We start from the raw sequence: 72,089 nt of genomic DNA, 5'->3' as shown, positions 1-72,089 counted from the left end.
TTAATGTTTCAAAATGCAAAGTTATTCACTTCGGGTTGAATAGGTCGCATATTGTATATCACAGTGATGCAGGGCCGCATTTATACTTTTGGAGGCCGTAGGCGCAACATCATTATGAAGCCTCAAAAGAATAAGTCTATTTCAGTTAATCAAATTCATAATTTTTTTTTAGTCTATTGAAAATAAAAGTCTACATTTCCATAATAGCTTATTTTAATAAAATAAAAATAACATAATATTGGTATACATATATTTGCATTTAAAAAAGTTATAAAAAAATCAGTTCAAATTTAAATTAAAAAAATAATAATAACTAAAATTTTTTTTTTTCTGGCTTTGGTTTTAGCAAATATATCTAGAATGTCATCATAATTAATCGAGTCCATTACATCTGATTCAATGTATAATAACGACAGGTCACTTGTTTTATTTTGGTACAAGTTGCTTCTTACATAATTTTTTATTCGTTTCAACACTGAAAATGAGCGTTTAGCACTTGCATTTGAAATGGCCATCGTTAAAAATATTTTTAAAATTGTTTCTACGTTCGGTAAAGTAGATCAAATTTGTACATATTTTTAACTGAAGAATTTTCTTCCTTTATCATTATTAAAAATTGCTTAACTTCATCAATAAATTTTTGTGAGTCAATATGAGTCCCATAAGTTTGTAAAATTTTGTTAATGCTACACATTGCAACAGCATGTGGAAAACTATTATAAATGTTGGAGGGCCGGCTCTACAGACGGCCCTCCAAAAAAAAAGAGGCCCTCCTCTACCGCCTCCCCCCAAAAAAATTGGTGCACCAATTTTTTGGGGGGGAGGCGGCCAAAATGAAAGTGAATAAAACGAAGATGTGGAATAAATAATAATAATAATAATAATAATAATAATAATAATAATAATAATAATAATAATAATAATAATAAAAATAAAAATAAAAATAATAATAATAAAAATAATAATAATAATAATAATACTGCGTAAGATCGCAGTTTTTATAATAAGTTGACTAGTGACATTATGTCCATGATGCTGTTTCTATTTCCGACAATCCGTCGACCAATGATACTCGCGTAATGCTCTTCGGTAATCGAAGCTATATGAGTCCTTCTTCGCTTAATCTCTTTCCCTTTCCCTTTCCCACTCACCTCTCCTCTCTATTCCTTGCTTACGCAACAATGGAGTCTGCAATGAAACTGCATTTAAAAGTTCATTATGCGATATTATATTTTCATCTTGTTAGCTTACTATGAATTGAATTTCCCACTGTTAGCTGGTGTTAAATTCTGAATGAGAAGAATTATAATATAATAGTATCTCATTCAGAGTTTAACATAATCTGCCATTCCCAAGGCCAATTTTGTTCATCAGAATAAATGCTAAAATATTACCTACTGTTGTGTGCCACTATTTTGTATAATATATTGTAATATATTTGTAAAAACTTGTAGTTGTTAGTTGCATTAATCATGCTAATTCTTAGTATTGTGTATGCATACCATGTGAACTAAACATCGGAACTTGGAACTTAATCCGATTATATGAATTACTGACTAAGGCAAGACACGTGTACTAGAAAACGAGTCATATATATACGAAGTAATTGAAATTTCCACTAGAGTCCTTCTCTTTGAGTAACGGCCGTCGATACTGTAATCTATAGAACGTTTCAGTTGTTTCTGAGCGTGTATTAAGGAAAGTTGATTTTGCGCAGTGTTTAGTGACTGTTACAGTGATAAGTTTTTTTTAGAGTTTTATGTAAATTAGTAGTTAGTATAGTGTTTAAACTTCCATTAATTACTAAATAATACCATACTAATAATAATATTTTATTGTAGGGTTTAAAACAATTTTAATACTCAAATATATTACAATGTCCGATAAAAGAAAAAACTATCAGGTGCAGAATATCGCAAACAGAAACTGGAAAAAGAACGTGTTATTCAAAAACATAGCGGGACTTTACTTAAATATCTAAAAACTGAATCAGCTGATGTAGGGCAAGAGGAAATAAGTAAATGTACCAAAACCAATGATTCTGAGCTCGTGGCAAGTACTTCTAACACGGATCCCAGTAACATAGAAATTGCAAGGAATCTCGAAAATGAGACTGATATGACAATTTCCGAATCTAGAGATTTAAGTGATGAACTTGATAGGTACACTGATTGAATTAGATGGAATCCTTCCTTAAGCGATGCCGAAAGACTGGAAATCGTAAAAAAGGGCCCGCCAGAGAAACTAAACAGTCATTTCATTTTTCCGTGCAGCTCTAACGGTAGGAAATTTCATTAAATTTTTACACCAGGGAACTAAGCAATGGAGAACATATTAATCAATTATGGTTAGTGTATTCAAAAGAAAAGGATTCTGTATTTTGTTTCTGCTGTAAGTTGTTTTCCTGTAATATAATGTCATTCATTACTGATGGGTATAATGATTGGGGTCATTTGTATGTGTATCTAAATGAAAACGAGAAATCTAAAAACCGTTTGGAGTCCCATAAAAAGTGGATTGAATTATCGTACATGCTTAATTATTCTTGTGTGGAGGCTTAAGTGCTGTGAGAACATTATGTTGGAGGTTTAATGGATTTTTTACAACACTCAAAAAGAATTAAAATATAATTTAATATTTCCTATATTTCGTCCTAGTCACTAGGACATCTACGGGGATTACAAAAACAATTAATGTAACATGCACACAAAAACTTACAATACTAAGCCCAACCACGTGGGTGACACTAAAATCCTATCTAGGTGGAGCGCCCTCTAAGGGCAGTAGTAGGTGGCCTGGAATGTAAGGTGGGACCTCTGGTGATGAGTGTTTCCCAAATCTTCGGAAGCTTAATGCAACCGTATTTATTAAGATTTGGTTGGTTTCTGAGAGCTGCTGCTGCTTCTAAGAAAAGTCTCTCTTTCTTGAATTTGCTGTGGTGGAGCATGGTGGTTTTCTTCCATGATACTCTGTGGGTGATGTCCAAAACATGGTCAGCCAAGCCTGAATGGCCATAGTTGTGTTTAACGATATACGACTTGTGTTCCTCCAGGCGGATGGATGCTGATCTGCCTGTCTGTTCAAAGTACGCAAGCTTACATTAACAGGGTACTTTGTAAACTCCAGGCAGAGAGAGAGAGGAGGGAGCTGATCTTTCGTAGAACGGATAAGGGTAGCAAGTTTGCGATAGGGCTTATATGCTGTGTGTAGGTTATACTTTTTTAGTATCTTGGCTATTTTTTCCGAAGTGCCACGGATGTAGGGTATGGTGATGGCATTTTTAAAATCTTGTTGACGAGAGGGACGGGGAATGGGGGGGGGGGAATTGATTATATTTTTGATACTGTGTTCGCTGTAGCCATTGGAGAGGAAACAATTAATGAGATTAAAAAGATTAACAATTAATGAGAGTAGCTTGTGGTTTGGCCCAACATTATCTTGGGAAAAATATTCAAAATGAATTGATTGTTCTCCTCTCTGGAACCATAAAAAAACAAATAATTTCTATGGTTGAGAAAGCTAAATATTACAGCATAGTTGCAGACTGTACTCCCGATGTAAGCCACATTGAACAATTAACACTAATTGTAAGAGTTGTTAATACAGATCCAACTGATATCAACATTCATGAGCATTTTCTGGGTTTCTTTCCTATAGAAGCCACTACAGGCTCAGCGTTAACCGAATGTATCGTAAGAAAATTATCAGACATGAATATTCCAATCGCAAACATGCGTGGCCAGGGCTATGACAATGGATCGAACATGAAAGTAAAGCATTCAGGAGTTCAACAACGCATTAGGGACTTGAACCCAAGAGTGTTTATATTCCTTGCTGTTCTCATTCTCTCAACTTGGTGGTCAATGATGCCTCAATGTCATATAGAGAATGGATTTCATTTTTTTGAAACGGTTCAGAAATTGTATGTGTTTTTCTCAGTGTCAACGTTGCGTTAGGGAATCCTTAAGACACATATTACAACCCTAACGTCCAAGCCATTAAGTACAACTCGCTGGGAATCTAGAATCGACGCTATTCGTCCTATAAGATATTGAGGAGTTGTATTATGCACTGACAGAAATTGCTGATGAATAGTCAGTAGACAAAATGGCGAGACACAAAGCTGAAACCCTTGCTCTAAAACTTAGTCTTTAAATTTTTATGTTGTCTGGTTGTATGACACTATGTTTTAAATGAAATTAACGTTGCAAGTAAACTGTTGCAAAGCATAAAGATGGAATTGTCTAGTGCCATAACAACATTGGGTAATGTTCTCAAAAGTCTTAAAAATCTCAGAAATGATAAATCATTTCAAAATTTTCTTGTCGATGCTGCAACATTAGCTGAAAAAGTCGAAGCTGATGCTGATTTGAAACCAACATTCGAAAGTACCAGATTGAGTCAGCAGAAAAAGCAACATGATTATGAAGCAAGAGATGAACCTATTTTAGATCGCAAAACAAAATTCAAAGTTGAGTTTTTCTTTTTTATTATTGATGTTGCAACTAATTCTATTGAAGAAAGGTTCGAGCAATTGAAACATCACATTTCACATTTTCCATTTTTATATAACATCTCTAAATTAAAATCTGAGACGACAAATGAGCTCTTAGACAATTGTTAAAACCTAGAAACCGTTTTAACACATGAAGAAAATAGAGTCATCGTTGCAATTGAGCTATGTGATGAACTGAAAGTAGTGTCCAAATTAGCCAGAAAATACGCTGTCAATTGAAGTTCTTCGTTTTATTGTTGAAAATAACTTTGCTCCGAATGTCGCTGTCGCCCTAAGAATATTACTGACATTGCTTGTGACGGTTGCAAGTGGTGAGCGTATTTTCTCGAAACTAAATCTTATTAAAACTTACTTAAGCTCAACAATGGCCGAAATTAGATTGGAAGGACTTGCCATGATTTCAATTGAACATGAAATCGGTCAGAAATTAGACTATGCAGACCTAATTTCTGATTTTGAAAATATGAAAGCAAGAAAAGTATACTTTTAATCAGTTGATACCAAAAACAATATATAATCTAATTAAAATAATGTAAAAATTGTGCTAAAACTATAACGTGCACATTCTATAGTTAAGTGTAACTCAACAGTTCACCGTTGTACAAGTGAAGATCATTCCATATATGTAAGTAATAAATTATTACTTACATATTACTACATTTCATTTAATTGTCAATTGATGAAGTCGATGGTTTATTTTATGAATATGCAGTATTTTAATCACTTCATCAGTGCATTATTATTAATGGTACTATATTTAAAATTAATGGTCATGAAACTAATGTTGAACATAATGGTTTTCAAAATTCTAAAAGTTAATTTGAGGTTGGTGCTGGGGCGGCAAGTAATCGATGCATGGTGCGACAAAAATTCTAGAGCCGCCCTGAGTAAACGGGAATGGTTATGAAGTTGCTAACATGGATAAAGGTGTGGCTGAGAGACAGACACTAGAGAGTGTATTTAGTGAATTGGAATCTAGGAGAATAAGGATGACTGGTGGAGTACCTAAGGGTTCTCTGCTACTTTCTTCAATTTGTATATCAATGATATAGGGAAAGATTTAAGGGAGGTATTCCTTTGTTTGCTGATGATGTAAAACTGTGGAGGGCAATAGTTGATAAAGGTGATGTAGTTATTCTTCAGAATGATTTAAATAAATTTCGTTCATCTATATCTTTCTTCAAAAAAATGTCAAACATCTAATATGTCTAAATAGCTTTTTGCTCTTTCATTAATTCCCAAAATTAGCTTATCACAAATGAAATTAAAAGTATTATTAATGAAATTTTCTTTCCCATGTAATATAATCTCATCGTTAGATTGTGAAACTTTGTCACACATTTTTTTTCGTTTTTTTACTCTTTCTTTCTCAACTTTCAATTTTGTCTCACCTATTAATAAATTCGCTTCTTCATTTAAAGCAGCAAAACTATTTATTATATCTAAAATAAAGCCAACTAAAGACTGTAACAAATTATTAGCTAACAACAAATCCTTATCGGAATCTTGAAGAGATTTACTAGGATCTGCAGATCAAACATGTGCAGAGCGACTATGTTTTTCAGCGTAGCTTGCAAACCTGTATAGACACCTTTCATATTGGCAGTGTTATCATAGCTTTGCCCTCTGCACATTTTTCTATCCAAAGATAATTCTTCAAATTTTTTTAATACTACCTCTTCTAAATATAAGGAATTATTTTGTGTAATACTGATGAACCCGATAAATGTTTCTCTAATGTCAGAATTTGCGGTAACGTGCCTAAATATAATAGCTAGTTGGTCATCATCGACAAGTTCTGGCGTTGAATCGAGTAGTATTACAAAATAAGCAACTTCCTAAATTTCCGATATTAATATTTCTTTTGTTTTATTAGCAGTTAACTGTATGAATTAATCACTAGTGTGGTAAGGAAGATAATTTGATCTGCCAAAGCCACAGCTGGCGTACATTTTCATGTGATATTTTAAAAAAATCATCAAATTCACTTAAATAATGTAAGCACGATAAATAATTTCCGCGAGAATGAGAAAAAAGTGTCGTTTGTATTGCCTTTCAATGCTAGCTAGTTTACTCAGTAACATAATGGTAGCTAATAGTCTTTTTAAAATCTCTCTCTCTCTCTCTCTCTCTCTCCAGTAATTTTCTTCAGACTGTATTTGTTTCATAAGTTCAAAATCTATTCGACTATTTACAGAACTTGATTTTCTTTTGCCATATGGGCACACCGCTTGTATATGCTCGTTAGAACACTCATGATCACATAAGGTTTGTGTTATATTTCTCCAGTCATTAAAACCCTTCATAACGCTATTATTTGACTTAGAAAACAATTTACAAACAAAGCAGTAAATTGTTTGTTTCTGAAAAAATTAGCCACTCTCGTTTCTCCTTTGTTCCACCGCCTTTTTATAGTAAAAATGTGATTCATTTACATTTCTGATATATATTCTATCGTTCTGTGTATTCTTTTTCAAATTTTCGATTTTACCAACATTCTGAGACATATTTATTAAAATATTATCGGTTTATTATCATTCCCATCACGCATACAAGATATTTATATTATACAATTCAAGTTGTATAATTCAATGTACAATATAATACAATGTAATTTAAGTGTTGCTATACTTTTCTGTTGGTACTTACACTTATTTTAGACTATTTATTTTGTTATAGTTAATAAAAAAAGTTTTCTTATATACACAAATAGAGTAAAATACATTTCGGAGAGTTTCCTTAGTTTATAAGTTACTGGTTTTAGTAATAAAGTAAATTAGTTTATGTATTTATGTGTAACCAAGGGCAGTAGCCGTACTGGTTACTAGAGAATTAAATTAGTTCGAAACAGTCACTGCGAGTCCAGTGACCGTATCTATGAGGGCTCACCTTACACGATTTGATTTGATGTACATGTTAATACTGTATATTAGTATCCTAAGTGAATGAACTATAGTTAGTATATTGGCACCGTAATTGTATATGATATGTGAGTTACAATGATCTCTTATACCATACGTTTAAAGTAATTGTCAACATTTTTTAGTCATATGAGGTAGTCTCTCAATCTTTTTTTGAATGTATATGCTGAGGTTATAGATTTGATGAGGGCTATAGATTAGAAAAGTATGCTCGATAAATTGTTCGTTAATACTAACTGGCCACGCTGCTATATCAGTAGGATAAGAGATAGCTTGCTTGCTTGTAAGCACAGACTCCGATTGAAAATTTTCTTCAAAATACTCTTGCTTTGTCTCATTTACTACTTTCTCTCCTCCTATGTATTCCACATTATTTTAATATTCTCCATTTTCACTTTTGTCTCCTCTTGATATTGATACCAATGTTTCGCTTTCTTTCCGAGAAGTTTCAGGTACAACTTCAGTTCTATGAAATTCTTCGCTTCCTTCATTTTCAGAAGAACGGAAGAAAGACTAAATCGCCTTCCCCCCCATCTCTTTGACTATTTAGCTGCGGATTCAAACTTTCTTGGCATCATTATGTGCATTATACTATCAAAAGCGAAATAATATTTATTAAATCCAAAATAAACATATAGATAAATAAAATAAATAATTACGTTAAAAGCTAAAAAAAAAAAAAATACAAAAATAGAAACAGTAGAGTCTTGGTTTTGTTAAAATAAACAAGTAAAAGTAAAATAAGAATAATAAATTCATTGAAAAATACGAGGGTGGTCTGAAAAGTTCTCGGCATAACAATTAAAAAAAAAAGTAATTTATAATTTCAAAATAATTTTTATTTTTCAACATAATCTCCGTTAAGACTAATACATTTACTCAAGCGATGCTCCAGCGCCATTATCCTGTCCCTGAAGTGGTTCTCAGTAAGATCTGCAAAATACTCCTCTGTAGCTGCAATCACCTCTTGATTCGAAGAGAAACGCTGACCAGCGAGGAAGGTTTTTAGTTTTGGGAAGAGATGGACGTCAGAGGGAGCCAAATCTGGGGGATAGGATGGATGTTCCAACAATGCATAGTGCAGATCCCTTGATTTTCCCATTGCCAAAACACTTTTGTGGGCAGGTGCATTGTCCTGATGAAAGATGATTTTTTCTTCTGCAAACCGGGTCTTTTCTCACGAATTTTTTTTGTCTAGTCTGGTTAAAAGATTAGAATAATATTCCCGGGTTATTGTTTTACCCTTTCAAGGTAATTAATAAACAAAATGCCTTTAGCACCCCAAAACACCGATGCCATGACCTTTCCTGCTGATTGAACCGACTTTGTCTTCTTTGGCGATGAACAACCGGCTTCTGTCCACTGTTTTGACTGCTGTTGGATTCTGCTGTGAATCCAGGTCTCATCCATAGTAATAAATCGACGCACAAAATCAGTTTTATTCTTGTTAAAGCGCTCCAAGCACTATTCAGAGATTTTCATGCGACTGCGTTTTTGATTTACTGTGAGCAAGCATGGCGGCGCCCATCTTGCGCAAAGCTTTTTCATTTACAATTCTTCATGCAAAATATATCCTGACGTTCTTTTGAAATGCCTATAGTCTCAGCAATTTCACGCACTTTGACTCGCCGGTCATCCAATTCCATTCGTGCACTTGATCAATGATTTCTGGTGTTGTTGCACTTTTCGGACGTCCTACACGTGGATCATCTTCGCTGGTACCGCCACGTTTAAACACAGCAGTCCATTTCTTAATTGTCATAAACGAAGGAGAAGAGTGCCCTTTATGAACTTCGAATGAATTTCCTTTGGGGTTAAATCATCTTTTACAAAGTATTTAATAACCGCAAGATACTCAATTTTATCCATTTCAAGGGATACAGACAACAGGCAGCTATAAAACAAACTGCTTGATTGAATGACTTGCAGATTCCCGTGGATGCTTATGACAGATGTACCAACTTAGAAAACAAAATCTTTCCGAAAATGTTGCCATCTATGATCGAGGCTGAGAACGTTTCTGACCACCCTCGTATACAGAGTCCGTCAAAAAATATGTAACGCTTCAGCTAAAGAAAAACCTGTATAAAAATTGTAATACTAAATTTATACAGACACCAAGGGATGAATACAAGTTACCTTGGAATTCTACAAGTACAGGAGGTGCTCAAATTTGTTACCATTAGCGTCCAGACACTTATCATTACGAGGAACTATTGCTTGGAGAACGTAGGCCAAAATGTTCAGTGGGATTACTGTGCACCATTTCCATTTTTTTTTTTCCAAAGGGCCACCAGTGTAGCTGGTTTTCTACGATACACCACATCCTTTAGAGTCCCCCCTATAGGTGTTAAATCAGAGTGTTAAAGTCCAAGGGTGTTAAATCAGGAGAGCATGGAGAGTAACTCAACTGCACCTCTTCGTCTTATCCATTATCCCTGCAAACTCTCATCGAGGTAAGCTCTAACGGTCGTAGTGTGGGGGATGTGCATCTTGTCGGAAGAGAAATTGATCATTCCCAGAAAGTGCATGAATGGCAGGTAATATGGATGTAAGCATATCTAGGTACACTTGACCAGTAACAGTACCTTCAAAGAAGAATGGTCTTATTAAACCCTTAGATGACAATCCACACCAGACATTGAGCCTCAGTAAATTGACTGCCTTGTCCACATGAACGCCTAAATTTTCAGGAGCCCAGCAAACACTATTATGCCGATTCACTGTTCCATTAAGCTTAAATTGTGCTTCATCAGACAAACCATCTTCCTTCCAAACTCCTCATTCTCATCTACCATGTGTTGAAACCACTACGGTACTACATTCTTCGATCAGGGTCGTCTTCATTCATTGCATGATTTACATCTTCGGATGTAAACTTTCCATATAGTTGCTTTAAGAATGCTTCGTATGCTTGCACTGCTAACTCCTGTCTCGTGTGCACATTATGTAGTAGACTTCTGTGGCGAGCGTGTAAACGAGTTTCAACACCATAGCCGAGGAAGCAGGACTTGTTGCTGTGTGAGGTCTCCAGGATCTTCACTTGTGAACATCACACACGGTACCATGGATCTCAAACTTATCACGAATACGTGCAATTCTCAGCCCTTTTGGAGACTGTGTTGAAAACTCACACCTCCAATGTCGTTGAACTTCACCAAAATTCTCAAATTTGAAAGACCTTGCGTTCCTCGAAGGACAATCGTGTGTCGTCCATTTTGTTTGACTTTCCTATCGGTCGCATGTTGATGCTAGTCTTCATGTGAGTAACGACATGTTTTGAGAGAACATCATACTATATATTGCTATCGTAATTCGATCCAGCTTCGAAAAACTTCCATAGATGACATCTGTTAAAATGTGTATAAATTTTTTTTGACGGACTCTGTATTCTTATCGACTGTGACAACTACTTTAACCATATAATTAGGTATATACACTTGTATACTGCTTTACAAATACTAGCCAAATAACGGTAACTAAACTATCAGTTGTTGTGGGTACGTACGAACGACACTTAACCTCCCTACTGGCTGAGGTGAGTGAAATAGCCAGATCACCCCACCACATTTCATGGATCAAAACTTTATTGGAATTCTACATTTTATCATTTTACCCCCTCCGCGTTAATCCCTTACGGCGATTTTAACCATATATAGCTGTTAGCTTTGATTAACTGCGGTAGAGCGACGTTTGTGTCACTTGTCTATTTGATCACTTTTTTTTTTGCTGCACAATTTATTTATTGTCTCTCTTCCCAAAAATATAAACGAATTTAACATGCGAAAATTAATCAACCCTGAAATGACCAGAGATTTTACTTTGCAGCTAATCTATTTAGTAATAGTAAATTTGCTGTCTTTTATTCTTCAAATCAGTGCAACGGAAGAAGACAACTTTATGTTCTTTCACTTTACTGACAATATAGAAGAATTTTTTTCGCAATTTTCAATTCGTTCAAATGTAAGGTTTTAAAATGTGGGCCCATTTGGAGCTAATGCGCCTTAAGGTAAATGCGCCCCCGCATTGATGATGCTAGAGTTCAGGAAAGTAAAGAGGCTAGGAATTGAGGATAATGGCAGACAGAGAGTTGAGTTCAGAGGACATAATAAAATAGTTCAAAGGATTACTTGGATTTTGAAAAACACGTTAACAAATAAAGATAGAGAAGTTATCTCCTTTTTTATAAGGCTATGATTTGGTCCCATCTTCACTACTGTGCATAAATTTGGTCAGGCAGGTTTCTTGGGGATTAGGAGGTGGAGGAGAGGATTAGAGACAAGTGACGAAGCTGGCAACGGGTCTGCAGAATGCTTCCTCTGAGGATAAGCTGAAAGTGTCTTGGTTACAAAGTTTAGTTGATAGGTGGAAAAGAGGGGCCATGATAGAAACTTATAAGATATTGAAGTGGTTTTATAAAATTGATGAAAGGGAAAATTTTTAATATATAATAAATAGTCAGAGAACTAGTGGTCATTCGTGGAAGTTATATAGCGTGTGTTCAGTAAGGATGTGCCAACTATACCAGTATAATAAATTCACTAACGCTTTTTATTTTTATTTTATTTATTCCATTACAGGGAGTAGTGAAACAAAAGATAGCTTTTTTGCAGATTGAGGGGAGGGCGAAGTTATATATCTGACTTCTCCTCAGTATATAAACTTCCCCTCAGTATGTATATATATATATATATATATATATATGAAAATTTGAAAATTTGCTTTACATAAATCGGTTAGTTTCTGCACACAGTGACTGCCATATGAACTGATGTGACAACATTTTTCCTGCCACTTAAAATTTGAAATAATTACAGGTTGTTAGGAATATATTTACTCCTAATCCCAACTAAACAAACAATTAAGTTTGCGTCTGAACGTAGTTCAAGTCTAAAGGTGGTGCAACACCAGTGCAACACATTTTAAAGGTGAGTAAAGCTCTGATCACTATTCTTAGTATTTTCCATAATGTAAAGCACATCTCACTAAGAGATGTATACTGCAATACATTATGGGTGGGATCACTATCCAGACCGGTTTCAACCTTTTTTGGGGTCTCCTCAGTGAGTAGCAAGACCCTAAATACCAAGGTTTTAGTAATACAGAGCCTTATCAACTTTACCTATACAAGTTGCTACAAGGTGTTTTTATTTTGAATAAGAATCTCTGGAGGAGATATACATGTAAATAAGTTTTTTTTTACCTTGGGAATATATTTAGTTAAAGGACGTTCAGTGCAACAATAAAACTTTGCTTGCCTGTATGTAGTTTAATGTATGTGGAAGGGGAGTTGTTTTTCATTATGCAAATGCATCAATTAGATATATCCAGTTTATGCTAATTGTCGCTACCTAGGCTCTAATTGTATCTGCACAGTATATAGTGATACAATTAACCTACTTGTTTTGCTTGCATCTGCACTATGATGTCTGTTGGAGAAGGGATGTTTATCCAGGGCCACCCCGTGGGTAAAAGGTGACTTTGTTCAAAGTTATATTTCAACGCTCCCATAAAATAGAATTTGAAATTAAAATGAAATTTTTAATGAAATGGCGCCTCTTCTGTTCAGACACCTTTGTGAGAGGCACAACCTCACACCTGCACTAATCGGCCATGTGTTTATCACTACTATACAGAAATATTTTCATTTCCCTCTTCCGAAATAACAAGCGTAGTGAGCAAATATCTATTTATTCCTGTGAACAAAAATGAATAATAATAATAATAATAATCGTATGATGATACACAGCCGTGAGTCCCCTTTACGGGGAGATAGGGCACCATCTCAGTTCACCCAAATTTTATCCGGGCTCCGGAACCGGCATAACTGACGAATCAGACCTATGGCTGGGTCAGTATTCCTGACTGTAATCCGTGTGTGTTCACTGGACCGGTTTGCCTGCTTGCGGGATGAAAAACCCCAGATAAACTGGTGGAAAAACCCTACTATTCACGCCCAAGACCGGCTAACTTAGCTATGGCTGAGGAAGATCCTTAAGCACCTCGCGTCGTCAACGGTAATCGAACCTAAGACACTCCTTCCCCAGGCATATGATTGCGAAGTGCATAGCCACTAGGCTAACAGCGCGGACTACAAAAATGAAGCATATACGTAACATTACATACAATATTTCCTAATTTCTGTTTTTGTGTTAACTCTTTTTTCTTTTTCTTTTTCTTTTTTTTTTTTGCGGTGTTGTATTTGAATGTTGTTAAATAGGATCGCAATGTAAAATGTATCTTTTTTATATTATTATTGGCGGAGGTCAGAAAAGTTTGAAATACGCTGTAGTAAACGACACTGAAATCTATTGAATACTACTCCGATGGCGTGGATTGTATTCTTGTAAGTGCTGAAGTCAATTTTACGAAACTTTTTCATAGTTTCTAAAAACATTGGACTTTGAAATAATGTTGAATCTAATATCCACTTCGCGTATGCAATTTTACATCGCCGATATGTGGCCGTATGACTCTTTCTTTAGTAATTATTTTAACGCACCGATCGAGAGTTCTCTCACAAAAAATACATTTCTCTGTGACATTTGATTTCTTTAGTACTGGTTTTTCTGCTAGTGACTCTTTTGATGTGATCGGACGCGCTATTTTAAGCTGTGAATGGAGAGGTGAGAAAAAACATTTGTAAGCGATACTTGTTATAAATGTGTCCTGAAGATCACGCCATTTTATATCAGTGCTCTTATCAAAAAAATTCCGAGTCCTGCAAAAGTGCCGGCAAGGCTACATCTGCACGGTAAGCGTTTTTTTTTTTTTCTTCTTCAGCTTCAGATACTTCACATTGACAGATATGGAAAATAAACGAGACAATATTTGAGGAAGTATATCGGAAATTTATTAGACTAGGCGAGCTACTTAACAACAATTAGCCGGGCAAGGTGAAACTTTATGATACGTTTCCCCTGGTAAGTGTCACAGATGTTGACGCCGAGAAAATGGAAGATCAGTTGAAATCGGTGATCTCCACTCCTTCAGATTTTTAAGAGGTCCACGCACACAAGAAGCGAAGAACAACAGTTGAACCACTCAAAGACAACATAATAGAACAATATGGTCAAGTTTCGGACTCCACTGCTTCTCCCAAAGAAAGGGCATCTTGTCCATTGCTGCTGTCTATATACATGTCAGATATCCCACACAACCCATTGTCATCCACCATGGCCCTATATATGGATGACACAGCATTGTTAGCCGGATCTCTCCGACAACACTTCATTACTAGAAAGCTCTTCAAGAAAACATTCTAAAATTAGAGAGATGGTTCTATAAACGGAGACTGGAAGTAAATCCCCAAAAAAGGTTGAGCCATTCTCTTCACGAAAAGGTCGTTATCTCCTGCAGGAGACGTGATACTATTCAATACCAAAATTCCCTGGCAGACAGAAACAAAATACCTTGGTATCGTCCTCGACAAAAAAATAACTTTTAACCGACACATCAAGGCTACATGTGCAAAGGCATCTGAGGCCATCGCCCAGATCTACCCCATAATTAACAGGAACAGCAAGCTAACCATCAAAATCATATTGGTTTTATATCAGCTGATGAGTCGTCCTATAGTCATTTATGCTTCTCCAGCCTGTAGCCACACCTCCACTACAAATATTATCAAATTCCAACGTGTGCAAAAAAAAAAAAATGTGTGCGAATGATCCTGAAAGCCACATGGTTCATCAGAAACAACCAACTTCATCGAGATACAAATATTCCTTATATTTTCTCTTTCCTACAATCTTTAGCATGAAGTTCTTCTTAAAGACATCCATACATCCCAATGATCTAGTTTAGCAACCTATAGCACACAAGGCAACAGATATATTCAAATATAAAAGACCAAAAGCCATTTTAACTTCCTGTAGCAATGCATAATCTCCATGCCCATGCAGGGCGAGCAAACTGCTCATAAAACTCTACCCTCACTGTAGCCGTAACAGATGAAAAGCTTCTTGCTTCACCCCTAAAGACATTAATGTCAACTGTCAAAAAATTCTTTAGTACTGAACAAGAATTTCTGCTCTCTTAAGGTTTTTCCTTAAGAGGACAATTTGAGTCTCCCCAGGTTGGTGTTTTCCGGCATGGCTTCTATTGGGGTTCGTGTCGGTGAATGCTTTTCCCTGGAATATGAGCGGTTCTGCTCAGTGTAGGGTGGGCCTGTCACTGAGAGGAACCAACGCTGAGTTAGACGGTCACTCATAGGGAGTGGTCTGGGGGTAATCACTTAATTTTTAGAGCTCTTTACTTATACGGAGAGCAATTTTAGTCTCAAGGGGTTAGTGTTTTCCGGAGTGGCTTCTATTGTGGGTCCTGTCAGTGAATGTTTTCCCCTGGAATATGAGCAGTTCTGCTCAGTGGTAGGGTGAGCCAGTCGCTGAATGGAACCACTGCTGAGTTGGCCCATCCTTCAGTCACTCGTAGGAAGTGATCTGGGGGGATCGCCTAATTTTTAGACAAGCTCTTTACTTATATATTAGGGCTGTTGCGCATCTTGGGTAGTTTTGAACATTTTATTCCTTCTTGGTCTTTGAAGGTAATAAGTTCGAAACAGCTGTCAGGTCAGTGAAACCTTTAAAAGAATGCATTAATAAAAGGCGAATATATGGATGCTTGGGCAGCGCTCATGTCTTTTAAGTAGTGCAAGTTAAGGCAACTCCAATGCCGAGGATTGTATTTTTGTAAGCTCTCAGCTCAATTTTACGAAACTTTCGTAGTTTCTACAAACATTCGGCTTTGAAATAATGTTGGATCTAATACCCACTTCGCCTATGTAATTTTACATCTCCTAAAAGAAGCCGTATGGCTCTTTCATTTGTAATCCATTGAATACATTTGGAGTAAAAATTCAAAATGAAATAGAGGGCGTAGGTTTCGTGTTTGTAAATGTTTAGATTGTTACTAGTGGTATCATGATTCATCGGATTTAGGTTGTTTATCAGTTTAATTCGTATAATATTAAACATGAAAAAAGAAGAAAAGTGGAAGCAAGTAAAAAAGGATATAAATATGTCAATGAAGGTAAGAATATATTCAAATAACATATTGAATGAAATTGCTAAAGTCATGATGAAGCTTATATAGCGATATGTTTCGTGCTTATGAAATATTTGATTTAAATACTGTATGTGTAATCCCTCACTTTCCTGCCATTTTTTTTTTATGTTGTTGTTGCGTATATTTTTTCTTCCTTAGTAATATCGGTATTAACTCATGTACTATTTCACATGCATTTTGCAAAATATCTCTGAATTGTGCACTAATCGTGTGTTTTAAGCACGTGTATAAAGAAGCTGCAGAATTGCAGAGGATATGTTCGTGGGTTCGGTTGGCATTTTATTATTTTTATGTATGTTTTTTTTTTTTTTTTTTTTTTTTTTTTTTCTGATGACATAAATGAAAAATTATGAGAGAGTGGGAACTTTTGTACGAAGAAGCATGAATCATAAGAGAAATGGAATTCGAGCTAGAGGCATAGAAAATAAGAATGGGAAAATCATAACTGAAGAAAATAAAATCCTAATGAGATTGAAAGAATGCATTGAAGATCTATATGACAAGGAAAATAGACCAAAATGAGTTGTCATTAGAAGATAAATGAAGATGACCTAGGCCAGTTGATTTTGTAGACAGAAGTAGAAATGGCCATTAAAGAACTGAAATGTGGAAAGGCAGAAGAAATAAATGAAATACCTGCAGAATTCCTGAAACAACCTCAGAAGACAGGAACTGAAGAAATAACCAAAATAATAAATTTAATTTATAACGAAGGAGAATTACCAAAAGATTTTATGACCTTAACCCGGCGATGGTGAGGTGGGAAAATTTAACAGAAGTGGTAAGGTGGGGTCCCATGGACCCACCCAAATAATGTAATGTATTAGATTAATCAATTTGAAATCCATATCTTTTTAATCAATATTAGTGGATTCTTCCTCACAGTCTTGTTCTGTATCAGACTCATGGTTACTGACTAATTCTGAATCAATTTCACTATCATCATCTCTGCTGAATGGCTCCTCATCTGTCAAAGCATCATCTAAAGTTGACATAACCTCTGTTGTTCCTGCTCTAACTCATCTGGTAAAAAAAAAACGATATTATTCTCAAAATACCCTCTAAATATTTGCAAAAACATATTTTCTTATAGTTGGTATGTAAAAATAAGATGACACAGCAGTAACGATAATATTTTAGTAGAATATACATGAAAACAACTTGCATTTCAGAAGTAAATATAGTCACACTTTTGGTAAGATGGGGTCTGGTGGACCCCAGCACACTTTACACCTCTGCGCACTAAACTTGCTTGTGCGCAACAGCCTGTTGTCTATGCCGTCAAGTAGCGGGTTACGGGAGGGTAAGCTATACCGAGGCATGACTCACTGCCACACGTTGTTAAAAAGTTAGTCAATTTAAAATCTTTGGGATCTGTGACACTCACCTTACTAATACCCGGTTAATATTTATACCTATACCAAAGAAAAGTAATGCAGTGAACTGCAAGGATTTTAGAACAATAAGCCTCATTTCCCATACATCAAAAATGAGAATTCTAACGCAGAGAATTGCATCTAAGGTGGAAGTACCAAAGAAAAGTAATGCAGTGAACTGCAAGGATTTTAGGACAAGAAGTCTCATTTTCCATGCATCAAAAATACTTATGAGAATTCTAACACATAGAATTGCATCTAAGGTGCAAGAATTTCTTGGGGAAGATCAGTTTGGTTTCAGAAAGGGTAGGGGAACAAGAGATGCGATTGGACTGTTAAAAATAATAAGTGAAAGAAGTCTGGAAGTGAATAAAGAAGTTAATATCTGTTATATAGATTTTAAAAAAGCTTTTGACTTTGTAAAATGGGATAAGATGGTGGGGGTAATGGAAAAGATTGGTATAGATTGGAAAGACAGAAGGCTAATTATTTCATTATACATGGGACAAACTGCCATGGTGAGAGACATATGGTACAACAGAATCAGGTATCATTGGACAAAAAGTAAGACAGGCTGTTCTCTGTCATCAGTTTTGTTTAACATGTATTCCGAAACAGTGTTAAAAGAAGCATTGAAGAATTCAGAAGAAGGAATAAACATTGGAAGTAGACAAATATATTCAATACGATATGCAGATGACAAGGCATTATTATCAAATACTGAAACACGACTACAAAATCGGTTGAATAGATTACTGGAGTCCTGTATCAATTATGGAATGAAAATTAACATAAGAAAAACAAAGGTAACGAAAGTAGCAAGGAAAGAGGCAAATATGGATATCAGAATAAATGGGAAAAAATTGAATCAAGTAAAGACATTTAAATATCTAGGAAATTTGATTAGCAGTAATGGAAGATGTCAAAGACACAAGAATAGCGATGAAAAGAGATGCCTTTAATTGAAAATGGAATTTATTCAGAAGTAAAATTGACAGAAACTTAAAGAAAAGACTAATAAAATGTTGTGTGGAGTGTTGCCCTCAGTGCAGCTGAAACTTAGACATTGAAGAAAGAAGAAATTAAGATTTTGGAAAGCTTTGAGATGTGGATTTGAAGAAGGATGGAAAGAATCAAATGGACAGATAAAATAACTAATGAAGAGGTCCCAAAAAGAGTAGAAGAAGAAAGAAGTCTGTTAAAGAGCATAAAAAGAAGAAATGGAAACTGGATTGGATATATTCTGAGAGGAAATGGAATCATCAGAGATGCTGTCGAAGGAAAAATAGATGGAAAAAGACACAGAGGAAGAGTAAGGAAAACAATACTGGATGACATGCTGAATGGAGACAGGTACACAACCTTGAAAGAGAAGGCTTAGAACAGAAGAGAGTGAAAGGAAAGTTTTTGCTACTGAGAGAAGAACTTGCTCATTTGCAGAATATTTAAGAAGATATGATGACAGATATGTGGTCTGCAACCTTTTATGGGCAAAATTTACATTAGAAATAATATTGTTTCCTCCAAGTTTACTCTTTTGGGAAATATATCTGGTATTAATGAGCCCTACAACTTGAAGTATATGCAGGGGATTTTGATGTTGTGCATTAACTACACTTCACTAAAGAACATACACTCTCCCTTGTCCTGAAAATTGGATCCATCAAATCTCATACAGATCTCAGCAATCTTAAGTTAAATAACCTAATTCAGAAAGAAAACAATGTTCAGAATCTACAGTACATTGGAGTGTATTGTAAAATTAAAGGCATTGATTCGGATATCTGATTCAGAGTGTGTGTTATTTTATTTATGCATATATTTATATAATTTTTTGTTAATAAGATAGGAAATTATTGACCATATTCTATCTTACATTATCTTACATTAACATACATTAACTTTTGTTTGCATGTATATTACATGTAAACTTTTGTTTACATGTTCATTGTTTACATTAACTTACATTAATTTTTTTTTCACAGAGAGGAAAGATAGTGTGTGTTGCCCGGGTATGATAATGACGAGCTGAGTAGAAGAGCAATAATAATGAATAGCATGATAGCTAGTATGTGTCAGAAGAGAGGATTAGAATACATGGATGCTTGGAGGGCATTTGAGGACTGAAAGGAACTGTATGCGAGAGACCGCTTGCATTTGAACGAGGAAGGACTTAGACATCTGGAGAGATTGCTGTTTTCTGAATGAGTTGGTGTGTCAATGCAGGGAAACTGAAATTCCCAGGGTGAATGGTAGCAGTTGGCCTCTTGTGGGAATGGGTGCCAGGGGGAAGATATCAGGTAACGCCGAGTCCAGTGGAATCTGGAGGGGATAATGATAGGTATAGAAACAGTGACATTTTTATGCTTTATACTAATGCCAGGATTATCCAGAATAAAGGAGATGAAATAGTGGTGCTGATAGCATCAGCCTGTTTGAAGATTATTAGGATCTCCGAGACGTGATTAATGGAAGATGATATTATAACAGAAATAGAAGTAGCAGGGTACAGCATTTTTTAGCAGGATAGGAAAAGAAAACATGGTGGTGGAGTACTGCTTATGATAAGTGAGGACTTATGTCCTCTAAGAGTGGAGGCTTTGGAAGGCAGTGACACTAATGGTTTATAAAGCATATGGTGTGAGGTAGAAGTAGGCAAGACAGGATATTTAGTGGGGTGTTGCTACAAGCCAAGGAGCACAGAAGGTGAGCAGCAGGAGATATTTACGCAGTTGAACTTGGCAAGTGCAAGCAGAATGAGTGTTATGGGAGATTTTAACTACAGCAGTATAAATTGGGAAGAGTAAAATGCATGTAATAATAAGGGAATGGAATTTCTAGAATTCTTGAGTGACTGTGTGTTTAGGCAATGTGTAATAGAGGGAACAAGAGGTTCAAGAGTTTTGGATTTGGTCATAGCATCAGAAGAACTGATAATAACTGAAATGACATCTCTTCCCCCAGTTGGAGAGAGTGACCATATGGTTTTCACTTGGAAGGTGAATAGACATGGAGGAGTATCGAAGAGAAGGGTAACGTATGTGGAATTATAAGGCAGGTGATTATAATAGTCTTAGATATCAACTTTAGACAGTTCCATGAAGGGCAGCATTTGAAGGCCGAGTTATCATTAGTGATTGGGAAATTGTGAAGCAATATTTGTTAGCAGCAAAGTAAACTGTATTCCATGGGTGAAGAAGAGAACACAATTTGGTGTAAAGTGGATGGCAAACAATATCAAACAGGAACTGCAGGTGAAAAAGAACTTATGGAAGAGATATAAGGAGATAGGGTGGAGAGCAGATGCATGAAGAATATAAAATTCAGGTCAGGAGAGTGACTAATATGGTAAAGAAGGCAAAACTGGAATATGAGAAGAGATTGGCCCTAAGATCCAAAGGAAATCCTAGAGAATTTTTTAGCTATGTGGCCAGTAGGAGGAGAAATGATTGTGGAAGAATGACATTGTGGAATAAAAATGGGAATAGAATGACTGGTGCAGAGGATATTTAGTGTTCATTGAATGTCCTCTGTATCAGTGAGAACATTCAGTGGAGTTGTTCAATGAACACTTTATTAGAGAATTTCATCCTGGAGATATAAGTTTTAATACTTATATACTAGAAGGATAGGGCAGGTTTAAGGTTTAGAGGTACAAAAGGAGAGTGTGTTCGAAATAGTAAGTACTCTGGATATCAGTAAAGCTGTGGGATTGGATTTTGAGAGAATGTGCTAAAAAAACTGACAACTCCGTTGACTTGGCTTTTCAATGGAAGTCTGGCTATGGGCAGGGCCGGGCTTCTCTATAAAGGGGCTCGGGTGCAAGAAACCTTTTGGGGCCCTAAAATATTTTTCAAAGGTAAAAATTAAAGGATTCAAAATAAACGTATTGTAAAACCTCTTACCTACAAATGATTTTGGCACAGGAAAACAAAAAAAAAACACATTCGAAATATAACAGGTTAACATAATGTTTACTGAACACAAAACAAAAGTATTAAATATTAAAATAAATAAATATTTAACACAAACAAAAGTAACCTGGCTCACCAACTAGCACACAAAAACTATTTAGAATTAATTATTGTTTAAAGTAATAAAAAAATTAATTTAGCACATAAAACAATAAATAGGTTTACTATTTAGGCACCTAGTTTTACTAACACTTATATTGCTTAATATGTATTTATTTAAATATGCGATTTTTTTTTTTTTTTTTTTTTTTGCTATGTCATTAATCATTTTTGAAAAATTACAATTTTTGGCAATTTCCTTTTCAATGCCTAATATAGCAAGTGCATTTAAGCGTTCTTCGCACATACTTGACCGAAGATAATTCTTTATGAATTTTAATTTGCTAAAAGAACATTCTGCACTTGCTGTAGTAACTGGTAATGTAAAGAAAATTTTCAATACTGTTAGCACATTTGGAAATAGTTCATTATAACTATTATTTAATATATATTGCAATATGTCTTGTGCATTATTTACATTTTTTTGGTCCAAGATCAATTTCCTGGATTAAGTCTTCATTTACATCTTTACTATAATATTTTACAAAATCCATTGAGCAGTTTTCTAGTTCATTTTTTTCTAATGTTTTTGTATCAGTGATTAATTTAAAATAAGAAATAACATTGGTATATTTTTAAATCTCTCATCTGTTTGTACAATAATAGTATCAATCACAATGTCAAAAAAGTGACATCTAAATTCCTCTACTGATTTAGAAAACTTCATCTGCTAGTTCGGAAAATAATCTTTTTCTTTTTTGAATTCTTTTTTCAGGTAAGTCTTTGGAAATATTCAAGTTTTGTGCTATCATTTTTGCGTCGTCTAAAAATGTGTTAAATTTTGATCTTAAATTTTGGATTTCAGTTTTAATTTATTCACTAAATTAAAAGCAGAGTCAAGAACAATTGTTTTTGTTTGAAATAGTTTGTTGATACTATTAATTTTTGACAATATTGTAAACCACATCGATAAGCTTAAAATAAATGGCATTTCTTGTAATGAATCTAGTAGACTTTTAGCTTCGGATACTGCTGTGTTATTAATTGCACCAATAAATATTTCTAAGGCATTATAAGTTTGTCCAAACTGTGTATACACTGCTTTGACTGCATCTATTGGCTTCCCATCGAGTATCACATAATGGTTTAAGTGTAATATTTAAATGCTTTTGTATAATTTCCCATCTTTTTGTATATGAGAAAATACGCAATATAAACGTTGCAATATTCCGAAAAATTTTTTACAATATATACTACTGGAAGCAGCATCAAAAATCATCAAATTAAAAGAATGTGATAAGCAAGGTACATAAATTGCATGAGGGTTTAAACTAATTATTCTAGATTTTACGCCTTTATATGTTCCCTTCATATTGCTACCATTATCGTATGCTTGCCCTCTACAATTCATAATATCTAAATCAAGCTTACCTATTCTTTTTAAAAGCGAATTTGCTAGTCCTTCACCAGTCACATCAGTTACTTCAATAAATCCTATAAATGACTCATTTATAATTAATTTTTTGTCTACAAAATTTACATATCTAATAATTATTGAAGTTTGTTCCTTGTGAGAAATATCAGGAGTTCAATCCATTTGGATACTGTAATATATGGCTGCTTTTATATCGTCTTTAATTTTATTAAGGACTTCATTACCTAATGCAGCAATAATTTTCTCTTGAAATCTATGTGCCAAATGATGTACAATTATTTTTTTCGTATTTTTAATTCTGTTTACACGATCCATTAGCCAAGGATCATATTTACTTAATAATTCTATTAAACTTAAAAAATTTCCATTATTCGGCATTCCTATGTTTCATGGGATCCTTGAAATGACAGATTATTACTTGCTAAAAATAGAATTATATCTATAATTCTTTGGAATAGTAATTTTAGACGTTCCATTTCTTTATATATATTAATTTGATCTGTTCTGTCAACAGTCTAACATAAATTAAGCCTTTTTAATAATTCTTGCCAAGCAATAAAAGAATTAAAGTGACCAACAGAAAGCTCATGATCTCAAATTACAGATGACAGTTTCCTTTATTTATTAAAACCATATATAAATCCTGTTGATTGATCTTTTCCTCTTCTTTTGGAAAATAATACACAACAAAAGCAAAATACTGAGTCTTGAGATTTTGAGTAAACTAGCCAACTGTGAAGCTGAGTTTCACCATTTGGCTTTTTTTTTTTTTTTTAAATAGTACGATGTAGAAAATGATCTACCTTCAACATTCTTAACGAATGCGTCTTGATGATGTTTAGGTCCGGTTTTAACACAAAATAATCTAAATTAATCAGTCATAATATTTGGCCACAAACCTGGATCATTTATATTCACTTGATCACCATTGTTATTATTGTTGTCATCGTTATTTGCTGTATCCAAAACGTTTGTATAATCAGACGCATCTTTTTCGACGCCCACAGTTTCTACATTTTCGTTGAAGAGTTGTGTAGCTTGTTTGGAGTTTTCTTCTTCAGTTGAAGTTTGAATCGCAACTGCTGAAGTCGTAGCAGTTTCATTGTTAGATTTATTTTGTAGCCATGAAAACAAATCTACTTGTGACTTTTTGAGATTTTGCTTTTCTTCTTTTTTCTTTTCTGCTGATTTCCTTTTTTGACACCCAGAGGGATGCTTTCTTGGCATGGACATTATGGGTTAGGCTTGGCTTTTCGAATAAGTAAATAATATTAAATATTTTTATCCCATGAATTAACAAAAAGTTAAATATGTACATACTTTTTACAATATTACAGAATTTTAGAAACACTCAAGGAATGTTTATTTTTTTCGTTTGTTTTACTTCAGTACATCAGTTTCACTCTTATCTATCACTGTTAACTGAGTTGAAATGAACATAGTTGAGATCTAATCACGTGCAGACAACACTTCATAATCCTGAATATTGATAATACATTTCAGATAGCTTTAAAAATAACTTACCGCATTTACTGGACTGTAACTGGTCCTCGCATATAACTTGCACTACTGATTTTACTTTGCGAAAAAAAGAAATTGAAAAGTTTCGCGTAACCTCGCACTGAAAAAAAAAGTTTAATCACGTTCACCTCATGACAATAGTGACTTGCTTCCCGTGGCAAACCACGTGCCCTCCATCCTAGTCAATACATCTGCAGATGCAAGTAAAAGCAGCGTTTTATTGTATCACTGAATAAGGTACAAACATTTGCAGTCTGTGTAATATATTTCTCAACAAATAGTGCAATTAGAGACAGCTGGGATAAAAATGGCACTAACTAATTAATCGCATGCTCCTCCCCCCCCCCCAAAAAAAAAAAAAAAAAAACCCTATGCTATTTAGCTGCAAGCAAAACCATATGCTGCACTGGCAAAAAAAGAGCAACAATAAAAATCAACAGAAAGTGTTAAAAATCGTAAATGTGTTAAAGCTAGGAAAGATGTAGTGAATATTGTTATGGCACTTTCAGATATTGAATTTAGTTGAAGAGAATTAGCATTTGAATTCAAAAATTGTCTGCTAACTTTTATCATTGACTCGCACGATCTTTTGTTAACACTTTGTTAATATCTTTACTGGCCTAGTACCATGGCTGTCTGTTCATTAGTCATTCGTGAAGGATTGTTCATTAAGTATCTCAAGTCTTGTAAATTGCTGCTAATTTTTGCTTGAAATAATGGGAAAGCAGATGGTGCTATTTGGGTAGGATGCACACAAGGAAACTGCTCTCTAGGCAGGAAATAGCAATTGCAATATATATGCGGAGATTTTACGAAAAAAACTGAAAACTTTAGTTTCCAAAAATCAATGTAAAGGAAATTTGCTTTTATATGTAATAAGTTAAACATATTAATTGACAATAAATACTTCCAATCCATATTTTAATGACATGATTTAATAAAATCCAAATACAAATGCACTTTGGAAAATGGATACGTTCTTTACGAAACATGAAAAGATATATCAAATGATGGTAAAGGAGTCATGCTACGTCTGGATGCCTGACGAATAGTGCAACAACTGAACTTGACAAAACTTGTACATCAGTATATCGTGGAGATATATCGATGGCTTGGAAATAGGATGTTTGTTTCTAATTTTCTTATTACCTATTATTATGAAACAGTTGTTACAGTTTAATTAATTATTGCATTTTTATTTGGTATAGCTGTACTTAATAAAAATTGTATTATATTAAGTTAAAATATGTGTCAGCGAAGATGTTTGAAATGTATTTTTTTTTATTTAATTATTTTTTAAGATGAGTCCTGGGTTGCATGCCAGAAAACAGTAATTGGCATGCCACGTTTGGCAGGCATGTTAAGGGTTGTCCATCCCTGCTCTAGACTAACCATATATAAAGAATATAATAAATATTTTTTCAACGGTTTCAATAACGAGCCAAATGATATAAATGTGTAACAGATTAGAAAAAAAGTAATGATGAATAGGCATTTTAGGGTAAAAACGAAATCATGTTTCTTAATTTTTATACACTGCATTAACGCATCAAAAGGGTTAAGCAAAAACCCTAATATAATAGAGAAACACAGATATTATTATTACTGGGGTCCCTAAAATCCTGTCGATGAAATCCCTTTAGTTATAAGCAAAATTAGAAGAACAAAAAAAAATTAAAACAAAATAAAAAATATGTTTCCGCAAATGTGTACCAACTGTGCCCACTCGATCGTGGGGCCTGGGTGCATTACACCCATCGCACCCCATGATGGCTGGCCCTGGCTATGGGAAAGGTACCCAAAGAATGGAAGGAAGGTAAGATAGTGCCATTGCATAAGGACGGTAGCAGACTTAAAGTGCCTAATTATAGGCCAGTTTGTGTTTCATCAGTAGTTAAGATCTTGGAGAAATTAGTGAAGTACCATATTCAGCATTGGTACATATCTGTAAGAGTCAACATGAATTTGTTAAGGGGTGCTCTTGCTTTAGTAATATAATTGACTTTTATAATAAATTGACAAGAGCGGTTGATGAGGGAAAGGCATATACTGCCTGTAAAAATAATCATAATTTAAAATTCTGAATATTTTTACAAATTGTATTTTTACAAATCTACCCGTTATTTGTCAAAAGGAAATGTAAAGCATTTAAAAAAAATTGTACTTGTGTTACTTTCAGAAATGTTATTGTAATTTAAAATGATCAGGTGTTGCGTTTTATAAAGACATTCTTATTTACACTAACGGAGTCAACATGTCAGCCATTATATTTAAATTCTTGCTTGCCACTTTCATGGAGTGCACATATTCGCTAGGAGTTTGATGCCTGATTGACAGCTGACAGAGAGGAGAGTTTGGTATTGAAGTAACGAGAAAAACAAGAGAGAGCTAATGGAAGTTTAAGAACTCAGACCGGAGGAATTTTGTTCTTATTAAGTTTATTTAGTTTTATGTGACAGTTGGAAGAATATTAATAGTAAATTCCAAAAAAGAATAGTAAAACCGTGAATCTTTAAAGTGGAGGATTGAGACTGTTAATAAGTAATTAGTAAAAAAAAGAAGATATTGTAATCGATGTTCTAAAGGAATGTTTGAGAAAATGCTAATTGGAAAGTTTCTTCTGTCTTAAGGATGCTGGATATATTTGTTAATTCTACTGGAAAGGACGAAGGAATTAGATCAATTTTGTTATGTTGTTTTTGAAATAGTAGAAGAAACTTTTTTTTTCTCCAGTACAAACATTAGTAAATTGTACATCAAATTGAACTCCAAGAGGTAAGAATATTTATACATCAGTGAGACAGGAGAAATAATATTGTGTGTTATATAAAGGAGAAAAAAAAGGATCCTATGGAAAAGAAGAAGATTTTATATTTTAGGAAAAAGGCCTTAACAAAAAAATTGACTATGAAAATTTTGTTATTGTGAAAACAAGGTGTTTAGTCTGGTAGACGTGATTAAGTATATGTTAAACAATCCAGTAATAGAACAAGGTGTTTAGTCTGATAGATGTATTAAGTATATGTTAAACAATTCAGTAATAGAATGAATCAGAGAATAGGTGAATTTAATATTTTTGGATAAGAAAATCTCTAAAGCATAGATTTATTTTAGAAGGCCTTGGATCCATTTAATTTTGTAGTTAGTTGTGTAATTTAATTGAAGTGTATATATTGTTTTAGTTTTATTAATAATGTATATTTTTTGCATTTGGTCTTGAGTCAGTGATTTTCCAGATTCTGAAAGAAGCAGTTAAGTCATTGCATCAATCGGAATTGAACCCTTGTGTAATAATAAACACTCTGAATAAAAAAGGAAATCTTTATAGAGATAATCTCATAACAAATGAGGATCGAGAATAATTAATTAATAAATAATTATATCAAAATAAATTGCGCAGTCGACAGGATTAATAATTTTCAAAATAAATCTAAACAAATGGCACAGTCGACTGACATGATTGGTTGTGACTTAACTTTACTTTAGACTCCAGAAAGTAATTCTTGACTCAAGTAAAATGGCTACAGGAAATAGTAATTCTTGTTGTGAAGTTAGTTCAGTTAAACATGTGGAATTTTGCTTTCACTACTCAGGTGAGAGTAGTGAAAGCATAGAAACATTTTTTAGATATGCAGAAAAAATTAGAGAGTTAGGAAAATGGTCAGATTTTCATTTGTTAATTATACTTCATAATAAATTAGTGGGCAAAGCCAAAACGTATTTAAACACATCCCCTTTACTGAGAGACACTGACATTTACGCGACATTTAAAAGTTTTGCTAGATCTGAAATTCAAGTTTGGGAGAATTAGGGCCTAACATTTGGAAAATTCATCAGTACATTCAGTGTAATAGGGAGTCTGTTTCAGAGTATTACCACATATTTTGGAGCATTGCTAATGAATTTAATGTTTCATCTGAAGAGAGATCCTCTTTAGAATGGTTGCTGTTTAATCAGTTTAGGCATGGCCTTAAAAATAATTTGAAAGAACCAGCATACAAGAAAAAGGTTAAAAATCTTGAACAATGTTTTCAATTTGTTAGGGAAACAGAAGAGAGACTTAGAGATATATTTCATTCCCCAAATAATAAATAGGTTAACTCTTTTTGGTATAATGAAACTTATTCTCCTAACACAGTGTCTGCAGATAAAGAGAGAGCTAAGGGACATTTAAGAACGCAGACTGGAGGAATTTTGTTCTTATGAAGTTTATTTAGTTTTATGTGACATTTGGAAGAATATTAATAGTAGATTCCGAAAAAGGAATAGTAAAACTGTGAGTCTTTAAACTAGAGGAGTTGAGACTGTCAAGTAATTAGTAAATAAAAGAAGATATTGCTGTTGAAGTTCTAAAGGAATGTTCGAGGAAATGCTGATTTGAAAGTTTCATCTATCTTAAGGACACAATATATTTGTTATTTCTACTGGAAAGGGCGATGGAATTAGCTCAACTTAGATATGTTGTTTTTGAAGTAGTAGAAGAAACTTCTTTCTCCAATACAAGAATTAGTAAATTGTATGTCAGACCAAACTGCAAGAGGTAAGAGTATTTATACATCAGTGAGACAGGAAAAATAATATTGTGTGCTGTGGAAAAAAGGATTCTGCCAAAAAGAAGAAAATGTCATATTTTTGGAAAAAGGGGGTGATGATTGATAGAAACCTGAAATTCAGGGAACATATTGCACAGGTAGTGAAGGTAACTCAGAGGATTGCTGCAATACTGAGAACGACACTGACCTGCAAAGATAAAAGAGTTATCATTCAATTGTATAAGACAGTGATCAGACCACCCATAGATTATTGTTCTCAGATTTGGTCCCCAGAATTTGAAGGGGTTAAATTAACTGTGGGAAGGGTACAGAGGTGGATAACAAAGATGGTTTCAGGACTGTACAATGTTTCTTATGAGGATCGGCTGAGGGAATGTGGACTGCAGAGTTTGGTGGATTGAAGAAGGAGAGGTGATATGATCGAGAATTTTAAACTGTTGAGAGGTAGTTACATGGTTGATACTGGGGAGTTCTTTTGCTTGGTGGAACAGAGGGAAGGATAACAAGGGACCATCCCTGGAAGTTACGAATGAAAGTTGTGAGCAAGAGGCTGAGGAGTGGTTTCTTTGCTTGGGGGGTGGTTGAACTGTGGAATGCATTGCGTGATAGCAAGAACGGTCAATGAGTGGTACGATAGACTTTGTGTTTCCTAGGAAGGACCATCCTTGATGAGTCTTTTGACTCCGTGGAGGCCTGAATAATAATAACTTACATTAACCATTCAGATGGCACTTTTTTAGAATTCTGTTATTGTTTAATTTCTGTTCACTAATCTAATAGTAATATTGCCCGTGATACTTAGGCAAAAATTCTACAGTAATTAAAGTGTTTTATATGATGTTTCCTCTGTTTTTAGAATTCCTTTGATTAATCCTGTTGGGACATTGTTGGAACTGCACTTTCTTTTAAGGGCCATGAGGGACTGAATAAGATCATCACTCCAATCTTCTCCACCCTGGTTATTGAAGGCTAGCCCCATATTTGGTCTAGAGTGGAATTATCAGAAAATATAACCTTAGCCAGTCTATGATACTACTATTACTGTATTATAGGCTAACAACCTTTCATGGGCAAGTATTTAAAAAAAAAAAAAAGTGGTTGGTATTTCTTTGTGAGACAAACCTATTATAAGCATGAATAGTAACATTATCCATCAAATGGTTTTTGATCCAAGCAATTGTATTTACATGGTATTTTGAATTTGTTCCTTTGATAAAAGATGTGTATTAGTAATGAGTTTTGTTCAGCACCTTTTCAGTAGTTTCCTGTTAGTGTTGCCACACTTAACTCTGGCATGATTGTCACCAGAAAGAACCACTTTATCTTTTCTTGGGATTCAACTAAGTAGTGTCCAATTTGACATAAAAATCATATTTTGGGTCATCATCAGCATTGAGGATTGAAGCATAGGCATTCATAACCATACCATGCTGGTGCATGGCCAGCTTCAGTAATTATAGTAATGAGATGTTTATTGATTCCCATTGATACATTGTACAAACTGGAATGAATAAACAAGTCTGACAAGTTCATTTTTAATGGCATAACTAGTCCATGATTCTGTTTTTCTTTGGCCAAAAGAAAGCAAATTCATCTTCAGCATAGCAAGTTTCATATAGGTAGTTAACCTTCTTTACTTTGTGTGCAACAAGAGCAGTCAATCAGAAGTATGATTATCCTTAGGAATCTGAACATTACAGATTTTTTGCAAAGTAAACATTTCATTTTCATTTCAAATGTTTTCATTTGCTGAATGGTAAACTCAATGAACATGGTTATCCAGTCAAGAGTTAGTGAGGAAGACTATTTTTAGGACATCTTTAATAGTTTCTTCCATATCTGAGGTAAGCAGAGTCAATTCCCAAAAAAGAGCTGCTCACTTAGAAATACGAGGGTTGTTTGAAAAGTTTGGTAAAAAAAATAAGATAAGCACATTTTTTGGAAAAAATCACCTTTATTTCTCAACATAGTCTCCATTGAGGTCTACACATTGGGTCCAGCTAGTTTCCAATTTTTTCATCCCATTTAAAAAGTAGGATTTGTCAAATTGTGCAAAATAGTCATCGACAATCTTGATGACATCCTTGTTAGAAGAAAATTTTTTTCCCACCAAGCCAAATTTTTAAGTTTGGTAACAAGAGAAAGTCACATGGGGTGAAGTCCTGAGAATACGGTGGATGTGGAAGCATTTCAATTCCCAATTCATGTAATTTTGTCATTGTGATGGCCGATATGTGGGATGGTGGTCATGATGAAAGAGCACTTTTTTGTGTGACAATCTTGGCCGTTTTTTTCTTCAGTTTTTTTAAACGGTCCAACAGTGACTCATAATAGACTCCTGTTATTTTCTTACTCTTTTCCAATTAGTCTATCATGATAATTCCTTGGGAATCCCAAAAAACAGTGGCCATCACCTTCCCAGCTGGCAAAACAATCTTCGCTTTTTTCAGTACTCTTTAACCAGGCATTGTCCACTGTTTTGACTGCTGTTTGGACTCAGGTGTGTAGTGGTGGATCTAAGTTTCATCTACAGATATGAATCGACGCAAAAAATCTTGCAAATTGCAATTAAACATCGCCAAACGCTGCATTGAAATGTCTTTTCGCATGCGTTTTTGATCAACAGTCAACGATCATGACACCCGTTGCGTGCACACAGCTTTTTCATGTGCAATTTTTCGTGCAGGATATTATACACCCATTCAGTTGAGATGCCTACACTCTCAGCAAGCTCACATACTTTCACTTGGTAGTCTTCCATAACGATACCATGGATTTTGTCAATCATTTCCTTCGTAGTAACTTCAGTCAGGCATCCTGAGTGCGCTTCATCTTCGATGGACTTACGACCACATTTAAACTAATTTATCCAAAAATAAATAGTCTTTAAAGCTGGTGCAGAGTCCCCATGAACTGCATCTAACTCGACTTTGCTCAGCACAGCCGTCCACTTCTTCAAATAAAAGTGTTTTATCACTACACGAAACTTGTTTTTCTCCATTTTTATGAATAATGCTAACAATCTCATTTTAAATGTTTGCCAAACAAGAACCATGCGTCGCACATGACTAAATTTCATGTCGGTACATATCATGAAAAAGATTATATGTACTGACACTGGTATGAATGAACGAATTGTGTTGCTATCTATTGGATATCGAACTTTTCAAACAATCCTTGTATAACTGACAAATTGCTTTACAATGGGAACACATACCTGTGTTCCTATTGCCAATTCGTGATTATTGGAGAGATTTTATAGATATTGTGTGGGGATGATGATTGTCCCTTTTGGAAGACATCTGTGTATGTGACTTTCTGTTAATGTGGGAATGTCAGCTTAATGCAGCAGAAAACAACTAAGATCTGATTCGACAGGTATGGAGACAATTGATTCCTCTTCAGCTATAGCATCTTTCTGGCCATTAAAATATAAAATATTTTATGTATTTCATGTAGTCAGTGAGATTGCATTTAATCTGGAACCTTCATATTGATCTCACTTAGTCCTATAGGGCTCCAAGATCCATTGGCATCATTCTCAGTATCAGAGCATTCAAGCTTTCACAACAAAGTAGCAATCCATGGAGAGGAATACTGAATAGTATATAGAAGAATGAGTAAAATATACAATATATTATACTGCCTATTACAACTAATGGTTTGATTGATGTAAGTTGTCATTTGCAGTATAATTATGGTGTAAATTTTGAACTTTATAAATATAGTTGTCATATATATTATATGAAGTAATTTTGATTACCACATATTTCTTATTCAACTGTATTTACTATAACTTTTTTTTGTATGAAAAGTATAGTATATGTTATGTAAGTGCCGGTAGAATGAGAAGTTTGCAGTTTAGGATATCATTTTTATATATTTTTATTTCAGCGAAAAGCAGAATTCAGTGATGACGATGATGAATTGATGCCGTTGCAGGTAAAAATTACTTTGATAATTAAAAGTTAGAAGCTAAAACAAGTGAAGATTACTTTTGTTTTGTATTTATTTTTTGAAAGCATGAAGTAGTGACACAATTTTGGGTTGTGTCATTACTTATCACTTTCTTCTTTTCAGTACATAAAATACCACTCACTTGGTACATCACCCAACATTCTATAACAATGCACAATGGCGCACCCAGGGAGGGGGCCAAGGGGCTCTTCCCCCCACAAAAAAAAGGAAAAAAAAAACTAGAAAATTTTCCAAAAATCTTTTCCTAATTAAAATTATTTTTTTTTAAAAATTTATGTTGTGTCTTATATTTCTATACTACTTATGATTAGCGGTCACATAAAGTGGGAATACCCTATAGCTCACGGGAATCCTGGCCACTGTGAACGCAAGGCGAATGAAATAGTGCTCTTGCGGACGGAGTGCTACTTCATTTGCCTGAGTCGGCCCAGAGGAGATCACTGGTATCATGTATTGGCAATCACTGCAGATACTCAGTCATAGTTTGTATGCAATGTAATGTGCATTCTCAAATCGTCTACTCAATTCCCCCCCCCCCCCCCAAGCCCCCTCCAAGATTAAATCCTTAGTGCGCTACTGACAATGCATATAAAATCTCAAAAACTTCGGTGCAAAATTGGAGGCCAAGATAAAAAGTCGTTATCATTGTGACATTCTTGATATGCCCTCATGAGATATATAGGATACTGTAGTAGGATTGTGTAGTATGGTGATTAAGTTTGCATTATTACTAACCTCTTTTTGAAATATTTTTCCATATTAAACTTATAACATTTCATATTAAATATTATGACATTTGATGCAGGTTTCTACCTGCATCAAACATCTGCTTTGCTAATCTTTCTAAACTTTCCCTTTCTGTTTCATTATACTACCTTAGATTAGCTCTGTTCAAGCATCCCTGAATGATAACAATATCAGATATCTTTCTCTAATACCTTAGTCTTTTAATATGATTTTACCATCAATGCCAACTGTTTACTCCCCTTATTTTTCTATGAACTCTCTTATAATTTATTGTATGATCATCATCATGCGTATCAAGGATGTAGGCCTAGCATGGCCTGTTCCGACCTTGGAAGTCATTGTTGAATCGTTTAAGAGGACGTCCTGGATTTCTTTTTCCTAGTGGCTTGTACTTGAAGGCTTGTTTTGGTAATCTTTCAGTTTTCATTCTTTGAAAACAGAAAGCCTTCCATCCATTTATTGTATGATAAACTGTTTTATTTTTAAATCACTTCTCAGATCCCACAAGTTAAAATTAGTTTGAACATTCCCTTATATACTACTTGATAATGTTTTGGATAATTTCTCTCCTATTCAATATAAATTTATTCATTTGTCTATTTCCAAATTTAATTTCCTGTCTTCACTAAAAATTGTTCCTAATAGTTGAAATATTTTGATTGTTCTATAGATCCTCCTCCATTAAGAATTTGCAGTTATTTTCCATCTTGCCTATTTTCATGGTTTCTGCCTACAGCTGATTTTCATACAAAATTTGTTACAACAATTATTCAGTTAATTAGAGGCTTCTGAAAACTTATACTGGATTTTTTTAGACATATAATATTATCTGCATAAGTCATATACCTCCAATTTGTAATATCATGTTTATTGTCACTTTCCTTCATAATATGATCCATATAGGTGATTAAGAGTGGAGGTAGTCTGTACCCTTGTGCCTTCCTATGCCTATTTCATTTCACATATGGCTCCAACCCTTGATGGATCGCTTTCAGCATAACTTTACTTGCATTAAATTAAAGTGATGGTTCTCTAATTCTTACAATCTCTGGGATTTGATTTTTTTTTTTAGAATTGGGATGAATATTGATGTTTTCCAGTCTCTAGGTCAGTATATTTTCTTTCAAACCTGTTGACAAATTTATCACTACTTCATCCCCAGCTGCTCTCAATGATTAGACTGCTTTTCTGAAAATCTTGGTGCAGTGAGTGATGAGAAGATACATTCCTGATTCCTTCAGAACATCCTGGTAATGGAACATAAATATCAGGGAAAATAGAATGCTGATATGATGGGTACTTCTTAGGTTTCTTCAAAGAGTGGTATGCAAAAATACATACAGGAGGAATTAAAGTACTTATAAGCACTTTCAAATTTGACTATATTTAAATTTTTTTTTGTTTGCTTGCTTGCTTTATTAAATATCGTAAAATATGTAACTATTTGAATTTTCATTATTAATATTAATTTTCCCATATGATTTTCAAATTGAGCATTTTATTTTTTTTTATTTTCATAATTGAATTATATTTTTCTGCAACCACATGCCTAAGAAAGGAGTGTCCTGGGTTCGATTCTCATCGTTAACATAAGAAGCTTAGGAACTTTCTCACACATAGCCAAGTTAGTAGGTCTTGGGCATGGACTGCAGGGTTTTTTCGACCAGCAAGCAAGCAAACCGGCCTTGAACTCAACGCTTCTGTAGAAGCGTTGAGTTCTCAAGACATTGGATACAACGGGAGGCATAGGGATAACCACCTTATCCTTGTGTATGGTTGCAATTAAATGAATAGAAAACCCTCGACACCGCAAGGTAAGAAGAGGTAAAAAGGAAGAAGAATTATATTCTGCAAACTTGTAACAAAGAAACCCTGATGCATGGTTGGTGAAGGGAGAGATTCAATTTTTTAATTCTGTTTTTTATATGTAGCTCCCACCCATTAAACATTATTTTATAAACCTATAGTGCAATCATATCGTGAGTGAGTTAGAGCTTTTTGTTTTCTATTTTTATTTATTTATTACCTACTCCAGAAACCCTGCCTTAGAGACAAACCATGGAACTTTTTCAAGTTACTTTTTATTATTTATTATTATTATTTAGCACCTCCAGGGAGTCCAAAGACTCATCAAGGGAGGGCACCAGCTATACAGCTCTGTCTCCACACTCAATCTATGAACGACATCTACCGCTGACCACCACCACCACTAGTTTTTCCAGAGACAATCACAAACATCCATGCCCGCGGCGGAATTCAAACTCGCAGCCTTTTGGTTGCAGAGCGGATACGCTAACCACTTGGCCAGCCAGGCCAGCATCTCCTCTAATAAGCAGGGAGGTGGTCTTATACCAGTCAATGAAATTCATTTGAAGACAATCACAGACATCCATGTTTATGGCAGAATCACACCTGCAACCTTCTGGTTGGAGAATAGATATACTAACCACTCAGCCAACCAAGCTTGCAAATTTTACATGTTCTCTTCATAGTACAAAATCATTGTCAACCAGTATTATTATATTATATACTGGCAAAGTGGCTTATTGTTTCTCATATCTTGAACTTAAAGTGAGCAATAATTTCTTCAACCATCTTAATTTGTCCATCTCGGTTTGGATTAAAATATAGCCTATTGGTTTCTTCATATTGTCAAATAAGAGACACATAAATTTTAGGTACAGTGGTACAAATTTTTACAATAAAGATTCAAGGGTCAAAACTATATAACTGAGAGGAGACCTCCACATAGCCTTTACAGGAATGCAGAGAACCGACCAGGGCTTCTGACCTAATGTCCAATCCTCGCCTTCTCATGGTACACCCTGTTGGATATCTACCTGGTTACTGAACGAACGAGGATAGGCTGGCAATTTGGGATTTAGCCGACCAAATTGTATTCTTTGGCTTAAACCATTATACAATATACCAATGTACAACATGAAAAAATTTCATGCTGGTTGGGACGTCGCCTGGTTAAACAAGTTCACCCTGGTTCCCTGTTGTTTTAACCAGGGAACCAGGGTGAAAAACGAAAAGTCGCGGTTCACCCTGGTGAGCAGCACAATCTGAAAGCACACCCCAACTCAACATCACGAGATTTAAAGATCGGTATTATCAACATAAGAAGCCTGAATGGCAAAGAAATTGAGCTAGCTGAGGAATTAGATAAGTACCAGATTGACATAAAAGGGTGACTGAAACAAAAAAGACAAAAACTGGTGAGATCTTTCTGAGCAATAAATCATCATCATCAAATTCCTGACATGTACCCTAAAGGGGTGTACAGGATATGGTAGTACTACATGAAAAATTTATGTCATTACTAACTTCCTATCTACAATTTTCCTCCAAATCAGTCTGTTACTTATCAAGACTCCAACATTATCAAATCTTATATTTCTATCGTCTTCCTCTAGGTTGTTTTCCTGCCAACCTGGCAGAGAACACTTGTTTTGCTAATCTTTCCTTGCCCATTCTGTTTAAGTGACCATACCACTTGAGATTAGCTCTGCTAATGCATTCCTGGATGCTGACAATGTCAAGTTCTTTCTTAATATCCTCGTTTTTAATATGATATTGCCATTGATGCCATCTGTTAATGCCTCTAATCTTTCTCAGGACTCTCATGTCTGCGTTTTTTGGTCAAGTGTTTTACTTCTGACCCAGCTCTCAGATCCATAAGTTAAAACTGGTTTGAACACTGTCTTGTATACAGCTAATTTAGTGTTCCGACTAATTTCTCTCTTATTCCATATGAATTTATTCAATTGACTTCCAACCATACCACCTTTGTTGATTCTGTTGTCTATTTCCATATTTAATTTACCATCTTCAGTAAAAATAGTGCCTAAGTAGCTGAAATGTTTTACTTGTTCCACAGGCTCCACATTCACAACACAGTTGACATTTTCAACAATTCTACCTATTTTCATTGTCTTTGTCTTTTTAATGCTGACCTTCGTACCATATCTATTATAACAGTTATTCAATTTAGTCAGGGAATCTTGCAAACTTGTAGCAGATTTATGTAGAAGTATAACATCGTCAGCATAAAGCAAACAGCTGACATTAACATCTCCAATTCTGATATCATGTTTAATACCACTTTCCTTCATAATGTGATCCATATAGATAATGAATAACAGAGGGGATAATGTACATCCTTGTCTCACACCAGATTTAACGTTAAACCATCTTCCTGTACTTCCTTCGATTCTAACTGCCAACTTACAACTGAAATACAGACTAAGTATTGCTTGATATAATGCCCCATTCACACCATATAACTGTAGCGTATTGAATAGCTTCTCTCTTGCCACCTTGTCATATGCCTTTTTCCAGATCGACAAAATTTAAATACAGATCTTTGTTATATTCCCATGCTTTCTCAACTATTTGTCGTAAAGTGAAGATCTGATGCTGACAGCCTCTATTTGGCCTGAATCCAGCTTGTTCTTCACCAAGCTTTTCTTCCACAATTCTTCTCAACCATTTCTGAAGTATACTTGCAGAGATCTTGCCAGAACATTCAGTAGGGAAATACCTCTGTTTTTCCCACATTGAGTTTTATTTCCTTTTTATATATGGGTACTATTATAGCTCTACTCCAATCAACGGGAATTAGTCCCTCTGTCCAGGCTTTCTGAACTATGCAGTACAGCCACTGTAAGACTTTTATACCACCATATTTCAGCATTTCTGGTCAAATATCATCTACTCCTGCTGCCTTTCCACATTTCAAGCCCTTCATGGCTTTTTCTACTTCAAGTATGGATATATATTCCTGACTGTATCCTGTTGATTGTCTTTAACCACTGTGCTATCACTGCTTGTTTCATTTAGCAATTTTTCGAAGTAATTACTTCATACTTCAAGGATATCTTTTTCTCCCGTTTTCATGTCACCTTTATCATCTCTAACTCCTTTTACAGCACTCTTTCCTCCATTTCTAAGCTTCTTCAATAACCTCCAGAATATCTTACCACCTTCTTGATATTTATTTTCTATGTTGTTGCCAAAATCCTCCCATGACTTTTGTTTAGCTAGTTTTACACAGTGTTTAGCTTTCTTACATTTGTCTCTGTATTCTCTAAGAGCAAAAGCTGACTTATTTGCCAGGAACTTTTGATATCCTTCACTGCCTCTTTAACTTCCTGTGTCAACCATGGAATTCTGATTTTTTTATCCTTGCAGACAACCTCACCACATGCTTCTCTGGATCAATCATTCAGGGTTTTCTTCAAGGCTTGCCACTGAATCTCCAAGGTTTGGTTCCTATTATCAAACTCTTTAAATTTTTCTCCAATAATCTTTGTGTATTTTTGTCTGCAGTTCACATCTGAGAGCTGTTCAACTTTTATTCGCTTTAAAACTTTCTTACATGTTATTCTTTTCAATATGAAATTCAATTTTATCCTGTTCAAGACTAAATAGTGATCACTTCCAATTTCAAATCCTCTGTACACTCTGGTGTCCTGCACAAGGGAGAAAACATCTCTATCAACAATGACATAGTCAATGAGACTTTTCTTATTCCTTGCATCTTCTCTCCATGTGAATTTGTGCACATTTTTATGTTGGAACATGGTGTTAGTAATAACCAGTCCATGTCCTGAGCAGAAATCCAACGGGTATTTGCCATTATTATTAGCTTTGCTCTTTTCTCCAAATTTTCACCAAATATTTTTATATGTCTGACAATCATTTCCTACTCTGCTAATTAGATCCCCAACAAGGACCAACTTTTCCTTTTTCATTGTGTCAGTTGCTTTTTCAAAAGCATCAAAAAATTCCTCCACTTCTACCTTAGTAGAACCTTCTGTGGGACCATAGGCACAAATAAGTCTCATTGTCCAATTCCCCATTCTGATATTTGCCCACATCACTCTACTTAAGACTGCCTGCCATTCAAGAAGATTAGCCTCGTATTTTATGTTGAATATTATGGCTACTCCTTCTTTTTCTTGATTGTCATTTCCTGAGTATAACATTTTGTATTTATTGCTCAGAAAGATCTCACCAGTTTTTGTCTTTTTTGTTTCAGTCATTTATGTTCGATCTGGTACTTATCTAATTCTTCAGCTAGCTCCATTTCTTTTCCATTCAGGCTTCTTATGTTGATGTTACAGATCTTTAACTCTGGTGATGTTGAGTTGGGGTGTGCTTTCAGATTTGTTCCAGTAGCTGACTTTTTGCTGTTCACTCTGGTTCCCTGGCGAAAATAATGGGGGCCTTGTTTAACCAGGCGATGCCCCAGCGAGCAATAAATACAAAATGTTATATTCAGGAAATGACACTCAAGGAAAAGAAGGAGTAGCCATAGTATTCAACACAAAATATGAGGCTAATCTTCTTGAATGGCAGGCAGTCTCAAGTAGAGTGATGTGGACTAATATCAGAATGGGGAATTGGACAATGAGACTTAATTGTGCCTATTGTCTCACAGAAGGCTCTACTAAGGTAGAAGTGTAAGAATTTTTTGATGCTTTAGAAAAAGCCACTGATACAATGAAAAAGGAAAAGTTGGTCCTTGTTGGTGATCTAAATAGCAGAGTAGGAAATGATTGTCAGACATACAAAAATATTTTGGGAAAATTTGGAGAAAATAGCAAAGCTAATAATAATGGCAAATACCTGTTGGATTTCTGCTCAGGATGCACTGGTTATTACTAACACCATGTTCCAACATAAAAATGTGCACAAATTCACATGGAGAGAAGAAGCAAGGAATAAGAAAAGTCTCATTGACTATGTTATTGTTGATAGTGATGTTTTCTCCCTTGTGCAGGACACCAGCGTGTACAGAGGATTTGAAATTGGAAGTGATCACTATTTAGTCTTGAGTAGGATAAAATTGAATTTCATATTGAAAAGAATAACATGTAAGAAAGTTTTAAAGCGAATGAAAGTTGAGCAGCTCTCAGATGTGAACTGTTGACTAAAATACACAAAGGTTATTGAAGAAAAAATGAAAGAGTTTGATAATAGGAACCAAACCTTGGAGATTCAGTGGCAAGCCTTGAAGAAAACCCTGATTGATTCTTTCAGAGAGGCATGTGGTGAGGTTGTGTGCAAGGATAGAAAAATCAGAACTCCATGGTGGACACAGGAAGTTAAAGAAGCAATGAAGGAAAAGAAGAAAGCATATCAAAAGTTCCTGGCAAATAAGTCAGCTTTTGCTCTTAGAGAATACAGAGACAAATGTAAGAAAGCTAAATGTGTAAAACTACTAATAAAAAGTCATGGGAGGACTTAGGTAAGAACAAAGAAAATAAATATCAAGAAGGTAGTAAGATAATCTGGAGATTGTTCAAGAAGCTTAGAAATGGAGGAAAGAGTGCTGTAAAAGGAGTTAGAGATGATAAAGATGACATGAAAACGGGAGAAAAAAATATCCTTGAAGTATGGAGTAATTACTTCGAAAAATTACTAAATTAAACAAGCAGCGATAGCTCAGTGATAAAAAAACACTCAATGGGCATACAGTCAAGAATACATATCCATACTTGAAGTAGAAAAAGCCATGAAAGGCTTGAAATGTGGAAAGGCAGCAGGAGCAGATGATATTTGACCAGAAATGCTGAAGTATGGTGGTATAAAAGTCTTACAGTGGCTGCACTGCATAGTTCAGAAAGCCTGGACAGAGCGATGAATTCCTGATGATTGGAGTAGTGCTCTAATAGCACCCATATATAAAAAGGGAAATAAAACTGAATGTGAGAATTACAGAGGAATTTCCCTACTGAGTTCCTGGCAAGATCTATGCAAGTATACTTGAGAAACGGTTGAGAAGAATTGTGGAAGAAAAGCTTGGTGAAGAACAAGTTGGATTCAGGCCAAATATAGGCTGTCAGAATCAGTTCTTCACTTTATGACATATAGTTGAGAAAGCATGGGAATATAACAAAGATCTGTATTTAAGTTTTGTCGATCTGTAAAAGGTATCCAAGAGAGAAGCTATTCAATACGCTACAGTTATATGGTGTCAATGGGGCATTATATCAAGGAGTACTTAGTCTTTATTTGAGTTGTAAGTCAGCAGTTAGAATTGAAGGAAGTACAGGAAGATGGTTTAATGTTAAATCTGGTGTGAGACAAGGATGTTCATTATCCCCTCTGTCATTCATTATCTGTATGGATCAAATTATGAAGGAAAGTGGTATTAAACATGATATCAGAATTGGAGATGTTAATGTCAGCTGTTTGCTTTATGCTGACGATGTTATACTTCTACATAAATCCGCTACAAGTTTGCAAGATTCCCTGACTAAATTGAATAACTGTTGTAATAGTTATGGTATGAAGGTTAGCATTAAAATGTCAAAGACAATGAAAATAGGTAGAATTGTTGAAAATGTCAACTGTGTTGTGAACGGGGTAAAACAAGTAAAACATTTGAGATTCTTAGGCACGATTTTTAGTGAAGATGGTAAATTAAATATGGAAATAGACAACAGAATCAACAACGCTGGTATGGTAGGAAGTCAGCTTAATAAATTCATTTGGAATAAGAGAGAGAAGTTAGTCGGAACACTAAATTAGCTGTATACAAGACAGTGTTCAAACCAGTATTAACTTATTGATCTGAGATCAGAAGTAAAACACTTGACCAAAGACTAGAGACCGCAGATATGAGAGTCCTGAGAAAGATTAGAGGCTTGAAACAGATGGCATCAATGGCATTATCATATGAAAAAACGAGGATATTAGGAAAGAACTTGACATTGTCAGCATCCAGGATTGCATCAGCAGAGCTAATCTCAGGTGGTATGGTCACTTAAACCAGATGGGCGAGGAAAGTTTAGCAAAACAAGTGTTCTCTACCAGGTTGGTAGGAAAACGACCTAGAGGAAGACCAAGATATAGGTGGGTTGATACGGTTCAAAGTGCCTTAGATGTTAGAAATGTAAGATCTAAAAATGTTGGAGTCTTGACAAGTAAGACTGATTTGGAGGAAAATTGTAGATAGGAAGTTAGTTTTGATGTAAATTTTTCGTGTAGTACTATCATATCCTGTACACCCCTTGAGGGTACATGTCAGGAATTTGATGATAATGATAGATTCAAATAGACATTTGTTTTTATATATGTGAGAGTAACAGTAAGAGTTTCAATACACAGTTTCTCTATGCTTCTGGTAACTGCAGAAAAGGATGTTTGTTCAGATAAATAATTTCTAAAACATGTATAAATCAGACATAAAAATAGAGGTATCTTCTGCAGTTCATTTGTTGTTGTTTGCATATTTAATTCATTGTCTTGTTTTCAAGGCTGAGTAGTGCACTGTTTTCTTGAAGAGCTTATTTCTTAAAATTATTGACTATCGAATTTCCTCTTTCTTCCTTGTTAAATTTTTTTTTTTTTCTTGACAATGTATTATGTAACCCTATGTAATGTATAACTGAATGTTTCATTTTCACTCACATTCTTATGCTTGATCTTGTGTTAAGAAAAATTACCTTGTGGTGAAATTTTTCACCACGAGGTCATTTTTAGAGCGGGGGGGGGTTTGAGTAGGATAAATGTTTCATTCAAACAAAATGCAACTTTTCTGCAGTTATACAGGAAGGCTATGCACAGATTGGTCTTTCATAAGTTCAACAGTGCCACTTAGTATAGCAGACAAGTATTCATTTTACATGTAGTGATTATAAGTAATACATAAGCTTTCTATTTGGATATAAATCCTTCTTTCCTTGCTCTGTGCAAAATGTTTGCATACGTCAGTACATGGTTAGAATCATAACCATATGTAAAAAGTAAACTAATTTCTTTATTAATGAAAGAAAGAAGAAAAGTGGAGAAAGAAAAAGAGGGGTATGGAAATATTTTGTAATAGCATTCTTGTGTAGTGAGACTGTTCATTATCTCAGCAATTAAGTTTAAAGCCATTTTAAGCAGATGCATTGTAGAGTAATTTTTTGTCCAATTTTCTCATTTAAATCATCATTATCAGTGACTAACACACTTAAGCACCCACAACCTTTCAAAGTATCCTTGGATTTTGTAACCATAAATCCAGGATTTATGGTTATAAATCCTGGTTAGCCCTGTGCCATTTAAATGATCCACTTGAAAAGACAGATTTTAAGTGATTATGAATAGTTTCATTCCCTCAGGCCAAGAAGGATTATTACATTATCATTTGAAAAGTTTAGACAACTGCTATTGTTAACTTCATCGATCATGATTTCAAATAATTTTTGACAATAAAAATATGAATTATAGTTAGGAAAAATATTCTTGAATAGTTTTAAAACTAGAGCTGGACCAAAAATGAATATCATTACTCAGCATACCATTGTGGCTAAAAGCATATCGCATTTGTGAACTCTTAATTGCTTATTTACATTATAACTTGAAGTTGTTCGCAGTTTAATGTTTGTTTGCCAGTTTCCATTATTTTTGTGAGAACTGTCATGTGTGACAAATTGAGTATTATTTGGTATTATTTATAAATCTTTATGGACTCACCAACACAGTTTCACTGTGGATTCATTTAGAGAACTTGATTGTGTGGTGGTGTTTCTGTAAATGATATTCATCCATGATATTTTGTTCCATTGATATCTGTTGTCCTAAGTAGATGTAATGATCTACTTGTTTAATTTCATCATTATTGATTTTTATTATTTCTGATTTCGACATAGCTATTGAACATAAATTGGGTCTTCTTTAGGTTTATCTTTAGTCCAGCTGTTTTGCTGGCAATTTGGAGTTCTTGGATATGCTTAAATATCTTAAATATCTTCCATTTATCTTTAGACCTCTCCTTTCCCAATCAAGAAGTTTGAACATTTCTTCTTAGGCATGATTTAATAATTTTGGAAATATTGTGTCATTCTGTCTTATACCTCTCTGTATTTCCACAGTAGAGATGTTTCCATTGAAATGAATTGCTGCTGTGGCATTGGTGTATGCTAATTTGATAGTCCTGACGTATGGCTCCTCCACTTGTTGGTTTCATAATGCTTTAAGTATTGCACAAGTTACTGAATCAAAGGCTTTCTCATAATCAATAAAACCAAGACACAATAATGGTTACTGATAATCATTACACCATTCAATGATATGTTGTACAACTTGAATATTGTCCATTGTACTAAAGCCACTTCAAAAGCCTGCCTGTTCTTTTGGTCGTGCTAGGTCCAGAGTTGTACAAAGCTCATGAGCTAAGACTTTTGTAAACTACTGATATTAGACTGATGGGTCGGTAGTTTGCCAAGTCTTCTACCTCAGCTTTTTTATGTATCAGAATTAGGGTAGCCTTCATCCCATAAAACATCAATTTTCTTCAGGCATAAAGTAAATAGTTTTGCTAAGAGTTTGTAGATCATTTCTCCACCTGCTTTTAAAAGTTCAGCTATAACCCCATCCTCACCTTTTCCATTTTGCAAGCTTTGGATGCTCTACATAACTTCTGGTAGAATCTGTGGGACTTCAGCCATTTTGTATTTGTCTTCTTCATTTAATTCATCATCCTGATATGCTACTGAGTATAAGTCTTCAATTCTTTTTGCTATAGCATAACTGTCTCTGGTTATGGTCCCATCTTGTAGTTTGACTGCAACCCTCTGTTCTTTGCTGTTTGGCTTTTTTGAGACTATGGTTGTTTTCAATTGTTTGTTGTATGAATTTACAATTGAATTTTCTTAATTCTTCAGTGATAGGTTTTCTGATCGTTTTGCACAATTCAGTGTATCCAATTTTATTCTGTAGGGATTGTTTCATTTCTCTTTGTTTCTTCATCAGCTGTTTTGTTTCTTCAGAAATTTTGTCTTGTTTCTGTTCTGTGGTACCAGCTATTTCAAGTGAGCATTGTAAAAGGCTTTGGGTAATAATGTCATTATTTTCTGATGGATCAGCATTGTCATCTATAATAAGATATTTAAATCTATTGTTTAGTTCAGTGCTTCCCAAACTTCTGGATGTCAGGGCCCCCTTTGCAAAAATTAAAATATTTCACGGCCCCCCCCCTCGAAAAAAATCGTAATAGAGAGATATTATTATAATAGTTATTGTATTTATATTCAATACAAAACACACAGCAAATATTGCAAAAATCAAATGCAAATATTACATTTTCTGCCTCTTACCATTTGGTTCTGAAGACGATGCGGGCTGTTCTGGTTAAATATGAAATACTGTCCTTTTTTTTTTTTTTTTTTTTGAGTCTGTTTCTGCTTCTTCTGATTGTTCGCGGGATTTTTTTTAATTTTTTATCAGCCACTTAATGGCTGATAAAAAATAAACACAAGATTAAATTTTTTAGCGTAGAATAGATCAAATAATATCACTACTTACCGATACTGGCACACCACAGACTGATTACATGAAATTAGTGAATATTACCTAAATAAGGGAATCCCTGGACCAGGAACATTTTTCTCTTTTGTGACTTTTCTTCCTTTACGGTAATTAAACCTAATGCGAAACAGACAGCAAAGGCAGGTTATTAAAACGTGCATATGATTGGTGTGGTATTAAGAAAAGATTGCGCAACCGAAAGATAAAAGCATAGCTGACAATTGAGTTGAAATGCTAACTCTCTTCAACCGAATTCCATATGTGAAACTGCCATAACATTCATTATATATATATATATATATTACTTAGTTTTAACACTTTTACGAATTTTAACATGTTCGGTTGAATTTTATTGCTGCCTTGCGAAATCGAACTCACACATATCTAATTAATAACAATAGTTTTTAGTTAGGTAGTGTGTTTGCCCATGCAACATATGGTTTTGTTTCAATCTATACAGCATAGTTTTTTCTGTATGAGGGGACATGTGATTCATTAATTAGTGTGTTTTTATCCCAGTTGTGTCTAATTGCACTATTTGTTGAGAAATATATTACGCAGACTCCTCTTACCTTATTCACTGGCATAATAAAAGTATACTTGTTTTTATTGCCTCTGCAGTATAGTGGCTGTTAGGGAGGGTGGGTCGTTTACCACTGCAAGCAAATTGCTATCTCCCCACATGAAGTTGTTTAAGCTTTTTTTCATGTGTGAAGTATATTCGAAACTTTTATTGGTAACAGAAAACTAGCTCGTATGAGAGATAATATAAAACGAGTTTTGATATGTATATAAAGTCAATATCAACAGTCCCTGATTAAGAATGGGTGATGAAATGGACAGGAAGATTTGGAGCTTTCCTGGAGAGCATTCGAAGTAAATAGAATTAACCACTGCTTTGAAATGAAACATATGAATAAGCAATATTTACTAATATTCATTAAGCGCTGAAATACGTGGGAAGCAAAGTTTGTGAACCAACACCAATGTGTGAATTTTTCCATTAAAATATAAAAAATAACAAAAAAAAAGAAATAATAAATAATAAAAGTGAAATACGTTTCTTTTAAAATAAAAAAATCTACTCAGTCTTAAAACATTTTAAATTTGTTTTCATTATTTCACGGCCCCCAAGGGGGCCACGGCCCACAGTTTGGGAAGCGCTGGTTTAGTTTATGTTGGAATATATCTTTTTAATGTTCAGTTTATGTACATCTATGTTTTGCTTTGATCTTTGAAACATTTTTCTTCTTTCTTTTTGGCAGTTTATTTGAGTCTTACTGCATATCATACGATGGTCAATTCCAATGTTGAAGGTGTTTATAACAGAGTAGTCTTGAAAAATTTTTCTTATTGCTGAGGATAAAGTCAATTTCACTAGTTGGACTTTTCCATGTGTGCTTCCTATGTGTTTTTTTCTTGAAAAAAGAATTCATGATGTACAGGTTTTCTTTTTCTGAAAATTCTATTAGCCTTGCTCCTCTATCATCTCTCATGCCACATTCAAAATTTCCCATTGAGCTTTCATCTGATTGTTGTATACCATTTCTTATTTATATATTTATATATAATATAATTATATATATTATATATATATAAAATATATTTTATAATTTTTTATATTATAATTTTATAATGATAATTTATTATTATTTTATATATAATAAGTAGTGACAAATATAGTATGAGAGAAGATATGAAAGGTCTGTTGATAAAAGAAAGAAAGAAATGCGAGAGGATAAAAATTGTAGGATTGCTACAGATATGACAGTACTGAGTTAAGAAGGAGGGCGATGATAGCAAATGATTTCATGTGCAGGCTGTGTAGAAGGAATGGATGCAAGTTTTTAGATGTCTGGAGTGTGTTTGATGGTAGAAAAGACTTATATAAAAAAGATGGCCTGCCCTTGAATTCATTTGGCATCAGGAGCCTGGAGAAATTACTTCTTGGTATGAGACCTAATGGAGAGTCAGGGAAACTAGATCATCATGGGAGGAATGGGAAAAATGTGTGTGAAAGTTCAGCTATGGTATGCAGATGTGATCAAAATATGAATGTCTTCTTAATTGGTTATGTATGTGGCATAGGGGTGGGAAAATATACTTTGTGTTTGGATCTTTTAAGTGTGTCTGGGGAGGGAAAAGAAAATATTCTAGAACAAGACCAAATAGATTGCATGTCTAATTATAAGAATAGGCTAGGTGGTAATTTATTATGTCTATATGCAAATGCCAGGAACGTTAGAAACAAAGGGGTTGAGTTTGCTTCTTTATTGAATATGATGTGGCCTAAGATTGTTGGCATTAGTGAAACCTGGCTATCAGATATGGTAAGTGGGATCGATTGCAATGTCTATACTATTTTTAGGAAGAATGACAGAAAAGATAGGAGAGGAGGAGTACTATTAATGATATCGGATGATTTAAGTCCAGTTAGGGTAGAAATGCAAGAAAACAATGATGGTAACAATATCCCATGTAGTGGATTTGAGTCGATCTGGTGTGAAGTGGAGATTAAAAGAATGAAATTTATGGTGGGGTGTTGCTACAGACCTGGCGGCTCAGTTGCAGGGGATGAAGAAATGCATCACCAATTTAGTCTTATGGGTACCAAAATTAATGTCACCTAATGAACATTAGGTGACATTAATTTTACAAACATTGATTGGGTAGAAGAGAAATCTCATAAGAAAGAAGAGGAATTTATTGAATTGTTACAAGACGACTTTCTCAAGTAGCATGTGAAAGAACGAACTTGAGGTCAAAGAGTGGATTTGCTCATAGCATCAGAAGGAGTCTCTGTGAAGAATATGGCTATTTTACCACCAATTAGCGACAGTGATCATGTTGTGCTTTCCTGGGAAGTATCTAATTCTATTGATTCTCTGATTAAAACAGGTTACATGCTGACCTATGAAGCTGGAAATTATGATAAACTTAGGAGAATGCTATCTTTGGTCCCATGGTATCAGTTATTGAATGGGAAAATGTCAGCATTGCATGGGGAATCTTTGAAAGTGTGCTTAAATGAAATCTGAATGTATCCCTAGTGTTCGAAGAATAAATAGGTTAGGAGTGAAATGGTTGTGCAACTTTATTAAGCAAGAGATAGATACGAAGACAACAATGTGGAAAGAATATCTTGACAATAACAGTAAGAGGAATTATGGAATATATAAAGTTCAGGCCAGAAAAGTAACGAGTATTATGTGGAAAGCTAAATCAGAGTATGAAAAAAATTGGCCATACAAGCTAAAGGCAATCCAAAAGAATTTTATCATTATGCCACAAGCAAAAGAAACAACGAATGTGAAAGAATGACTTTATTGAATGTAGATGGTACTCGAGTGTCAGAAGCTAATGAAATTGTTCAGTTAATGAGTGCTCATTTTGCTTAGATATATCAACCAGGCATATGTAACATGGTGCACAGTGCTAATGCTACACTGAATGAAGAAGTAGAGGTTCATGAAAATGAGGTTGAAGAGATGTTGCATAACCTGGATAAGAATTTGTCTGTAGGGACAGACGGAACGTCAGCCTATTTGCTAAAGGAATGTTCAGCCGAATTGGCTAGGCCTTTCACATGTTTGTATAACTTGATTCTCAGCTCAGGAATGATACCACAAGAATGGAAGGAATGTGTGATAGTTCCGTTGTACAAGGGTGGTGCAAAAACTGATGTGTCTAACTACCAACCCATCACTATCTCTGGTTTTGTTGTGAAGATTTTAGAGAAATTGGTAAGAACTCGCATACAGAAATGGGTGGACAAACATGCAATACTCTGCAAGGAGCAGCATGGGTTTACTAAAGGAAGGTCATGTTTTAGCAGTTTGCTCATATCTTTAAAGGTACCTTTGGCATGACTATGAACAATACATTACATGAAATAAACAAGAAGCCAAAAAGGCTTCACTTCGGTGAGACAAAATTATACAAATTAAGTGGATATTGAATCCAACATTATTTCAAAGCTGAATATAGAAACTCTAAGAGTTTCATGCCGAATATATAGAAACTATAAAAGTTTCCGCAGATCCAAGCGTAAGCCAACTTAGTTCAGGCTAGGGCAACTCGTAGTAAAGGTGTAGTAAGTTCTGATCACTATCCTTAGTATTTTCCATAATGCAAAGCACATCTCCTTACAGACATGTATGACACTATACATTATGGAGGGAGGGTCACTACCCAGACTGGTTTCGAGCTTCGTTGAGGTCTCATCAGTGAGTAGGTAGACCCAAATGTAAATACTGAGGTTGAAGTGATGCAGAAGTTATTCTTTACCATATGAGTTGCCAACAGGTGCACCAAGAATTAATGAGATAAATAAAGAGCCAAAAAAGGCTGCGAAGATGAGCTTGAGCAATCATGGCTGCTACTGATATTCAGTAATTACAAAATGATTTGGGCAAATGAAAATGGCTGTCAGTTTAATGTTAGTAAGTGTAAAGTTATGCACTTTGGCATGATTAGATTTCCAGTAGCATATTATATTAGTGGGGTTATGCTACAAGAAACTGAGGAGGCAAAGGGATCTTGGCGGATAGGAATTTGAAGTTCAAATGTCACATAGCAAAAGTTGCAAATACAACTCAGTTGCAACATTGAAGTGAACCTTTACACATAAGGAAGTCATTTTGCCTCTTTATAAGGCTTTGATAAGACTACAAGATTATTGTGCACAGATTTGGTCTCCCAGATTCCAAGGGGATAAAGAAGCTGTGGAAAGGATGCAAAGAAGAGTTACAAAGATTATATCTGGATTATGAGATGAGGACAGATTGTGAGTATGTGGATTGGTCTGTTAATAAAAGAAAGAGGGGTGATATGATAGAGGTCTATGAACTTTTGAATTTTTCGTTATATGGAAGGTAGGGAGAGAACACGGGGGCATCCATGGAAGTTAAATTTATTTGCAGGCAAGAAAGGGGTAAGAGCTAGATCTTTCTCCCAGAGAGTAGTGAGTGGAATAGTTTGGCTTTATGAGTAGTGAGTGCATCTAGTGTGAATGAAATTAAGGCAAGGTATGATATGAGAGCTGGTTTGGCCGATTGATAGCCTCCCTCAATGAGTCCTTGACTCCCTGGAGGTCAGATAATAATAATAATTTCTTTAACCATAATCTCATCTATTTTATTATAACTTATATTCTATTATTCTGTTATATAAGTAGGGCTTACTGATAATTTTATGCGAGTATATTCTATAAGTGAAATATCTAAAGAATTAAAACTAAAAGGGGAAAATTAAAATTAAAAACTTAAGTAAAAAAAAAATTAAATTAAAATTGACAAGAAAATAAGTCCACTTGTGCTGTCTTCATGACTTGGCTACTTGTATAGTAGAGACAGTGTGCTTTATATTTAAATTGCACTCTTATCCTATAATGGACAGCACACTTCCTTTTTGACATATATATTACCTTGCATTGTGGAAGGGAGTGGTCACTCATTCCCAAGACATTCCACCATCTCTTTCAGCTCATTTATCTCTCTCTGCAAGTTAGCACTCTTACTCGTCATTCATCCTCCAAATCATGACCATCTCCAAAAGCTTCACAATCGTTCAAGTTCTTTTACACTCCCCACTCTTATTTTTTCATTCATATTTTGCTCATTATTCTCACCTATCACACTGTCTCTCGAAAATCTTCTGCTCCTGATGCAATGAGGTCAGATATTGTAACATCTAACTCACCAAATTCCTTCCTTTGCCTACATTTTACGCATATACTCACTCCCCCTTCTCTCACCCTCTGCATATCCAACTGCTGGGATGCATACATGCCACAAAATCCTGTATTATGTTATGCAAAATAGAGTCCTTGAATAGAAAGAGTGGGGGAGGACTTAGTGATACGTCATTTGTAATTGGAGTTGCAACAGCCGCCATCATTCAAATTGTGCTGAGGAACTACTACAACTAAACGCTAAATACTGGTTATATGCTCTATTGTAAGCTGATTTACTTACTTGATACTATAAGTATAAACTATATTTAACTATACTAAATGGCAAAAACTTATCTTCTCTTCCACCACACTTGTCTGGCTCTGACCTCGCCTTCTCAGTAACCCTAAAATAACATAATATAAACAACAACTAAATTCCAAAAGCAGCACCACTAAAGAGCACTTGTATTACTGAGAAAAATGTAGCACAATTCACAACAAAAGTCACACTATACACCTTTAAAAACACTTCTTTTTTTTAACCACAGCTCAAATCCACCGCCACGTTCTTCAGCAATTCTAGCATCCAAACATTTTTATATAAGATTTTGCTGAAGTGGCCATTCTGTAATGTCATTGTTAAGGAAATTTATCTTTATAGTTTACATGCTTACCGTTTACAGTGATATAACATTATTTCAATGTGGTAGGATATTGCCCGATTCCCAAGACATTACTAAGACCTACAGTTTTACTCAAAAATAAATTTTAAAAAATTAAGCTTAAAAACACTAATAATTGACAATTGAACATTTTTTAAATGATTTTTTTATCCATTCTACTAATACAGGTTTGTTTTGGATACCTTTTCAACAGACATCCCCCTCCTCCCACTCTCTCTCTCTCTCTCTCTAAAAATGATAAGCTATAGATATTATTAATCAAAATGTTAAAGAATAATGTTTGTGTGTGTTTAATGTTAAACACAAGCTTCTGGTTTTTTTGCTAATGCTAGACATTATTTCATTTTGCATGTAATGCATTTTCATTATTTGAGTTGATTGAGTTTTCTGCTCATATTTGTGTAATGATTATTAAAATTTTTTTAATATATGTTTATATCTCTACAAATAGGACATGAATGACTTTCCTGATACCATTACTAATCCAAATGGAAGGCCTGTAATTAGTGATATTGAACTAGTAACCTTGTCAGTGCGAGAACTCAACAGACATTTAAAATCTTCTGGTTTGTCTAGAGCAGATATTATGAGAATGAAGCAGCGTCGCAGAACTTTGAAGAATCGCGGTTATGCTGCTAGCTGTCGCAACAAACGTCTGGAACAAAAGGATGATTTAGAGCAAGATCGTGTCATGGTATTAGCAGAAATTAGCAGAATCAGAGAAGAAAATAAAAAAATACATGATGAAATTAATAGTATTAGAGAAAAATATGAAGCCTTAAAACAGTATGCCCAGCAAAGAAATATTGCATTACCTCAAGAGTTAATTTCTGGATTTGATGCATAGTTTGATATGATTAACCTTTCTATCGGCCCGGGTGGATGAAATAGTGAGATCAAATTGCACTTCTTATCTATGTAATTCAATAGGTGTTATAGAATTGTATCCAGATTTTGCTGGATGTCTATAGTCATGGCCAGTTGGAGTGTTAAATGGAACTATGCAGCTCTTATTTTTACGCTCAGGTTAGACTTACGTGCCTTAAAATAACCAAGGGCAGAATGTAATGAATGCCATTTTCCTTCTTAGTTATGTCCAGTGATAAAATATGCTTAATGATACAAAAGTCACATATAAGGATTGAATATTTATATATTTTTATTTACTGATTTTAGCATATCTGTTAAGCACTTTTTTTTTTAAACTGGTTTAAATTTTTTTTTTAATTGGTCAAATATACACTAAGATTTCCTCTCTTGCATAGGGAAGGGGTGGGGGGGCAATGTTTATAAGAAGGAAGAAATCATATTGCAAATTTGGCTAATTCAGAAAAAAAAAAAATAATAAAATAAATATAGTAACATATATCTCAGAATTTCTCTTTCAGAAGAGCTGACTACTTTTCTAAGAATTGTGTAGTTCAGCATAATATTTTCTCCCACCTCCTTTTGATATTGAAAGCTGAGGAATATCATGCTTTTGAGTAACATATCAATATTTGTATTAATATTAAAAAGGAGGTAAATTTTCTATTAGATCCAAAGATTGCTTATTTCCCAGGAATCCTGAGTATGGAAAGTTTATAAAAAAGCTTTATTATTTTAACAGGAATAGGTTTTTGTCCTTGCCTTCCGAGAAAAGTGGTTTTTTATTACTGTTATTGTTTTTTCTTGTTAATCTCAATTTACCTTCATGTAAAATCTGTACATTAAATTTTGTTGTTACTGATAAGTTGACCACATCTATTTATAAATTTATTATAAAACTTGATGTATGATACCTTTAATTTTGAATGCTAAGAATGATCCTGTAGAATAATTTTTATTATGGCAGAGCTACAGATGGTTACTAAACTTGGTATACAAAAACAAAGTAAGAATGTTGACAAATTAGAACAGTTGTATGTCATTTATTTCACTATTTTTATTTCATCTGTTTCAGACCAAAGTGAGCCAATTTACATAAATTTGTTCAAATTGGTGTGGGAGGAATAATATATACATATTCATGTGCTCACACACTCTGAAGTACCACTGGAAGAGATCAACTTCGTTGGTATTGCAAGAAGCAATAGCATCATTATTTGTGCATGGTATAAAATCCAGTGTTTTATGTGGTGGAATATGGTTTAGGTAATCAAGAAATCATACCACAGCTTTTTGTCATATTGAAGGCTTGCTAATGATGGTCATACACCATTCCATGAAGAGTTCAACCACTACCTGAATTAGTTTCATAGTAAGAGGTTTACTATGAACAGACTTAAAAACATAATGGTATAATTGTTTTCTGTAGATTTCATATAATTTATGATTTGATATTGGTGTAAGTTGTATTAATTTTGAATGTAATTTAGCATACGTAATATTTTATATGTAATGTGAGATTCAGTATTTAACCTTCAAAACATCCCATAATTTTTTTTTATTTTCTCAGAAGTTTTCATTTCTTTCTGTAAAGAATTTTACAGTAAGAAGGAAAGAAAGCATATTTACTGAATTTTTATCATGTGTTATTGCTACTTTATACCTACTGTTCAGCTATGCCCACTCATATTTAAACATATTAGTAGCATGATAAGTAGATCTTTTTCACTGTTTGTGTATGTGTGAGCTTTTTTCTGAATTCTGGTTATATTTCAGATACATGCATTTGTTTCCAGTGAATAAAATAAAGAAAGTGTTGATCAGAATAGTTAGAGATTTTAGAAAAAGTGTCAGTTAGATGATAATAGTGGAATTTTCTGAAAGGAACACAGAGAATCAGGATACCAGTTTTAAATCTCATACACAATGAAATAGTAGTTTACTGGAAAATTTTCTACTCTAATTAAATGTGATTCCTTCTTATATCATAGGTGATAGAAGCTAGAGGTAACATCTCTAGTTTATGCTGTGCAATTCAAAGCAAAACATAAGGGAGAGTCATTAACTCCAATAAGGTGTCATCATTCTGTTATATATGACATATTATATACTTCAGTATGATAATCTTTTTTTCAGAGAGACAAATTGTGATGACCTGTTTCCATGGCAACAATTCTGTATGATATAGTAGTCGCTGTACATGCATCTGCCAAGAACAAGAGACAAGTGTCAAGAACTCGGTATAAAATGACAAATATCTGCATACACCTCCTTGACACAACATCATTTGATAATGAAATGTGATGACAGAACAAGGCAGTCGTGTTCAGTTAACTTGAAATGCACAACAGCATAATTTCAAGTTAATTTAAATAATTAAAAAGTGAAACTGCATTTTATATTTCAATTGAAAACTTATTTCAAAATATGTGAATTGAAAATTATGTGACACCATTGTGTTAGCAGAAAAAAATGGATTGATTCTATTTAAATTTATTCAGTACTAGGATCTTATTTTGTTATTAATTTTATTAAAGCTAGTCAAATAGTCAGCAATGATGCACAGTGCATAAGTTGCAGTCATGATGCATCTGAGAACCATCCTCAGAAATTGCATGTCTGAATAGATGGTTTAAGTAGTAGCATTATTTACATTTGATTATTAAATTCATGAATTATTGATATCTGACATTAAAAATTTAATTTTGTTGTAGATTCTATTGCTCCCCCAAGTTTACAAACCCAAGGAAATTATTCTTCTTTTTGACTTAGTGTTGTCAGTTTTATGGGGAAATGATTTATGGAAACCTTCATAGCAAAATAAATGGAAATGTGGAAGCTTCGGTGCACTGAGTTACTACAAATATTTCATCGGTTCAAGTATAAATGTATTCATTGGCTTTCAGTATTCTAATTATTTTAATTTTCATGTGATTTTGTTATTTTCAGTGATGTAAATGGATTTAATTACAAAATTGAAATAGGAAAGGATGCATGTTGCCATCAACCTCTTGGTGGCGGTTGTCAAATCATGCTAACAGCAGGTTTCTTTCAAAATTTAATGAATAAAATGCAAGTTATATATTTCCAAGATGTATCTGAGATAGGCAGAAGAAAGTGGGGGGGGGGGATATCTTTGAAAAGAGGACAAGAATATGTATTAAAAGTTGCATATTTATAAGATTTCTATGTATCTTCTAAGGTTCTTTCTTTTCCATAAAGAGAACATCTATTCCCTTGTTTGAGATCCAATCTGTTTTTATTTTTCTGCCTATGTTTTCATGCAAAGTTATGTAGACCTTATTTCCTTTAAATCTTATGAAATTTAAAAAGAAAGTAATGTAGGATCTTTTGGATTTAATCTTGAACTATTGATTTTAATAGTGTGTTTAGTTAGTGAAAGAAGAGAATACAAGATGTAGGACATCTTAATGGCATTTTAAAACAATCCATTGACATACATGCATTGTTTTTCTGACATTTCTAATTAACAGTTTTATGTTAAAGAGGTTCAAAAAGTTATATTAAAAATATTAAACTGGAAACTTTTTTTTCGTTAAAGGAAATTTTACCTTGTAAAGAGAAGTTCGATGATCACGTGCGTAAATGTGTTTTTTCACTTCGCATTTTTGGCAATTTATTAAATAGGTAGAACACCTACAAAGCCATTCCCTTATATCCTGTGTGTAGTAATATCTTGTGGGAGGGGGAAATTAGTTTAGATTGATGACATAACTTGACTATCTTGACTTTTATCATGAGTATTTTTGGATTATATTATCAGAGTGCTTGTTTTGGTAGAGCCGACAAATAAATGCAACTCCTTCATTAATCTGCAGAAGTATCAAATTAAAGCACTACAGGCACAGTGTTTTATTGACTGACTGACTACTTTTTTTTTTTGGAAGAAAGACTCCCCCCCCCCCCCCTCAAAGAGTAGTTTTGTCATGTTTGTAAATATAACTGATTTCCATTATATCCGTCTTAAATTAGGAATATTATATAAATCAGATGTGTTAAGCTTTTCATGCTTTCACTTATTACAGTTTAGTGTGATTGTAACTGGTATGATAATTATGCTAGTCCCACTCCATTAGTGCTGTTGGAGGGCTAAAAGTGCCAAACCCTTGCTTCACAGACCAAACCTAGTATTTCTGTAAACCATTTCAAAGCTCCAATAAGCAGGGTGATCTCATATTAGGCACTGAAACCCATCTGTCACCTTAAAACGTTCACAAACATCCATGTTAAAATGGGATTCAAAACCACAGGCTGAAGATGATATGAATTCAGCAAACCAGAACAAAAAGCTTTCCTTGATCCCCTACTCCTCTTTTAATTCCTGCTGTCTGTTAGTTTTATTTCAAAAGCTTTCTAATAGTTTGCTGAACAAACTAAATGCTGTGATAATAAAAACTTATTTATGCATATAATTAAATGTGAATGCAATATTCAAAGAGAACTTTTATATTGATATTGACACAAATTATGAGACTGATAAAACATGGTGTGGATATTTTTAGATGATTATTATTGATGTTTTTGTTTTAATGGAAGAAACAAGTGTCTAGATATAATAATTAACTAAATTTTAATTTAGTTAATTATTATATCTAGACACTAATTATTAGGCCAGCATTTTACCTTATTCACTAAAGCATAATGGTAAATATATGCACTTGCTGCTGACATAGAAGACAAACAATAGAGGTGAGTAATAAATGCTGAAATCCAGCAGTTCTGGTATTTGGACAGTCTCATACTTATGATCTACATTTTTGGTAGAAGTGTGAGACATCCATATCTGTATAGATTTTTATATGTGGTGTAGAGCCATGGCAGATTCCAAAAAGTCTCCCAGAGATAAATTTGTATATAATCTTTGATGGGGAAGTGGGGAGTCATTGGCTATGAAAGCATCAAGGAGTCTGGCTAATATTTTAATAATATCATGCTGCTGGAAATTAATGGTGTGAAAGATGTTGGATGTGCCTACCAGTTAAGTTTTCTATAGACAGAAAGGATAAATATCCTTTTGAGTATACAACTAACTAGAAGCTCTAAAAAAAAAAGATTGGGGGGGGCATAAATAGTTTATTTGTTTATTATGATAAAATGGATTTTAAGGTGTTAGCTATTAAGGTGTTCTTAAACTATTCTAATATGTCCATGTTATGTGGGTAAATAAATGAAGAATAATCATAATTATCGTGTAGCATATGTCAAGTTTGTGGAGAACGGAGTCTATAAGTATGGTTGTCTTCTTTGTTATGACATTATTAGGATATTATTATGAGACTGCCAGCACACATGTTGAGAGTGCCTTACTGTGCTTTAAGAAAGTACCAGTAAGGATTACCTCCATTTAAGTACTCATTCTATTGTTAACATTTCTGTTGTGCCTGAGTGTACATGCTTATTATTGCCTAAATGCCTGGTTGACCGACACAACATATTAGCTTAATAATTTTTAAAAATAAATAAATAAATCTAGGCATTGTTTCTTTCTGCTAAACAAAAAAACTAGTGATTTAAGATGAGTGTCTTTAGTAAACGGTGTGTATGTTTACATTGTAGTTGAATATTAGAAAATATTCCCTTGTTATACTGATACTTGTGATTTTACAAATTTATGAAACATTTTGCAAAGTGGTTTTAAATTCTTGTCTATATTTTTTGTAATAGTTTTCAGACTCATTTTTTATGGAATTTTCAGAAGAATAGAAAAAATTGTAATATTGTATAATTCCTAATCAAAATTTTCCGTTTTTGTATTTTATTTTATTATTGTTTATTATTATTATTATTTTGGTAGTTTGACCTTTTTCTAATATATACAAATTTAACATTCTTATACAGGGTTGCCTATAAGTCACGAAAGAGTAAAATAAGTGATTTTTCATAACTAATTTAAAATTAAAAAAACTCTTAAGTTCTGTATTTTATTATAACAAAAAAAAATAAATAAAAATAATAAATAGAAAGTTATTAAATGTTTAAATCCCTTCATGACTTATGAGCCAACCTCTAACTACAAACTCAGTTTTGAAACTTTTTTTTTTTGAAACTCATCACAAATTATATTATAACATATAATCGCAAATTATACATAGTCACATTGGCTTCTGTGTTGAACAGCTTTCAACAGTGAGTGTTTGTGCTATCAGGTAACTGCTAGTGTTACCATTAATCTAGAGCCAGTTGGCTGATAAAAATATTTTTATGGCAAATGTTTTGGTCTTTGCATTTTTGTCTGTGCTGGAGACTTGGTGTTGTTTTGTATGGACAAGTAGCAGTATCTTCTCAAGGATATGTGGATGATAAGATTTGCTTTACATCTACTCTTTGCATAGAGTTGCTTTCGATCACTTTAAAAGGTTAAATTAGTTGATGAATATAGAATAAGGGTTATATGCCTGAAGCTAAAATACTTGAGAAATATTTAAGAGAAGTCATTGGGAATGGTACAAAAGTAATGGCTCCCCTCCCATCTACAGAAAATCAGATTTATTTAATGATTACTTTTACATGGGTTAATTATTCAGTTTTTGCCTTCTCAGCTGTTGTGTACTGATCTCATAAAAGTCTTTACTCTGACAATGGAGCTATTCATGAACAGCTTGCTTCATTTCCTTGTTGGCTGCAAAATAGCATTCTCAGGGTTCATCCCTCACCGGGCCAGACATATGGTAATCAGATTTGAGTTGTGGAGAAGATGAGTCTATCCAAATATTGCAGTTGCATCTTTTACGTGCAAAGTAGTGTGAGAATTCAGCTTATGTTATTAAAAGCGCATATATCTATATGCATTTTTTAGACAGGCATGAATTTCTATTGGACTTGCATTTTTCACAGTAAGGAATTCAGTCATTTCTTTATGCTTCATATGTGCATCTATGAAAGCTGCTATTTTTTGAACTGCTTGTGTGTTGTGCTCATGTGACTGATTACAGCACCATTTACTGTGATGGAACTACACAAACTACTGTCATCTCAGCAATGTGTAAAACTTTCTGCCCCACTCAGATCAAAAGAAGAAATAATAGGGGCATTATTTTCATACCATCCCTCATATATATTTTAATCCTAGATATTATTTCTTCTGAATGAAAAAGTATGGATTAGAAGTTTCATTATGCAGGAATATGCTGAACTCTGAAAAACTAATGGATTATCAGTAAAAGACAACACTGCAGACTGCTTTGCATTGTTGAAGTGATGTAGTAAAAAGAGCTACTCCAGTGCCAGACCTGAAGAGAGAATGCTGCGAATTTTTATGATTTCTTATTTTGTATATATTCTGACAAGCAAAAGTTGCAGTGAAAGTTTCAAAAAGTGTCTCACTGGTATGATATAATTACTACAAGAATTTAATTATTTTCTGTATTTAATCAAATTGGCATTTTCAAGAAAGATTACAAAAAGTCATGATACCTGTATGTAGGCACCATGTGACTATAGGTTTTTCTTTTGCTTCAATCCTAAATCTAACGGGAATGACGTGTATTCATGTACTGATTTTGAAGAAACAACCTCTAAATTAGAATAAACTTGAATAAATATTCTTTAGTTGGTGTGGAGAGAGAGCATAGTATTTTATTTCTACCTGTGTGTGTGTGCATATTTGTAGAAGAATGCATAATTAGCATTTTTCCTTTCCTTCCTTGAGCATATACCAAAAGTTATGTTACTTTACTGTTAGGTTAGCATGTTTGTTTAAAAAAAAGCTGTTTTATATATGTACTTTCACATTTTGTATCATGTAAATCCAGATGCTCTGGTAGATCTGAAAAATGAACTTTGATATATATATATATATATATATAAAGGATCATCATCTTTGACATTAGATTTAACTGTTCAATTATGTGGGCAGGCAAATTTTTAACTACTGTCTTGCTTAAAATGCAGTGAGTTTTCCCTTAGTGGAAAGTGTAAAGCAGCTGGAGTAGAGGATATTTGACCAGAAATGCTTAAGTATGGAGGTATGAAAGTTTAGCAGTGGCTACACTACATAATTCAGAGGGCTTGGTCAGAAGGTTGAATTCCCAATGATTGCAGTAGAGCTCTCATAGTATCATCTATAAAAATTAAAAAAAAAAAATGGGGGGAATAAAACAATGCAAGAATTACAGAGGAATTTCTCTATAAGTGTTCCAGGTAAGATTTATGCAAGCATACTTGAAAAGAGATCGAGAAAGATTGTGGAAGAGAAACTTGGAGAAGAGCAAATGAGTTCAGGCCAAATAGAAATTGTGGAGATCAGAGTTTCACTTTAAGACAAATAGTTGAATAGATCTGAAATGTTAATTAATAGGAGATTAACAAATTTGTTTTGTAGATCTGGAAAATGCATACAATAAGGTGCCCAAAGAAAAGCTTTTCAAAACATTACAGTTATATGGGATGAATGGAACATTATACAGAGCAATACATAGTTTATATTAAAGTTGTCAATCAGCAGTTAGAATTGAAAAAAATACAGGATGATTTTTATCTGAAATCAGAGGTAAGACAAGATGCACATTATCTCCACTTGTATTCATCATCTATGTGAAAGAATGCGGCGTCAAAACGTTACAGTTATATGGGATGAATGGAACATTATACAGAGCAATACATAGTTTATATTAAAGTTGTCAATCAGCAGTTAGAATTGAAAAAAATACAGGATGATTTTTATCTGAAATCAGGGGTAAGACAAGATGCACATTATCTCCACTTGTATTCATCATCTATGTGAAAGAATGCGGCGTCAAGCCTGATATTAAATTTTGAGATTTCAGACTTAGCTTTTTGCTTTATGCAGATAATGTTGTACTCCTAAACATATCTAGTGCAAGTCTCCAGGATTTTATTTTTAAATTGAATAACACATTACCACTAACAAATTTGACATGAAAAGAACAAAATTGAAGATAGTCAGGACCATAGAAAACTTCAGCTGCATTCTGAATGGAGATCCTATAGAACAAGTAAAATATTTCAGCTATTTAGCCACAGTTTTAGTGAATATGGAAGGTTAAATCTGGAAATAGACAACAGAATAAGCAAAATTGGTATGGTGGGTAGTCGGCAGAAGAAATTTATATGGAATAAAAGAGAAATTAGCCAAAACACCAAACTAGCAGTATACAAGACTGTTTAAACCAGTTTTAAGTTGTGGATCTGAGAGTTGGGTTGGAAATAAAGCACTTGATCAAAGACTAGAGACCACAGATATGAGGGTTCCGAGAAAAATTAGGCACTTTTAGCATTCAAGATTGTCTCAGCAGAGCTAATCTGAAGTGGTGCGGTCACTTAAATAGAATGGGTGAAGAAAGGTTAACAAAACAGGTGGTTTGATGGCAGGAAAGAGACCCAGAAGAAGACCAAAGTCTAAGTGGATTGATTCAGTCAGAAGTACCTTAGAAGCATGTTAGATATGATAACATTGGAGTGCTCACAAGTAGTAGATTGATTTGGAAGAAAATTGTTAATTAATAGGAGATTAATAATTATGTAAACTTAATCATGTAGTGCTGTCATAGTAACCTGAATACTCCTTAAGGGAAATTGATGATGAAAATTTCTTATCAGTAGCCATTTTATTCTTCTTAGGATAATGGTCTTATTATCTTCCAAAATCTTTTAGATTCAGCTAATCACCTTAAGAAGAAGTGAAATTAAATGGATGTTTTTTCATAAATAATATTTTTGCAAAATTGCTAGTATAGATAATTTCCTACACAGGCTGTCGTAGGGAAGTGGATGGAGAAAAGAAATCACAATGAGTGCCAAAATAAACATCCCCAGCTGTATTTTCCATACCATCATGTATAAAAGCTTATGACCCAAATGCCAATAGCCACTGTGAATTGACACATGCTCTATTTTATAGTCTTTTCCTTGAGGATTTAACAATCAGCTTATGCAAGCCAACACCACCGGGTACAGGTATGTACATGAAATAATCACTCACTTGCTACACACAACAATTTTTTTTAATATCTATTATTTAGTGGAACTGTTGCTAATTACCAATTCAGACCTGTTCATTTATGTATCGGTATTTCACTTAAGTGAAAAAATATTTTTATGCGACTTAAATATTCTTATTTCTCAGTGATTTCGCATACAAACCTGTCTTTTGCTAATAACCATTCTTAAAATTTTAAAGTACATCATATATAAATGTAAGTACAATCTATAGTGTAATTTTAAATAGTTTTTTTAATTTTCATTTTTTTAATTAACATTCTCTTTATGAAAGTTTTTAGGATGAATGATTGTTTAATACAAATTTGTTTTTGCACATTTTTAATGTCAATCCTAGATTTTGTCTTTCCATACAGAAAGAATGCGTATGTTTTCACACAGAACAGATTTGTTATCCCGACATTAAAAATGTAAAGTGAATATATTGGTGTTGGTTTTTTTTTTTTTTTTTCAAATAATATTCTGTGTTGGTCATACTTAGTATTCCAGAATTGAAAATGCATAGTACAAAATTCTTGTATATTACAAAAGTTGTACAAATTATATTCTGAAATAAATATTTGAACATGTGATTTTTATGTAGCTTTGTTTTTTGATAATCCCATATACTAGAGGTTATGTGACTATGGTAGGTTAGTAATTTGTATGGGCAGCATCTAGGTACAGAATCAGAATACTTCTCTTTCCTCCCTTGTATTTCTCCAACAACAACAAAAAAAAAGTATTAACTAACACCTTTTATTCCTGTATAGGGAGTAGGCAAGGCTGTTTTAGTCCTATCCAACTTTTGGAGACTGGACAGTTCAATCTCCAATAAGTACATAAACATTTATTGAACTCCATAGATAGATCTTGATGGCACAGCTTTCATTTTTGAATGAATGCATTTTTTATAAACATAATTTACTTTGCCATATTCATTTACGATTTTTTATATAACTAGTTCCATGCATAAGTTATAGAAGAACTTTTTCCACATCTGTTCCATGTGTAGAGTTTACATTATTACTAGCTTTCTGCTGAACATTTTATAACAAATTGATCTGTCATGCCTTCCATTATTTTACAAAATTACGTCACTGTCTCACAGGTCGCTCCCATTGGCAAGAATTCCACCTTCCCATGCATAATAGGAAGGTTCTGGTGGTAACCCATAATGCTTGGCAATGGGTATCCAAAAGGTGTGCTGTACAGTATCAGATATTGAAGCAATTTGATGTGAAGTCTATATATATGTAGTCTAGTCATACAAACTTTGCTGCTTTTCTTTGTGCTTCTCATGTCCAAGAATTCTTTGATTCATTCAATATTTGATCCACGTTTCCTAATCTAGATTTAAGACTTGCTAAAAAAATGTTTAAATACTAGCTTTCACAATCATGGTTTGGTTAATTTTCGATCTTATTCCACATATATTTATTCAGCTATCTCCCTACCATAACATATTTGCTTGTTGTCTATCTATATACTTGTATATGTAATTTGCTTTCTGCAGTAAAAATTGTATAAATCTTTGAAATGCTTCACTTCTGTAGGTTTACTATTAAGAATGCAGCTGATATGATATTTTCATAATTGTTTTTGTATCATATTCAGTAGCTTTCCTACATAATGTAATCCATATAGGCTGGTTCCCATAAATTAAGCAACAAAGATAAAAAAAATGAACAACTCAAAAATTGTATGATGAATTTTTATGCAATTTGGGGAAAAGCATATATGATACATGGGATGTTAAAGAAATGCCACAAAAATTTTAAATAAATTGTTTAATTCAGTAAACAGGAAGACCAGTCAAAAATAAGAGGCCAAAATGAGATTGCTAAAGTGCCTCAATAAAGAATACGGTTACCCCTCATAGCAATATGAGGATTGTTCATGCAGAAATAAAGAAAAATTTTTTGGGGCAAACATTTTTTATTTTTCAAAATCCTAAGTGTATAGACCTTCATCGTTTGATGAAAATCTGTTTCCTGCCAGCCATTTTTCATGTTCAGAAACAGATAGTTAATTTTGATTAACTACCGAGGGAGCAAAATCTGGAGAGTAGGGAGGATTTCGTAAGATAAAAGGACTTCGTAGCATAAATCAAACAATTTTGCGGTCACAATTGCAGAAGAGTGAGCAGGTGCATTGCCATACTGAAAAAGAACCTTTTTTGCCAATTGTGGTCGTTTTTCCTTTATTTCATTATTTAAACAATCCAGCAAAGACACATAATACACTCTGCTAATTGTTTTGCCCTTTTCCAAGAAGTCTGAAGATTATGCCATGATCCCAGAAGACAGTGGCCATAACCTATTCTGCTGAAGAAATGGTTTGCGCTTTCTTTGGTGCAGATTCCCCTGCTTGCAACCCATTGTTTTGACTGTTCCTTGGTCTCAGGTTGGTAGTGGTGAATCCATATTTCATCCACTGTTACGAAATGATGTAAAAATTCCTCGATTCCGTTGAAACAGCTTCAAGCTGTCCTTGCAACGGTTCACACATTGGCACTTTTGATCCACTGTGAGCAAACACGGACCCATCTTGCGGATAGTTTTCTCATGTAAATGTTCATGTAAAATATGTATGCAGTCATTTGAGATGCCCACAGCCTTAGAAATTTCACCAGTACTCTGAGGGAGCAAAATCTGGAGAGTAGGGAGGATGCGAAAGGACTTCGTAGCATAAATCAAACAATTTTGCAGTCTCAATTGCAGAAGAGTGAGCAGGTGCATTGTCATGCTGAAAAAGAATCTTTTTTTGCCAAGTGTGGTCGTTTTTCCTTTATTTCATTATTTAAACGATCCAGCAAAGATGCATAATATCACTACACAAAATTCTTTCTCATCCATTTCACAAATCGTACTTTATCTTCAAATGAATGCCAAACACAGTCATAGATCTATCTTACTGAAACTTAGTGCATCCTCCAACAGTTGCCAGCAACTAAAAATTACCTCGATATGTACTGGTGGCACCATCTCTTAGACTTTGCAAGCACTTATTGAACAGCCCTCGTATAGTGCTCCCAATGATATTTCATATTGTACATAATGATGTGGAGGAGCTCATTTGGCAATATTCATTGCTCTTGCAATTTCCTAAGCCCCTCAAGGTTTTAAAAGGGAGGGGTGGGAGCAGCAATATGTCTACTTAGAGCATCCCAGACATGCTCAGCAAGAGTGTGGGTGTTTGCGTTTATTCACATTTGATGTTGAAACATGGCATTAATGGTCGCTACTCTGTATCCTGAAATAAATTCCATATAAAACATCCATATTGATGGGATTATACTACAAGGAACTGATCAGGCCAGGGATCTTGGAGTTTTAGTAGATAAGAAGTTGAAGTTCAAAGGCCTTAAAGCAAAGATTGCAAATACAAGTCAGAGGATAATTGCAATGCTGAAACAAACTGACATGAAAATATGAGGTCGTTTTATCTTTTTACGAGGCCTTGATAACACTCACTTAGTCTATTCTACTCTGGTTTCCATAGTGATTCTGATACAGTGGAGAGAGTGCAAACGAGTATTAAAACTGCTCTCAGGATTGTGGAATATTGAATATGAAGACAGATTGAGAATTCGTAGATTACAGACACTAACAAACAGCATAATTTGTCACGTGATTGCGACAAATTTTTGAAAGGTCCGTACAGAATTTCAGTAGATTTAATTTTTCATTTTATGGAGGGTGGGAAAAGGACACAAGGGCATCCTTGGAAGTTGAGAAAGTGCTGTCAAGAAGTGAGTGTGGGCTACATTTTTTCTCGTAGTGGTGTGTGATCGGAATGGATGACGGTATGGTGCATGCAAGTAGTGTGAATGAACTCAAGAACATGTATGAAGCTGCGTGGATAGTGTGTGGCTCTCTTTTTGAGTGCCTGAATCCCTAGAGGACTTAATAATTCTTCCGGTGAATATCATGAAAATTAGAATTTTTTTTCCCCTCCAAATTTCTGGATATTTGTGATACTACTTTGTTGTTTAGATCTCAAGAAAAAACAGCTTTTCTCTTAGTCAGCAGCAATACTACTGGTACCATGGGCAGAAATAAGATGCGTTTTGAAATTTGCTCACATTACTTGAAATTGCTTATCTTTTTAGAAGTTTTTGTGCAGTTAGTATTACACAATAATGGTATACTCATTACTTTTACTGATTGCTTTTCCCCCTTGAAACAGTCATCTTATAGCAGTTTGAAGTATCTCACTGTTTCTTTCATCTTGGTAATACTAGTTGTGCTGATATGGTATTTCTGTAACTCCTAACTCCTCACCTTTTGTAATGATGCTTATATAGGCCACCTGATTTTTGGCAGGGTATCTGTGATATATACCAGAGGGTACAATATGTAATTGTATTACACCATTGTACATGTACTTTTGGCCAAGATAGAATAAAATTTGGTTGCTAGGTGTCAAGGTAAGCCCATTCTCTTTCATTCACTACCTAGGAGGACACGTAATAGCACGATGCACATTGGGAATAGCACACTGTTAAAAAACAGCCATTTCTTTTAATTTCTCACAAAAATGTGGCAGTCTGACTCCTGTTGTCTTTGACCGTTAAGCAATTAAATCAGTGACCATATGGCATCTGTTGATGCCATATGGTCACTGATTCTCGGTTATGTGCTGCACCAGGCCTTGTCATGTAGTCTTGTATGATTTTCCAGTGGCTTCAACTCTCTGAAGATCAGTCGCTCCACACACACCATCCATCTCATTGTTGGTTTACCCCTTCCTCTTTTTCCGGGAACTTTACCTTCTCTTACTGTTCTGAGAAGTCTTTCAATGTGTCCAAAATATTTAAACTTTCTTCTGTCAGTATCCTTAAGGGGCCTTAAAGTTCTACTGATCTCTTCTAACACCCATTCATTTGTATGCCTTTCAGTATATGATATCCTCAACAGCCTTTTATAACACCACATCTGAAAAGCAGTAATTCTTTTCTTATCTGACTTCTTTAGGTTCCAAGTCTCTCATCCATAAGTCGCTGTTGGAAAAACAACTGCATCCAAAATCCTCAGCTTTGTTCCCATGGAGATAGATCTATCCTTTCAGATTTTAGACAAGTCTGACTGTGGTTTTAGCCATTCCTAACCTTTTAACATCTGAACAGCAATTCTTCACATTAATAACGGATCCCAGGTACTCCAACTTGCTGATGTCCTCAATTCTTTCTCTATTGAGGTACACTTGTTTCTCAAGAACTTCCCTGTTTATATTTCCTTTGATGTTAACTTTATGAAGAATTTATCCTAGTTCTCCTTTGTCATTACAGAGGAGTAAGGTATCATCAGCATACCGTACATTACTGATCAATCTACCATCTATCCTAATTCCTGTCTTGAGCTTATCCAATGCTTCATGCATGAAGTCCTCTGCATATATACTAAACAAGTGAGAAGAAAGTAAACATCCTTACCTGACTCCCTTTTCCCACCTGAAGCCGATCAGTCAATCTATTTGGCTTCCAATCAACCAATACCTGTTCTTACTGTGGCTTCTTACTCTGGTACAAGTTGACTATCAACCAGATAGTGTGTTGAGGAAAATCCATTCTTTTCATTACTTCCCACAGTTTCACATGCTCAACAGTCAAAAACTTGAGAGTAGTCTAAGAAACATTACCAGAAGGAGTCTGAATTCTTTATATTTTTCTATGATCTGTCTAAGGCGAAGGATTTGATCTCTGATGCCCTTATCTTTCATGAAACCCGATTGTTCCTCAGGCATCTCTACCTCAATTCTATTTAGCATGATCTTCAATAAAGTTTTGCTTGCATGAGATATTAAACTAATAGTTTTATAGTTCTTGCAAGCCTTCATATCTCCCTTCTTATATCATCATATGAAAACCGACTTCTTCCAATCTCTAGGCCATGATCCTGTCTCCCATATCCTTGTAATCAATCTGTGAAACACTTATTCCTCCATGCCTTGTGGCCTTAATTAACTCTGCTTGGATTTCATCTGCACCTGGGGCCTTATTGATGTTAAGCTGCTTAACTGCTCTTTCAACTTCATGCCTTAGTGGAGGTGGTTCCAAATTAGAATTTTTCCTGGTGAGAGGGCTCAAAATTTTCTTTATCGACTATTGTACAGTTCCTCATAGTATTCTTTCCATCTGTTTTTGATTTCAAACTTCTGTTAGTAATGTTCCATTCCTGTCTTTGATGATGTTCAATTTGGGCTTAAACTTGTGCTTTAGGTCATGAACTAAATAAAACATCCCTTTATAATTGTCTGTCCACATCTGAAACTATTTCTTCACATTTATTAACCCCTTAACGTACCAATTAAAAATCAGAAAGCGGTCATTTTTCTGCCAATGTTTTGGGCGAGGGTGATTTGTTATATCAAATTCATCATTATTTGAAAAATGATGAATTTGTGCAAACGCAAACGAAATAGCCGATAACGCCATTGGCAACTTTTCTCGGCTGAAAGGAAATAAGCACAAGATTGTCTAGCGTCTATATTCGGTTGTATTTATATGTGAAACCAAAATTCAAAATCAATTTTGGTGCAATAAACAAAAGACGTGTCACAGACGTCTTTCTATGTTAAGTGGTTAATATAGAACTTTTCTTTGTCCTGCTTGATGGCTCTTCTGACTTCTCTATGTAATCTCTTATATTTTTCAATTCTTGCATCTTTTTGTTTTTCCAACCGCCTTTTGATTAGTTCCCATGTTGAATCTGACATACATGGGTTTTTTGGTCTTATTGGGACGAGATACTTATTAACTGTATCCTGTATTTTCGTCTTCAATATTTCATGTCTTCCTCCATCTCACTCCCTCCCAAAGCATTTCTGGTGAGTTCTTCTCATTGGTCTCCGAAAAATCATACAACTGAGTTGATGTATCTTCTGTGAATCCACTAGGAATTTCTCTAACATCCAATCAAGTGGGATGTACCTGACTTGGATGCTTTTGGAGTCAGCCTTACTTTGTCTCTTACTAGCTGATGGTCTGTACCACAATCTGCTCCAGGACAAGTTTGCACGTCAGAAATGCTCGTCTTCCACCGATGGAGAGCCAGAATGTAATCAGTCTGGTTCATTAACCTGTCAATGTTAGATATCCAAGTATAAGTCTGTTATGGGTGTTTCTGGAAGTAGGTATTGGTAATAACTACTTTGTTATCATGGGCAAATTCCAACAGTCTTTCACCATGGGTGTTACCTTCATCCAGACCAAACATGATAGTCTGACTTGACTCTCAATACTCTTTCCCATTTTTGCATTTAAATCCCCCTAAGATGTAATGTATGTCTCCTTGGTAGGCAGTCAAAAACAGTGTACGTTTTCATAGAATTTCTCGCTCTCTTCTTCATGCCTGTCTGTGTGGTGTGCATAAACTATCACGAATGATACATAGGTAAGCTGAGCCTTAAGTCTAATAGAAAGTATCCTATCATTAACTGGGTTATAACCAAGAAGTCGTTTTGCATGAACTGTCTTCAGTATGATGCTTTGAGTCACCACCTGAGTAAACTAGCTTACAATCCTGTCTTTTGAAGTGACCTCCATTCCATCTGGGCTCTGTAATTCCCAGGATGTCAATTTTATACCTATCCCTGTCTTTATAGACAACCTGAAGGGTACCCATCTGTAAACCCCTGAACATTCCATGGGCTTATGTAAAATTCCCTTCTAAGATTAATCCTATACCTTGTGTTGCTCATTCACAATATCGCTGACTTCTGCTGGAGAATGTAATATACTTCTCGAACTGCCTTTGCCCTGAACGTGGCTCTGATTATTCTGTTGACAACCGATGCAGCATGAGATGAATTATATGGCACAACCATATTAGGATTTTGGAGTGAAGTCACTACAAGAAAGTGTAAGGTTGCAGGGGCTCTTTACCCCAGTGCTATTAGAGGGGCTAGGGGTGAATCTTTCCTGGTTTGCTATTGCATCTCCTCTTATGTGGAAAGGGCCTCTGCAACCCTATATGTCAATAATAAATACAGGAAGGCCTCATTTTATGAAGGGGTTAGGTTTCCAGCCCACTGTTCACAAAGTGAATTGTTTGTAAATTGAGGTAAAGTTATAATGTATTTAAATGAGACTGGATCCTTCAGTTTGAAACCTGACCTGTATAAGTTAATAATTCTTTATAAAAATTGCAAAATTATAGTTATTTTATAATAATTTTACATAAATAACACATAGGACTAGGTTCAAGTAAAAACTGTGTAATGACAATGTAAAAGCCTTAATGAGATAGCCTAGTTGAGAGTCATCTGTATCGACCTGCAGCGAAGATATCTGTTGTTCCTTTTTCTTCCTCTCATCCAATGTATTATAGTATGGTATCAGAGCATTTATTACAGCTCTTTGGATGTGAGCTGTATTCCCAGTCAGGATCATCATCATAAAGAGATTTATAGGCAGTTTGTAGTTCCAAATGTCTCTGTGATAAGGGGCCCTTAATGGTACCATTTCCTG

The 72,089-nt window shown here is 34.3% G+C and overlaps 1 protein-coding gene across 1 annotated transcript; it reads left to right on the top strand.

Annotated features, from left to right (window-relative positions):
* The first annotated feature begins 16,346 nt into the window (after positions 1-16,346).
* Positions 16,347-58,210, top strand: LOC150102950 (transcription factor MafK-like). The gene is made up of 3 exons (XM_090397596.1): positions 16,347-16,467; positions 33,296-33,343; positions 53,244-58,210. Exons 1-3 carry the CDS (start codon positions 16,411-16,413, stop codon positions 53,637-53,639), a joined length of 501 nt encoding a protein of 166 aa, XP_090253722.1. The 5' UTR covers positions 16,347-16,410; the 3' UTR covers positions 53,640-58,210.
* Positions 58,211-72,089: the final 13,879 nt, after the last annotated feature.

Source organism: Typopeltis vanoorti, chromosome 9 (assembly GCF_054136105.1).
Source record: "Typopeltis vanoorti isolate ZY-2024b chromosome 9, IOZ_Tvanoo_1.0, whole genome shotgun sequence".
Lineage (NCBI taxonomy): Eukaryota > Metazoa > Arthropoda > Arachnida > Uropygi > Thelyphonidae > Typopeltis > Typopeltis vanoorti.
This window is presented reverse-complemented; position numbering and strand designations above follow the sequence as displayed.

Bases quoted from the DNA above. Each gene is read 5' to 3' on its own strand.
- LOC150102950 (XM_090397596.1), top strand. From the start codon at position 16,411: ATGAAAAAAGAAGAAAAGTGGAAGCAAGTAAAAAAGGATATAAATATG. The intron at 16,468-33,295 runs GTAAGAATATAT...TTTTTATTTCAG, and splicing joins ATATAAATATGTCAATGAAG to CGAAAAGCAGAATTCAGTGA. The intron at 33,344-53,243 runs GTAAAAATTACT...CTCTACAAATAG, and splicing joins ATGAATTGATGCCGTTGCAG to GACATGAATGACTTTCCTGA.